Below are 72,089 nucleotides of genomic sequence, written 5' to 3'. Positions count from 1 at the left end.
TGTGAATTCATATAGTATAAGTGTACACAAAACTATGTATATACAAAAAAATATAAATATATATCATGAAAAATAAAAAATCTATATATATTAAGTGACATGTATAGATATGCATATTTAGACATATAAATAAATATGCAAGTGCAAAAACGAATAAAAATATAAATAGAAGAGAAATGACATTAGTGAAGAAAAAAGTATACGTACATGGTACAGAAACATATTCCAAACATGACTGTGTGTGTGACTAAAAGGTGAAAAGCGTGTAACCAATGTGGAAACAAAGAATAATAGAAATATATACAACAGATGCATAAAATATACGCATGTATAAGCTATATATAATAAAAATGCTCATAAAATACATTTAGTGCATTTAATCAAATAAATGTATATTTCTATGCAATCATATAACCAAAATGGATCAATATGCATATTATTGTTATATGAGTCATTATTCGCTATATTAGCCAGATGTCTTCATATAAATATTCCTACTTCCGAGGTCACCCAATAAAGTAGCGACACAACTATCTGTAGAGAAACTGAAAAATGGAGGGCAAATTAATAACAATACAAATTAAAATAAAATATATACAACGTACATTTATGTTATAAAGAGTGACCCACTGGAGGTCAATGGTCAGAGAAATGGAGCAAAATTCACATTTTCATTTAGTCCAAGTGGACGCAGAGTCCCCAGAGTCCAGATCCACTTTGATTCACACTGAGCCAGTTTTTTTTATATATCGCCTTTACGAATATTTGGTTCGATGCAATCAATGCCCCTAACTTTCAATTTCGTCGGGTCACATGCATGGTGTGTCTTAAAGTGTCTGGCTACAGCTTTTAAAGTTTCTAATGTTTCAATGGCCCCCGCTCCCATGATGTCTCTTACATGTTCTCTAACCCGGATCTTAAATTCTCTGGAGGTGAGACCAATATATATTTTGGGGCATGGCATGTAGCATAGTAAACTACTGCTTTTGTTGAACACGAAATTGAATGCGTAATGGTAAAGGTTTTCTTACCTGCTGAATCAGAAAAAGAGGTCGCCCTCTCAATGTTGGGGCACGCAACACAACTTCCACATGCTCTAAGAGCCCCATTTTGGGCCCCTAGTACCAAATGGGAACTTCAAGTCATTACGTTGATAGCAGCTCTTGACAAGATAGTCTTTGAGGTTTTGTGATCGTCTCGCAGAGATACTTGGGTACTTGGTGATATATTTTTCTATTGTGGGGTCTGTGAGTAAAATGGGCCAAAATAGTTTAATTATTCCCTTCATTTGAAACCAGCGTGATTGGTAGTTTGTTGTAAATCTTACCTGTACTTCAGACTGGCTTTTCGGTTTAGGGAATAAAAGATTCTCTCTCGGAGTACTTTTGGCACGATAGTACGCTTTTTTGATCAATCTTTTGCTATATCCGCGGGCCAGAAAACGATTAGTGAGGTCATAGGCTTGTTTTTCAAAGACCTCAGTAGAGGAACAAATCCTTCTGATCCTCAAGAATTGGCCTGTTGGTACTGCCCGTATAGTCTGTTTGGGGTGAGAAGAAGAAGCATGAAGAAAAGAGTTTACCGCAGTGGTTTTACGGAATACATCAGTTTGGAGGAAACCATTAGAGTCCCGTAATAGTTTAATGTCCAAAAATTCTGCTTGATGTTTATCAGAATCATAGGTTAACTTGATATTGAAGTCATTTTTGTTCAAGTCATGTATAAAAGTCGCAAGTGATGCCGGCGTATCTTTCCAGATGAGCAGGATGTCATCAATATACCGGGCCCAAAATATGACCTGGTCCATTGAGACACCCTGCCCACCCTGGAAAAGATCCCTCTCCCACAGCCCGAGGAACAAATTGGCATATGAGGGTGCACAGGCCGCCCCCATTGCCGTTCCCTGGAGCCGTTAAAAATGAAAAAGTTGTGAATAAGGGCGAATTCAAGTAAGGTAAGTATAAACTTAGAGAAATTAGTTTCCATGTTTCCTGTGTTGAGAAAGAATTCAGCTGCTTTGAGTACGTCAGCATGACGTATACTGGTGTATAGCGACTCAACGTCGCAAAGTGACTAACAACATATCATCCTCTATATTGATTCTGTCAACCCATTGCAGAAGATCTGCTGTGTCTCGTACGTATGATGGTAAGCACTCGACAAATCCCTTTAAATTATAGTCAATAAATTTACAGGTTTTTTCTGTCATATTACCCCTACCTGATATGATGGGCCTTCCTGGAGGAATCTTAGAGTCTTTATGGACTTTAGGTAGTAAGTAGAGGGTTTGGATTGTCGGTTCAACTGGTGTAAGTGCTTCGTAAAGCTCCTTTGTGATGGTGTTGTCAAATAGGGCTTTATTCAATATTTTTAGAGAAAATACAGAGAGACCTACAAAACTATTATAATCCCCAGACCTCCCTAAACAAAAACAGACCCCTAAATAAATACAGACCCTAGACCAAACCCCTAAATAATTACAGAACCCAGACCAGACCCCTAAATAAATACAGACCAAAGACTAGAGCACTAAATGAATAGACCCCAGACCAGACCCCTAAATAAATACAGACCCCAGATCAGACCCCTAAATAAATGCAGACCCCAGACCAGACCCCTAAATAAATACAGACCCCAGATCAGACCCCTAAATAAATGCAGACCCCAGACCAGACCCCTAAATAAATACAGACCCCAGACTAGACCCCTAAATAAATATAGACCCCAGAACAGACCCCTAAATCCATGCAAATCACAAACCAGACCCCTAAATAATTACAGACCCCAGATCAGACCCCTAAATAAATACAGACCCCAGACCGGAACCCTAAATAAATACAGACCCCAGACTAGACCCCTAAATAAATGCAGACCCCAGACCGGACCCCTAAATAAATACAGACCCCAGACTAGACCCCTTAATAAATACAGACCCCAGACACCCAAATTAATGCAGAACCCAGACCGGACCCCTAAATAAATACAGACCCCAGACTAGACCCCTAAATAAATGCAGACCCCAGACCAGACCCCTAAATAAATACAGACCACAGACCAGACCCCTAAATGAATGCAGACCACAGACCAGACCCCTAAATATTTACAGACCCCAGACCAGACACCTAAATCAATGCCGACCACAGACCAGACCCCTAAATAAATACAGATACAAGACTAGACCTCTAAATGAATACAGACCCCAGACCAGACCCCTAAATAAATACAGAACCCAGACCAGACCCCTAAATAAATACAGACACCAGACCAGACCCCTAAATCAATGCAGACCACAGACCGGACCCCTAAATAAATACAGACCCCAGATCAGACCCCTAAATAAATGCAGACCCCAGACCAGACCCCTAAATAAATACAGACCCCAGATCAGACCCCTAAATAAATGCAGACCCCAGACCAGACCCCTAAATAAATACAGACCCCAGACTAGACCCCTAAATAAATACAGACCCCAGAACAGACCCCTAAATCCATGCAAATCACAAACCAGACCCCTAAATAATTACAGACCCCAGATCAGACCCCTAAATAAATACAGACCCCAGACCGGAACCCTAAATAAATACAGACCCCAGACTAGACCCCTAAATAAATGCAGACCCCAGACCGGACCCCTAAATAAATACAGACCCCAGACTAGACCCCTTAATAAATACAGACCCCAGACACCCAAATTAATGCAGAACCCAGACCGGACCCCTAAATAAATACAAACCCCAGACTAGACCCCTAAATAAATGCAGACCCCAGACCAGACCCCTAAATAAATACAGACCACAGACCAGACCCCTAAATGAATGCAGACCACAGACCAGACCCCTAAATATTTACAGACCCCAGACCAGACACCTAAATCAATGCCGACCACAGACCAGACCCCTAAATAAATACAGATACAAGACTAGACCTCTAAATGAATACAGACCCCAGACCAGACCCCTAAATAAATACAGAACCCAGACCAGACCCCTAAATAAATACAGACACCAGACCAGACCCCTAAATCAATGCAGACCACAGACCGGACCCCTAAATAAATACAGACCCCAGACTAGACCCCTAAATAAATACAGACCCCAGACCAGACCCCTAAATAAATACAGACCCCAGACCAGACCCCTAAATCCATGCAAATCACAAACCAGACCCCTAAATAATTACAGACCCCAGATCAGACCCCTAAATAAATACAGACCCCAGACCGGACCCCTAAATAAATACAGACCAAAGACTAGACCCCTAAATAAATGCAGACCCCAGACCAGACCCCTAAATAAATACAGACCCCAGACTAGACCCCTAAATAATTACAGACCCCAGACCAGACCCCTAAATCCATGCAAATCACAAACCAGACCCCTAAATAATTACAGACCCCAAATCAGACCCCTAAATAAATACAGACCCCAGACCGGAACCCTAAATAAATACAGACCCCAGACTAGACCCCTAAATAAATGCAGACCCCAGACCGGACCCCTAAATAAATACAGACCCCAGACTAGACCCCTTAATAAATACAGACCCCAGACACCCAAATTAATGCAGAACACAGACCGGACCCCTAAATAAATACAGACCCCAGACTAGACCCCTAAATAAATGCAGACCCCAGACCAGACTTCTAAATAAATACAGACCACAGACCAGACCCCTAAATTAATGCAGACCACAGACCAGACCCCTAAATATTTACAGACCCCAGACCAGACACCTAAATCAATGCCGACCACAGACCAGACCCCTAAATAAATACAGATACAAGACTAGACCTCTAAATGAATACAGACCCCAGACCAGACCCCTAAATAAATACAGAACCCAGACCAGACCCCTAAATAAATACAGACACCAGACCAGACCCCTAAATCAATGCAGACCACAGACCGGACCCCTAAATAAATACAGACCCCAGACTAGACCCCTAAATAAATACAGACCCCAGACCAGACCCCTAAATAAATACAGACCCCAGACCAGACCCGTAAATCCATGCAAATCACAAACCAGACCCCTAAATAATTACAGACCCCAGATCAGACCCCTAAATAAATACAGACCCCAGACCGGACCCCTAAATAAATACAGACCCCAGACTGGACCCCTAAATAAATACAGACCCCAGACTAGACCCCTAAATAAATGCAGACCCCAGACCGGACCCCTAAATAAATACAGACCCCAGACTAGACCCCTTAATAAATACAGACCCCAGACCAGACACCAAAATTAATGCAGAACCCAGACCAGACCCCTAAATAAATGCAGACCCCAGACCAGACCCCTAAATAAATACAGACCAAAGACTAGACCCATAAATGAATACAGACCCCAGACCGGACCCCTAAATAAATGCAGACCCCAAACTAGACCCCTAAATAAATGCAGACCCCAGACCAGACCCCTAAATAAACACAGACCGCAGACCGGACCGCTAAATAAATACAGACCCCAGACCAGACCCCTAAATAAATACAGACCAAAGACTAGACCCCTAAATGCCTAAATGAATACAGACCCCAGACCAGACCCCTAAATCAATGCAGACCACACCCCTAAATAATTACAGAGCCCAGACCAGACCCCTAAATAAATACAGACCCTAGACCAGACCCCTAAATAAATGCAGACCCCTAAATAAATACAGACTCCAAACCAGACCCCTAAATAAATGCAGACCCCAGACTAGACCCCTAAATGAATGCAGACCACAGACCAGACCCCTAAATATTTACAGACCCCAGACCAGACACCTAAATCAATGCCGACCACAGACCGGACCCCTAAATAAATGAAGACCCCAGACCAGACCCATAAAAAAAATACAGACCCCAGACTAGACCCCTTAATAAATACAGACCCCAGACCAGACCCCTAAATAAATACAGACCCCAGACCGGACCCCTAAATAAATGCAGACCCCAAACTAGACCCCTAAATAAATGCAGACCCCAGACCAGACCCCTAAATAAACACAGACCCCAGATTAGTGCCCTTAATAAATACAAACCCCAGACCAGACCCCTAAGTTAATGCAGACCCCAGACCGGACCCCTAAATAAATACAGACCCCAGACCGGACCCCGAAATACAGACCCCAGACTAGACCCCTAAATAAATGCAGACCCCAGACCAGACCCCTAAATAAATACAGACCAAAGACTAGACCCATAAATGAATACAGACCCCAGACCGGACCCCTAAATAAATGCAGACCCCAAACTAGACCCCTAAATAAATGCAGACCCCAGACCAGACCCCTAAATAAACACAGACCGCAGACCGGACCGCTAAATAAATACTGACCCCTAAATAAATACAGACCAAAGACTAGACCCCTAAATGAATACAGACCCCAGACCAGACCCCTAAATCAATGCAGACCACACCCCTAAATAATTACAGAGCCCAGACCAGACCCCTAAATAAATACAGACCCCAAACTAGACCCCTAAATCAATGGAGACCCCAGACCAGACCCCTAAATATAAACCCAGATTCTATATTTGTTTGGAGTCTTACTGGTGTTTCCGTTTATAATGTGGGGGTACATGTAAGCGGGGCAGAGTATATAAGGGGCATAGTCAGGGGGTATAATAATGGGGTAATAATAAAATAATCCATAGATGTGTGTTACGCTGTGACACAATCCTTTCTGCACAGGCCGGTGTCGCACTGATATATGGCGTCCTTTCTTATCCCCCTTTTGGTCCACACTCCGCACCTTTGTAGTTTGGGGAATTTTGCTGTGAAGTGTTGTCCTGGTATAATACGGGCACCCTCGCTTCCAGCGGATATGTTTGGGCTCTCCCCTTCCTGGTTCCCTAATTTTAGGTCCTTGATAAATCGCCTCTTGAAACAGAAGAAATGTTCCCCTCGGGCACAACTGCATATTTTTTTATTTCCTGACTTATTGGAGCCTTAACTAATTTTATTTTTTCATAGACGTAGCGGTATGAGGGCTGGTTTGTTGTGGGACGAGCTGTAGCGATTATTGGTACCATTTTGGGGTACATGCGACTTTTTGATCATCTTTTATCCTATTTTTTGGGAGGCCAGGTAAACAAAAAAACGCAATTCTGGCACAGCTTATTTAGTTTTTTTCATACAGTGTTCACCATGCGTTATAAACTACATGTTACCTTTATTCTGCGGGTCAGTACGATTCCGGCGATACCTCATTTATAGAACTTTTTTATGTTTTACAACTTTTTGCACAATAAAATTACTTTTGTAAAAAGAATGTATTTTTTCTGTCGCCAAGTTGTGAGAACCATAACGTTTTAATATTTTTGTCGCCGGAGCTGTGTGAGGGCTTGTTTTTTTCGGGACGAGCTATAGTTTTTATAGGTACCATTTTTGGATACGTGCGACTTTTTGATCACTTTTTATTCCAATATTTGTAGGGCAAAGTGACCAAAAAACAGAAACTCAGGTATAGTTTTTTACGGGTTTTTTTACGCTGTTCACCGCGTGCAATAAATAATATAATATTTTGATACCTCAGGTCGTTACGGTCGCGGCGATGCCAAATACGTATGGTTTATTTATTTTTTTCAATAATAAAGGACTTGATAAGAGAAAAAGGGCAATTGTGTTTTATTTTATTACTTGAAACTTTTATTGTTTTCAAACTTTTATTTTTTTCACTTTCTTTTACACTTTTTTATACTTTCTTTTACACTTTTTTCACGTTCCACTAGGGGACTTGAAGTTCCAACTGTCTGATGTTTCTTCTAATACATTGAACTACCTATGTAGTGCAATGTATTAGACAGCAAGCCGATTAGGCTTCCCCTTCTGGCGGGGCCTAATCGGCTTCCGTAATGGCAGAGCAGGGGGATACCAAATTTATATAGTTTTATTTTTTACTAAATAATTTGTTTTTGTGACGCTGCATTCGAAGATGAACTGCATAGTTTTTCAATGCAACAGCACTTCATAGGGCAGGAAGGGGTTAAAACCCACTCTCTGAAGCCCCCCTTCAAGATACATTTCAACTAATCTGGTCCCCATGGCAGAAATCTGTCTTTCCATCTGGCACCTCCAGCAGACTCCTTTCAGTCTAGTTTGATTTCTTTTACCTCTGAGTTCCTCTTTTTCCCTTTTTTTAATTTCTTCTTTCCCTCTCCCCTTCTTCTCCTTCTCCCCCCACTTTTTTTGAACTATTTCTAACAGGAGCTGTGCACGATTAGAAAAATATGGCTGCTTTCTTCCAAATACAGCACCACACCTATCCACAGGTTGTATCTGGTATTGCAGGTTAGCTCCATTGAAGTGAATGGTAATGAGCTGTAGTACCACACACAACCTATGGACAGGTGTGGTGCTGGTTTTTGGAGAAAGCAGACAAGTTCTCTCATCCTGGACAACCCTTTGTCATGGATAGTTCTTGTGCGGAGATGCTCCCTGCATTATCCCTTTTCCTTTATGGCCGCTGATATGTTCTATTCAGCTTTATGGCCTCTGTGGTAAGTACACTGCCAGTCATTAAAGGGTTAACACTTCAGACCACTGTGGGTGACGTCACAATGTATGAGTTGTGCAGTGGTAATAAATTCCTGTAGTAATGATGATGAAGGTGCTGATGTCATAAATACAAATGTTTATGACATAAAGAAGATTCCATATTAGAAGGTTTTACTGCCACGTTCAGCGCCATATTGGATGGGACTGAGGACCTTGAGCTTGACTTCCCCACCAATACCGACCTGATGTAATTTGGAGGTTCTAGCAGGGAAACCCTTCACCCCAGACCACTTCTTCATCACAGTGATGCCATCCTCTTCATACGGGTTGTCTGTAATAGAGGGGGGTTTCCAGCAGGAGATCCCCCTCTATTAGCCAGAGCGGAGACAGGTGCTACAAGGAGGCATCTGGAGGACCCGTCTCATCCGTGGATCACCCATTCATTTTAATGGGTGCCCAGGAAGAGAGACATCCGCCTAGCCAACCAGATCAGCCGATTTATGTGTTTTATGTCGTTCGTTCATTGTATTGTCTTTCCTTGAAAATCTGAGAAAACGTACAAATTCTGTTACAAATGATATTTTGGCACCTTCTAAGCCCAGAGGAAGGGCAATCCTCCAGCCATGGTTTCCCTAGAGGTTTCCCCCACAGGGGGTTTTTCCTTTCCTGCGTGCTGGAGGGTGACTCTTCGTGAGTGGGAGGTTTGCCATTTTGGGTTTGGTCATATAATATAATAAAAGTTTTGACCATTTAACACCCAATTATAATGTTTTGTGTCTTTATTTTGCATTCTTTGGTTTGGTGATTGGGATTCTGGGTCTATCACATATCACAAAATCATAAGGCCGGACATCTACTTCCCACACTGACATAGAATGGAGACAACAAGCGTTGCTGCACAATTAAGTGTACACATCCTTACATTAAGATATTGTATTACGGTCTGTAGCCTTTGGGGGGAATATATTAACCTTTCTACAACAGTTTACTAGCGTAGAAAATTCACAAAATGCTCAAATGTCTTTATGTATTTATATGAGAACATATATGGTAGGGCAGATAACTAAGAGTTCATTTGACAATGTGGTTGAAAAAGTGATCGTCGTGACTAGAGATTACCCCCAGTCTATAAATTAAATGTAGGGTTCACAGAAAAGCCGCAAAAGTAAATCCCTCATTCAGACCACCAGGGCTAAGGGATCCCAGACGGTGGATCCAACGTGCCTCCTCCTGTAGTAGCTTGCGGTCCAAGTTTCCTGCTTGCTCTGTTGAGCCAGTGATTGCTAGTGCCGTCCGTCTGTCAACAGAGGAGGAGGCTTGGCCCTCTACTCCTCTCATGATAGGTCATAGACTGATTGGAGACACGTGTGCAGAGACTTGCAGTGAATATATAATTAGGCTGACTCCGCCGCTCGCTGTCATTGGCCCCGATACCCCTGAAGACGCTACATCGTAGCGAAACATGTCGGGGGGGCTTCTACCATCATTTTAATAATTGTCCTATTGCAACTTTAGAATTTAACTATCAATTTACTGGATGGAGTGCTCTGTGGTTGTGGCACTTAACCCTTTCTAATACAGAGTTTCTACGTCTGGCACTATGCTGACAGTTGTCAGAAATGGACTTTAACTTTTAAACTCTATGTAGTCTGTTCTTTTCAAATCTAATAAAGACTTTTTTATTTGATTTTTCATAATAGTTGGAAAACAGGGCATCTTTTTGCCGGTAGGCAACCGCTTTTGAATTTAACTGTTTGACGCCCACCAACTATTGAGGTCCTGCTCCTTGTATTCATCACATCATAGTTACTCTCAGTGGGCGAGAACTTCCTGGAGAAGTAGGCACAGGTACGGAGAAGGGTGAGGGACCTGGTACCCTGGGACAAGACAGCACCCATTCCCACCTCGGAGGCATCAACCTCCACGATGAATGGCTCCATTTGGTTAGGCTGAATCAGCACTGGGGCAGAGATAAAGCACTTCTTAAGGATCTCAAAAGCCTGGACCACCTCCGGAAACCAGTGGAGGAGATCAGCACCTTTGCGAGTAAGATCCGTAAGAGGCTTAGCAATGACCGAGAAGTTACCAATAAATCTCCTAATAATAGCAAACCCCTGGAAGCATTGTAACGCCTTTAGGGAGGCAGGTGGACCCGTTCAGCCACAGCCTGGATCTAGGCAGGGTCCATGCGGAATTCATGAGGAGTGAGGATTTGACCCAAAAATGGTATCTCCTGCACCCCAAATACACATTTTTCGGATTTAGCAAAGAGTTTGTTTTCCCGAAGGGCCTGGAGCACCTTCCTGACATGCTCAATGTGGGAGGACCAGTCCTTGGAAAACACAAGTATGTCATCAAGGTACACTACAAGAAATACCCCCAGGTAGTCTCTTAAAATCTAATTTATGAAATTCTGGAGGGCCGCAGGAGCATTACACAACCCAAAGGGCATCACGAGGTATTCGAAATGACCTTCCAGTCTTCCACTCATCCCCTGCTCTGATTCGGATAAGGTTATAAGCCCCCGAAGATCAAACTTCGAGAACCATTGGGCCCCCTGAACCTGATTGAAGAGATCAGGAATCAAAGGAAGGGGATACTGGTTCCTTACAGTGACCTTATTCAAGTTTCAGTAATCGATGCACGGCCTAAGACCACCATCCTTCTTCCCTACGTAGAAGAAGCCAGCACCTACCGGAGAAGTAGAGGGGTGAATCTAACCCTTGGCCAGGCTTTCCTGGATATATTCTCTCATGGCTTCACGTTCGGGACAAGAGAGACTAAATATCCTACCCTTAGGAAGCTTAGCTCCTGGTACCAAATAGATTGCACAATCGTATTCTCTATAAGGAGGTAACACTTCGGAGGCCTTTTTAGAAAAAACATCAGCGAAGTCCTGAATAAACTCAGGTAGAGTGTTCACCTCCTCAGGGAGCGAAATAAAATTAACAGAAAAACTGGACGTCATGCATTCATTACCCCATTTGGTAAGATCCCCAGTATTCCAGTTAAACGTGGGATTATGCAACTGCAACCAGGGAAGGCCTAAAACCAAATCGGACGATAATCCCTGCATCACCAACACAGAACACTGCTCCAAATGAATGAGCCCACAATGAGTTCAAAAACAGGGGTATGCTGCGTAAAAAACCCATTAGCAAGTGGAGTGGAGTCTATACCCACTTCCGGGACAGGTTTAGGCAAATCAATCAATGGCATAGCTAGAGACATAGCAAATTCCACAGACATAATAATAGCAGAAGACCCTGAATCCACGAAGGCACTGCCGGTAGCAGACCTACCACCATAAGAGACCTGAAAGGGAAGCAAGATCTTATTAGGTTTCATATTTACGGGAAATACCTGTGCGCCCAAGCGACCTCCCTGATGGTCACTTAGGCGCGGAAGTTTTCCGGCTGCTTATTCTTACGCCTAGGATAGTTGTTCACTTGATGCTTGTCATCCCCACAGTAGAAGCAGAGACCATTCTTCCTTCTGAGCTCTCTACGTTGTTGGGGAGACACGAAGGCCCCAAGTTGCATTGGTTCATCCGAGTTTTCCGTGGAAGAACGAAGCAATGGAACCTCGGGAGCCATCATGGGGGAGCCATAGGGGAAGGCACAAAAACGTTCAAGTCATCGTTCCCTGAGACGTCGGTCAAGACGTACCGCTAAAGCCATAACCTGATCTAGAGAGTCAGAAGAGGGATAGCTAACTAACAGGTCTTTCAGGGCGTTCGACAGACCCAATCTAAACAGGCACCTCAAGGCAGTGTCATTCCACCGAGAACCTACACACCACTTCCTAAAGTCAGAACAGTACTCCTCAACGGGTCTCTTACCCTGACGTAAGGTCACCAGCTGACTCTCGGCAAAGGCAGTCTTGTCAGTCTCGTCATAGATGAGCCCGAGAGCAGAAAAAAAAAGGTCAACAGAGGAAAGTTTAGGGGCGTCAGGAGCCAAGGAGAAGGCCCATTCTTGGGGGCTGTCCTGGAGCCGGGACATAATTATACCCACTCGCTGGCTCTCAGAACCTGAGGAGTGGGGCCTTAGACGGAAATAGAGCCTACAACTCTCCCGAAAGGAGAAAAAAAGTCTTCCGGTCCCCTGAAAACCGGTCAGACAACTTGAGGTGGGGTTCAAGAGGTGAGGTGGAGGGCACTACCTGGTTAGCATCACGCTGGTTGCACCTCTGAGCCAGGGCTTGGACCTGTAGGGAGAGAAACTGAATTTGCTGAGCCAGGGTCTCAATTGGGTCCATAGTTGTGTAGGAACCAAGGTAGAAAAGGTATATGGGCCTGTGATTATGTAATGTCGGGGTTGGAAGACAGACAGGTGTGCCCTAATCTACCCTCCACTCAGTCCCTGCCTACTTGCAGGGCCCGTCCTAGGCGACGGCGTACAACTGGGCGACGGTCCCTACGCTCAATATGTGCATGACAGACAAACAGACAGGGGTACACAGAAGCTAAGGGAAACAGGGCAGTTGACCACGGCAACACCGTGAGCAACAAGAGTAGTGAACGAGCCGAGTCAAACCAGGAGTGTACGAGGTACCAAACGCAGAGCAGGAGCATAGTCAGTAAAGCCAGGGTCAATATGAAGCAGAGGTCAATAGTAATAGCAGGAACAGCAGAGCCAGGAAGCAAGAGAATCACAGGCAAAGAACAAGCAGCAAATGAAGGTATAAATAGACCGAGGGCGGGAGCTAGAACCGTCTGGCTAGGCTGTGATAGGTTCTCCCACTCCTCAGCCTACAAGCCTGAGTGGTAGCAGATCAAGTCACTCTATCAGACCTAGGAACAGATACAGGACAACCTAACCAAAAACCTCGCACCAAAGAAATGGCATGTAATGGGGTCCCCTATAGCAATAAAACCTAAAAACGAACCAGATGGGACATATCCCTAAAGAAAATATTGTACTCAATATAAAAAGCACAAAAAATATCTTTATTAAATATAATGACAAAATAGCACAGTAATAGAAAAAGAGAAATAATACAGCATATACGGAGATATATACAGCAGGGTCAGATAGAAAAGACCAAGACAAACAGAATCAACCATGTACTAATGATCGCTCACACGCTCAAATAATATTCAATAATGACACAAGCCCAGGGGTGTATGATGTAAATCCCACATGTAGCCAAAACAGTGTGAAGGTGGCCTGTATAATATCAAAGCCTATACAAATAGGAAAGGGCAGAATAGCTTATGGCAATGTCCATATAATGATAATACGTCAGAGCCAACACAAAAAAGGTGCAGCTAAATAGATATACATAAAATAATGCGTAAAAGGACAGAGCAGTATAGCTAAATAGATATACAATACCGCTGGGTAGAAATCAGCACAAGAAAAGAGTGTGGCTGTTGACGTATATCAATAGATAGTGTAGCTAAAATAGCCATAGAGAAATGCAGCTGCCATAGTTAAACAGTGTAGCCCAAAGATCAGTGCAAGTTTAGCAAAAATACAGACACATACCCTGAGACATGTTGAGAGAGCGTGGAGGATCAGAAGAACTGGGTGAACAAGCGCCTCGACGCGCGTTTCGCCCGATAGACCGGCTTCGTCAGGAGGCTAATTTAAAATGGTACTCCAGGGTTATAAATAAAGAGCATAAAATTAGGCTCACCTGTGATGAGCGCAAATCGGCGCTCGGAACACACGCCCAGTGACGCCCACATCACGGGACGCGCCGCGCGTCAGATGGAGAAGACGCCGCATGGTGAAAATCACCATAGCGACGTAAGACGCTAAGCGGCACTCCCGGATGTAGGCCACACTGCGCATGCGCAACCGAGCGTCTGTGCGGACACCACAGGGGAGACAACAGAAGACAGAACTAACACAATGGCAGTTTAGGAGTGGGACGTAACTACGAGAATGGGATACATACAGCGGAATCTAGTGATAGAGGTTAGATGCAGATAGAGCAGGATATATAAAAAATAAAAATAATGAAATAAGATAAGAAAAACAAGAAAAACAGAGGAAGTGTACTATTAACAGGACTGTGCACAAAAAGAAAAAATAATAATAATAGAAAGATGAAAAAATAAATAAGCTATAATCCAATAGATATAGGAACCAAGTGAAGAAAAGAAAGGGCATGTTGATATGAATAATGAATATAATATATAATATGAAAAGTGATATACATTAATGTGGATAGGCAATTCCTAAACATCCTATAAGAGTGAATATATATATTATAAAAAATAAATAAATAAATAAATAATAAAATAGTGACAAGTGAGTGCATATATATATATATAAATACATATTCATGAAACAAAAAGTGGAATACATCAAAATATGTGTTTAAAATAAATCTACTCCATCCCATATAACCCATTATATACAGCAAATAGAAAGCCGACAATGTGAAACCCAAAATATAGTACAATGAAATCCACAGTGTCGGCAATAAATACACACATATAGATACATTAGTGGATGTACAAAATGCTGCAACATCAAATATACAATAAATAAAAATAGAGTACTATACATTGTATATTAGAAAAATACATAGTTATTATATCGTAAGTTGAAAAACGCAGCAATTGCTCCAGAAATTTAGAAACATATACACATTGACAGAAAAAATACAACAAATGTACAATACATCAGAATTACAATATGTGTATAACTTCTCCACTTCTGGTTTGCGGTAAAGGCCAGACACGATCATCGTAGATATGTAGAGGAATAAACCCACTCACTGGACAAGATAAACTGCAATATACAAAAGTAGATATAAAACACAAGAAAAAAACCCTAGAGAAAATAAAATTCACGCATGGTTAGAATTTACAAAAAAGGCCTGAAACTAGTGGCTTCGTTTAAGCCAGATGGAGCTACAGTATTAACCCCTTCCCGACATTTGACGTACATGTACGTCATGGAAAGTACTGACTTCCCGCATCTTGCCGTACATGTACGTCAAACGTTTGGCACCGGCTCAGAAGCTGAGCCGGTCCCATCATCACCGGATCTCAGCTGTATCTTACAGCTGACATCCGACTGTAACGGCGGGGACCGAAATTAGCTTCGATCCCCGCCATTAACCCCTTAAGTGCAGCGCTCAAACGCGATCGCTGCACTTAAGGTGTTTGCAGCTCATCGGAACCCCAGTAATGAAATTGCCGGGGTTCCGGTGGCTGCAATGGCAACCGGAGGCCTAATACTGGCCTCCCGGTCTGCCTAGCACCGAAGCCGGTCAAGATCCGCCCGGCGGCGGAGCCTGATCGGCTTCCGTAGCTGCCGGCAAGATGGCGCCGGGTCAGGAGCTGATCCGGCGTCATCAGCGGTGGAAGTCAGCTGTACTGTACAGCTGACATCCACCTGTAACGGCAGGAACCGGAGCTAGCTCCGATCCCTGCCATTAACCCCTTCGATGCAGCAATCGAAAGCGATTGCTGCATCGTAGCGGTTACAAGCAGATCGCCAGCCCTGACAGGCAATCGGGACTGGCGACTGCTGTTATGGCAACAGGAGACACAATGGTCTCCTGCTCTGCCATTACGGAAGCCGATTTAGGCCCCGCCGGGAGGCGAAGCCTAAACGGCTTGCTGTCAGTGAATGACTGACAGATCTAATACATTGCACTACATAGGTAGTGCAATGTATTAGAAAAAAAAAAATCTGACCGTTGGACCTTCAAGTCCCCTAGTGGGACTTGAGAAAAAGTGTAAAAAAAGTATAAAAAAGTGTAAAAAAAAGTGCAAAAAATAAAAGTTTGAAAACAATAAAAGTTTCAAGTAATCAAATAACACACAATCCCCCTTTTACTCTTATCAAGTCCTTTATTATTGAAAAATAATAATAAACCATATGTATTTGGTATCGCCACGACCGTAACGACCGGAGGTATCAAAATATTATATTATTTATTGCACGCGGTGAACAGCGTAAAAAAAACCCGTAAAAAACGTTACCAGAGTTTCTGTTTTTTAGTCACTTTGCCCTACAAATATTACAATAAAAAGTGATCAAAAAGTCGCACGTATCCAAAAATGGTACCTATAAAAACTATAGCTCGTCCCGCAACAAACCAGCCCTCATACCGCTACGTCTATGAAAAATAAAATTAGTTATGGCTCCAATAAGTCAGGAAATAAAAAAATATGCAGTTGTGCCCGAGGAGAACATTTCTTCTGTTTCAAGAGGCGATTTATCAAGGACCTAAAATTAGGGAACCAGGAAGGGAGGGCCCAATCATATCCGATGGAAGCGACGGTGCCCGTATTATACCAGGATAATACTTTCCCAGCAAAATTCCCCAAACTACAAAGGCGCGGAGTGTGGACCAAAAGGGGGATAAGAAATGACACCATTTATCAGTGCGACACCGGCCTGTGCAGAAAGGATTGCTTCACAGCGTAACACACATCTATGGATAATTTTATTTTTTTATACCACCTGACTATGCCCCTTATATACTCCGCCCCGCTTATATGTACCCCCACATTATAGATGGAAACACCAGCAATACTCAAACAAATATAGTACCAAGCAAAATCCGCTCTCCAAAAGCCAAATGGTGCTCCCTCGGCCCTGAACCCTACAGCGTGCCCAAACAGCAGTTTCCTTCAACATATATGGCACCGTCATACCCGTGAGAACCCTTTTAACAATTTTTGTGGTGTGTGTCTCCAGCGTCATAAGCTGGGCATGACATATTTGCCACTGAATGGCATATCTAGGGAAAAATATAAATTTTTAATTTGCACCATCCGCAGCGCATTCATTTATGGAAAAGACCTGTGGGGTGAAAATGCTCACTACACCCCTTAATAAATGCCTTGAGGGGTGCAGTTCCATAATGGGGTCACTTATCAGGGGTTTCTTTTTATTATTTCACATCTGAGCCTCTGCAGTTGTGAACCAATACTTTGTAAATCGCCAAATTAGGCCTCCACTCCGCATGGTACTCTTCACTTCTGAGCCCTGTCATATGTCCAGACAAAAGATTAGGGCCACATGTAGGGTGTTTCTAAAACCGGGAAACACCGCATAATAATTAGAGAGCTGTCTTGTTATGGTGGCACAAGCCGGGCACCACATATTGGCATATCTATGGAAAAAAATCCCATTTTCACTCTGCAACATTGAGCGCACACTAATTTCTACAAAACACCTGCAGGGTTAAAATGCTTACTACACCCCTTGGTAAATGCATTGAGGGGTGTAGTTTACAAAATGGGGTCACTTCTGGGGGGTTTCCACTGTTTTGGGCCCACAGGTGCCCAGAAACCAATCCAGCAACATCTGCACTCCAAATGGCGGTCCTTCCCTTCTGAGCCCTGCCGTTTGCCCAAACAGCAGTTTATGACCACATATGGGGTATTGCCGTACTCGGGAGAAATAGCTTTACAAATGTTGGGTTCTTTTTTTCCTTTATTTGTTGAGAAAATGAAAAAATTTGCGCTAAAGCTACGTCTTATTGAAGAAAAAGGACTGTTTTTATTTTCACTGCCTAATTCTAATAAATTCTATGAAACATCTGTGGGGTCAAAATGCTCACTACACCCCTAGATGCATTCTTCAAGAGGTGTAGTTTCCTAAATGGAGTCCCTTTTTGGGCGTTTTCATTGTTTTGTCCCCTCAGGGGCTTTGCAAATGTGACCTGGCCTCCGCAAATCATTCCTGCTAAATGTGATCTCAAAAAGTCAAATAGTGCTCTTTCCCTTCTAAGCCCTGCCGTGTGTCCAAACAGCCGTTTATTACCACATGTGGGGTATTGTTTTACTCGGGAGAAATTGCTTTACAAATTTTGTGGTGCTTTTTCTCCTTTAGTCCTTCTGGAAATGAGAAAAAATTAGCTAAACCTACATTTTCTTTGAAAAAATGTAGATTATTATTTTCAGGGCCTACTTCCAATAATTTCTGCAAAAAAACTGTGGTGTCAAATCGCTCACTATACCCCTAGATAATTTCCTCAATGGGTGTTGTTTCCAAAATGGGGTCACTTGTGGGGGGTTTCCACTGTTTTGTCCCCTCAGGGGCTTTGTAAATGTAACATGGCCTCCGCAAACCATTCCTGCTAAATTTGAGTTCCAAAAGCCAAATGGCGCTCTTTCCCTTCTCAGCCTCGCCGTGTATCCAAACAGCCGTTTATTACCACATGTGGGGTACTGTTTTACTCGGGAGAAATTTCTTTACAAATTTTATGGTGATTTTTCTCCTTTAGTCCTTGTGGAAATGAAAAAAAATTAGCTAAACCTACATTTTATTTGAAAAAATGTAGATTTTCATTTTCACAGCCTACTTGCAAAAATTTCTGCAAAAAACCTGTGGGGTCAAAATGCTCACTATACCCCTAGATAATTTCCTCAAGGGGTATAGTTTCCAAAATGGGGTCACTTGTTTGGGGTTTTCACTGTTTTGTCCCCTCAGGGGCTTTGTAAATGTGACATGGCCTCCGCAAACCATTCCTGCTAAATGTGAACTCCAAAAGCCAAATGGCGCTCTTTCCCTTCTCAGCCACGCCGTGTCTCCAAACAACCGTTTATTACCACATGTGAGGTATTGTTTTACTCGGGAGAAATTGCTTTACAAATTTTGCGGTGCTTTTTCTCCTTTAGTCCTTGTGGAAATGAGAAAAAAAATCGCTAAACCTACATTTTCTTTGAAGAAATGTTGATTTTAATTTTCACGGCCTACTTCCAATAATTTCTGTAAAAAACCTGTGCGGTGAAAATGCTCACTACACCCCTAGATAATTTCCTTGAGGTGTCTAGTTTCCCAGATGGGGTCACTTTTGGGGGATTTTGACTGTTTTGGCACCGCAAGAGCCCTTCAAACCTGACATGGTGCCTAAAATATATTCTAACAAAAATAAGGCCCCAAAATCCACTAGGTGCTCCTTTGCTTCTGAGGCCGGTGTTTCAGTCCAGTAGCACGCTACGGCCACATGTGGGATATTTCCTAAAACTGCAAAAACTGGGCAACAAATATTGAGTTGCATTTCTCTGGTAAAACCTTCTGTGTTATAAAAAAAATTGTATTAAAAATGTATTTCTGCAGAAAAATATGAAATTTGTAAATTTCACCTCTACTTTGCTTTAATTCCTGTGAAATGTTTAAAGGGTTAAGACATTTTCTAAATGCTGTTTTGAATACTTTGAGGGGTGAAGTTTTTAAAATGGGGTGACTTTTTTGGGGTTTCTAATATATAAGGCCCTCAAAACCACTTCACAACTGAACTGGCCCCTGTAAAAATAGCCTTTTGAAATTTTCTTGAAAATGTGAGAAATTGCTGCTAAAGTTCTAAGCCTTGTGAGGTCATAGAAAAATAAAAGGATGTTCAAAAAACGATGCCAATCTAAAGTAGACATATGGGGGATGTTAATTAGCAACAATTTTGTGTATTATAACTGCCTGTCTTACAAGCAGATACATTTAAATTGAGAAAAATGCTAATTTTTGCAATTTTTCGCTAAATTTTGGTGTTTTTCACAATTAAATACTGAACATATCGAGCAAATTTTGCCAGTAACATAAAGTCCAATGTGTCACGAGAAAACAATCTCAGAATCGCTTGGATAGGTGAAAGCATTCCGGAGTTATTACCACATAAAGTGACACATGTCAGATTTGAAAAATGAGGCTCTGTCAGGAAGGTCAAAAGTGGCTAAAGAGGGAAGGGGTTAAGTAACGTGATCCACTTCATCTCTTTTCTCAATAACGCCACACGTACATCGCCACCTCTACAACCCAAAGAGATCTTATCAATTCCACGTACCTCAAACCCCCTTGGATTACAGGAGTGGAACTCGCGAAAATGCCGTGCAACAGGCTGGAGTTTGTCAATATCCACGACATTGAGTGCCGATTTGATCTTACTCACGTGTTCCAGCACCCGCACCTTCAATTGCCTGGTAGTCATACCAACATAAATGAGCCCACACGGACAGGTAGCAAAGTACACCACAGCTACGGTATTGCACGTGATGTGGTAGACAATTTTATAATCTTTCCTTCCGCTTGAGCTATAAAAGTTAGAGGTACGTAGAATGTATTTACAGGCAGAACAATGACCGCAGTTATACGAGCCCCAGGGAGGGCCTCTACTCCCAAACGGGTTGGGGGCAGCACTAGGAATATAGTGACTCACAGTCAGAAGGTCCTTAAGATTTCTAGACCGCCTCCAAGTAATGGAGGGGTAACTGGGTAAGACCCCTGCCAAGTCGCGATCAGTGAGGAGGACCCGCCAGTGCTTTTGCAAAATATCACGAATCTCAGTCCAATGAGGGTTGAAAGTGGTGATAAATCTGACATTCTGATCTATTTTGTGTCTCTTGGGTCTACTCACCAGAAGTCCATCGCGAGTTGAATTTTTAGCTCTTAGGTAGCCTTTCTTAATGACCCTCTGACTGTACCCACGACTCTTGAATCTTGCTGTAAGGTCCAAAGCTTGACGCTCAAAGTTGCTGTCACTGGAGCAGATACGCTTTGCCCTCAAAAACTGGCCCACGGGTATAGATGTTGTAACCTTCGGGTAGTGGGCAGACGTGGCATGGAGGAGGGCATTTGTGGAAGTTTTTTTCCTGAAAATATCGGTAGAAATAAAACCGCTATTATCTCTGCAAATCTTGATATCCAGAAAGTCAACGCATGTCAAGCTAAACTTCCATGTCAATTTGATGTTGATATCATTCCTGTTAAGGGAATCAAGGAAAGATTCCAAGCTAGACGTGGAGCCTTGCCAGATGAATAGAATATCATCTATATACCGTGACCACAGGAGCACTGAATCATGACCCGGAATCTGCTGCACAGTCTCCCACTCCCACAGCCCCAGGAACAGATTAGTATATGAGGGTGCACAAGTGGCCCCCATTGCTGTGCCCTGGAGCTGTAGGAAGAGACGGTCCTTGAATACAAAAAAATTATGTGTTAGTGCAAAGTCGAGAAGGCATAGAATAAACTCAACAAGATCCGGGTCATGATTAGTCATCTGTAAAAAATGTCTAGATGCTCGGATCCCGTGGTCATGGCATATAGATGTATACAGGGACTCCACGTCACATGTGACAAGAAGCATGTCATCCTCAAGATACAGCCCATCAAGACGTTGTAACATATCCGTGGTATCCCTGATGTATGACGGCAGGGTTTCCACACATTTCTGTAGATAAAAATCCACGAATATGCAGATGTTCTCACATAGGCCACCAATCCCTGACACTATTGGGCGCCCGGGAGGGCAGATGACATTTTTGTGCACTTTACGCAGTAAATAAAAAGTGGGCTTGATGGGAAAGTCCACGGAAAGACCATCTCTTAATTTGGAGTTGATAATATTGGAATCCACACCTTGTTGCAATAAACTATCTAGTTCTGCTTTAAAGGCTAGCGTAGGATCTGATGGTAACCTACGATAACAATGGCTCATGTCTAGTTGACGAAAGGCCTCACATTCATACATCTGTGCCGGCCATAATACAACATTGCCCCCCTTATCAGCTGGTTTAATAATAACGTCCCTAAGTTTTCTAAGTTCCAGAATAGCTTGCCTCTCCTTATAGTTAAGATTACATGATGTACTAGACTCGGAAATACTTTCCAAATCCTTCTTGACTAATTTGAAAAAAATATCCACTGAGGGGCATAAGGTGAAAGGGGGGAAATGTTGAGAGTGGCGGCACAGATGCATGGGAAGTCTGGGATCAGTGTGAGCCTCCTGTTCCTCTAGAAGTGATAGAAGGGCATCAAATGCCTGTTTCTCTGCCGGAGAACCCATGGCAGCACTATAATCCCTTCTACCAAAATGTTTTTTAAAAAGTAGTTTTCTAGAGAAAAGAGCCAAATCCTTGATGGTGGTAAAAAGATCAAATTTACCCGTGGGGGAAAAAAGACAGACCCTTTTGCAGAACATTTATTTGGGAGGACGACAGAATATGGGAAGAGAGGTTAATTACCTTTAGAGCCTCCTGTTTCTCTTGTCCCTGTTGAATACCCCTCTGGTCTTTCTTTTGACTGCCGGTGTTCTGGGGTCGAACAGGGGGTCTCCATCTCCTGTGGCCTGAGGTTTGTCTAAAAAACCGCCACATTCTTCTTCAGATACAAGAGAGGCAGAGGAGACAGAACGGGACAGGGACCAAGCTCTATCCCTTTTGGTATGCCAACGATAGATTTTATTTGACTGGAAATCACTCAAATCGCGCTGAAATTTTCTGGTTTTGAGATCTTGTATCTCTCTCTCCCACTTTTTCAGCTCCTCCTCCAATGCCTTATCAAAAGTGCCAAGCTCTTCTGTACTAAGAGATTGATGTATCTTTTCCTTAAAGGAACAGTGTCATCACAAATTATTTTTTTATATGTTAAAGATGTTAGTGCTTTATTAAAAACGTTTATATTCATTTGTGTGTTTGTGTTTTACTTTTTCTTATTTTTACACTTTTTCTTCCCTATGGGGGCTGCCATTTTTTGTTCCATTTCTGTGTGTGTCGATTAACGACACATACAGACATGGAATACGGCAGCCACAGTCCCATAGGGACTGCGAACGGCTCCCGTCCCATTGACTGCAGTGTACGGCGTCTGTGTGGGAACTGCGCATGCGCCGCTCCCACACAGTCCTATTCGAAATTGGCGCCGTCCGGCGCCATTTTCCTGTGGACCGGAAGTCGCGGCCGGACAGTAATATTACTACTTCCGGTCGCGGCTTCCGGATTTGTGCACTTGCACCAGCGGCAGCAAACGGAGCGGACGGGCCGGAGGGAGCCGCGGCGGCAGGAGCAGGTAAGAGATTTCAATGTATGTTCGTGTTTGTGTGTGTTTACTACTGTATGTAAACCTACTACACTGTGGGTTAGCTCAAAAAATGGCGACACACAGTGTAGGAGGTTACATCGTTCAAACCCCTCGTTTATCCCGGCACTAGCCAGGATAAAGGAGGGGGGGATGCTGAGAGCTCACTAGAGCGAGGGCTTTTAACCCAATGTTGCAATGCTGCAATTTTGGGAACAGCTCCATCTAGTGACCAAAAATGGGTAGTATTATAAATTAGAAATAATTTATAATATTTCCTGGACTCGTGCAAAAAAATAAAAAAAATTTGAACAATGTTTAATCACCCACACACTAAATGTTTAATTTTTTTAAAAAAAACATGTTTTTCTGGCAACACATTCCCTTTAAGGGAATCAATATCCTTTTCCAGAGAGTCGAGGGTTCTACGATCTGCCCCAATGAGCAGCTCAATAAGCGTGCGCGAACATTTAGTAAGGGAATCTTCCCATTTCGCAACAAAAGAAGGATCCTCCGTATCCAAAGTGGGGAACACCTGCAGGTGTAGGCCGCGAGGTATAATATCTTTCTGCAGATAATTTTCCAAGGCTGCCTTGTTCCACCAAACTTTGGTGCGTTTTTTGAGAAGATCACGTATTTTAAGTTTCAAGCCCTTAATGTTACTACTTTCTGTAGTCACTGCTGAATTCTCTCCGAATATGGTACCAAGTTGTGTAATCCAATCCTTATCTCTTTTCCTGAAATCCATAAATCCTGAGGTATATTCTGTAAACACAGACAAGAATAGTCAAGACAACCTAACCAAAAACCTCGCACCAAAGAAATGGCATGTAATGGGGTCCCCTATAGCAATAAAACCTAAAAACGAACCAGATGGGACATATCCCTAAAGAAAATATTGTACTCAATATAAAAAGCACAAAAAATATCTTTATTAAATATAATGACAAAATAGCACAGTAATAGAAAAAGAGAAATAATACAGCATATACGGAGACATATACAGCAGGGTCAGATAGAAAAGACCAAGACAAACAGAATCAACCATGTACTAATGATCGCTCACACGCTCAAATAATATTCAATAATGACACAAGCCCAGGGGTGTATGATGTAAATCCCACATGTAGCCAAAACAGTGTGAAGGTGGCCTGTATAATATCAAAGCCTATACAAATAGGAAAGGGCAGAATAGCTTATGGCAATGTCCATATAATGATAATACGTCAGAGCCAACACAAAAAAGGTGCAGCTAAATAGATATACATAAAATAATGCGTAAAAGGACAGCGCAGTATAGCTAAATAGATATACAATACCGCTGGGTAGAAATCAGCACAAGAAAAGAGTGTGGCTGTTGACGTATATCAATAGATAGTGTAGCTAAAATAGCCATAGAGAAATGCAGCTGCCATAGTTAAACAGTGTAGCCCAAAGATCAGTGCAAGTTTAGCAAAAATACAGACACATACCCTGAGACATGTTGAGAGAGCGTGGAGGATCAGAAGAACTGGGTGAACAAGCGCCTCGACGCGCGTTTCGCCCGATAGACCGGCTTCGTCAGGAGGCTAATTTAAAATGGTACTCCAGGGTTATAAATAAAGAGCATAAAATTAGGCTCACCTGTGATGAGCACAAATCGGCGCTCGGAACACACGCCCAGTGACGCCCACATCACGGGACGCGCCGCGCGTCAGATGGAGAAGACGCCGCATGGTGAAAATCACCATAGCGACGTAAGACGCTAAACGGAACTCCCGGATGTAGGCCACACTGCGCATGCGCAACAGAGCGTCTGTGCGGACACCACAGGGGAGACAACAGAAAACAGAAGACAGAACTAACACAATGGCAGTTTAGTACATGGTTGATTCTGTTTGTCTTGGTCTTTTCTATCTGACCCTGCTGTATATATCTCCGTATATGCTGTATTATTTCTCTTTTTCTATTACTAGGAACAGATACAGACTGATTAACCACGGGCGTCGACACAGAAGCTGTGTCTGGCAGATCCTTTACAACAAGACTCTGGTTACTATGTGTACCATTGAACACCAGACTCTAGACACTATATATACAGCTGATCATCAGACTCTGGAAACTATATGTATCACTGACCACCAGACTCTGGATGCTATATGTATAACTGATCACCAGACTCTGGATGCTATATGTATAACTGACCACCAGACTCTGGATGCTATATGTATCACTGACCACCAGACTCTGGACACTGTATATACAACTGACCATCAGACTCTGATATATATATATATATATATTCAAACAGAGAAAGCAGCAGCACTCAATCTCAGTAAGAGAAAGCTTACATATGTGAACGGGTGCCAGCAAGCAGTCCAGATCCTAGGACTGTATCAATATTCAGGAGAAATAAATCTTGCAGCACTCCAACAGGGTGAATGAAAAAAAACGGTGATTTATTCAAGCCAACATACAGAGGTGCGACGTTTCAGTCCAACATTAGGACTTTTTTCGAGCATAATGGTGTGTACAACAGTCATGGTTTCTATAGTGTGCATCAAATACAAGCAATCAAGCTCATTACAATAGTATCACAAATACAAACAGCATTTAGTTACGTGTAAAACAAAAGTTACCGTATCAAAAAATAAAACATTGATACAGAAAGTGACAAGTGACATATTTAATAACATCTAAAAACGTCTATATATTAGAACGACTTAATATAGACCTAATTACAATGTAATCAAATATTCCACAAGATGTGTATCAAGTTACGGCTGTCAGACCACTGACCAATCAAAAGACTGATATTTAATTTATGCAAAGTGCTGGTATGTGTTTGACTCAAGTCCTCCCTATCAGGCATTTATTGTTAGCAGGTGCGCATGCGTCAGGCTGACAGCGCCAGCAAGTCACGTCTATAGGAAGTTGCCTGGTTACAGGTAATCAACAAACTCCTGACGCCATTGTGCACACATTCCACTAGCGAGAACCGGAAAGAAGTCCCGGAACACGTTGCCAAGTGACAGGTAACAATCAATATTATTGTAAATAGCTTATCAAGCAAAATGTTTCACAAATACATATAGACACAAAATACATCAAACCACGGAATGACAGAATTGATAAATATTCAGGACATATATATGTCCGAAGATGTCCAGGATCAGCATCAAGAGAAGGTAAAACACCTGTATATACAAATGTATATGTATGAGAGGGAAGCAGCAAGAAAAACCAAGTGCAGCAAATAAACCCATTCCTAAAAATGTCATAGAAATTCTATATAGTCGATGGCAGTTATAAGGTATATTAAACTGCGGATAAAGGATTCACACGAAAGGGGAGGGATCAGGGTCCCAGTTATGTGCTCCATGAAAAGCTACACCAAGGTTAGTAGAGCGACAGTATCCCACTCCCGTGTGCCAAGTCCAACCACAATAACCAGCAATCATGTATCCAACCCATGAGAACTCCACAGTAGCTTATTACATCAGTCAGTTTATACACTAATATTTACATTATTGCTGCGCCCCTTTCACATACATTGAAAGAAATATTTTCCAAAACATTAATACATGAAAACTATTCACAGGACATCAAAATTTGAATATCCAATTTCCATCTTCCATTTATTCTTGGTCAATTTAGTATCTTGTGGTCTGAAGTGGTCTACATTCACCTTATGATCTAAAATAGAAAAATAAAGTGTCAAAGATCAAGGTATATATATATACATCTCATATAAAAAAATACAAAACCCAAAAAATAATAATAGACAAAAGCAGAACATTGCTAGAGGATGAATGCAGATGTCAGAGATGAGTCTCAGAGAGTAGCCCTAGCGACATTCAATTCAACATTCAGACCTTTCCGTCTCAATGTTTCCAAAAGGAAAATCCCCTTTGATTGACATTTATGTAGTAATACATTCCTATCACCCCCACTCTGGGGAAGTGGAATATGTTCCAAAATCAGACATTTTAAATCTCTTTCGGTATGTCCTAGTTCAAAAAAATGTTTCGCGCATGGCAAATCTCCTTTATGTTTCCTAATGGAATACCGATGGTTATTCAACCTAGTTTTGAAGTCGCAGGTGGTTTCACCAACATATAATAACTGGCAGGGGCACCATAACACGTCAATGATCCAATCAGAATCGCACGTAAAGTGCTGTCTAATGTTGTACTTTCTGTGTGTTTGAGGGAGCTCAAATACATTGCCCCTACACATGAGTGGACAATTGATCCATTTATAGCAGGGCACCCGTTCACATGTGTAAGCTTTCTCTTACTGAGATTGAGTGCTGCTGCTTTCTCTGTTTGAATATATTTGGATCTACTCAGCTGGCACCTTATTCCACTTTTTCTATTGCTGATACCATGGAACAAAATCGGTACTTTGCAGGATATGCCTTCAGCCAACTCTACTGTTTTTACGGAGGAGGACATTGCTAGAATTTTGAATGGAGCAGAAGGGGATGTCTCTTTCTTGAGTGTACCATCATTACCAGATGTAAAAAGAAATTTGGAGTTTGAATCAAAAAAGTTGATCAATGTGGAATTGCATCTCCTTACACTTGGTCAATATTACAAAAACAAGATGATTCCACGTGGTATGCGTCCCCATTTGAAGCCTACAATGCATACTCAACATGATGAATTCCGTATCAAATATGAGCAATTATCAACTAGGTACGCTTTGGATATCATTTTATTGAATATGGATTTTTTACAGAGAGATCTCATTTGGGTAAAGGCTAAAGTAAAGGAATTGGAGAATGTATTACAGTCGCTAGTGTCTGCTGAGGATTTTAGTCTACATATTGAGAAATTACATACTACATTGAGTAAAGCTAGATTGGAGACAGAAACCACCAAGAAAAGAAAATGGTATAGAGACCAACTTGATTATAAGACTGGACACGTTTATTCATGGGACAACTCTAATGATCGTATGGTGGGACTACCAAGGAGGGAACATAAAAATCGGGATATATACAGGAACATCAATGGTGAAGATCGACCTCTTGATCAGACCCAGAGTAACAGCTCAAGCCATACAGATTTTTTAGGAGTCGACAATATGGAAATCAGAAACGAAAACCCACCAGGAGAGCGGGACATAAGAGGCGCCGACGATCTACGGTCTAGTACATATGGTAATACTTTGAAACATCCTAATATTACTACACTTGATTATCTGCATTGGATGAGCTGGTCCATAGCCTCGACCTCACCATTAAACCCGCTGACAAAGGGGGTGCGGTTGTGGTTATGGACTCCAAATCCTAAATTGCTGAAGCTCATAGACAATTGAATGACACTAAGGTCTATAGACTATTAAGTTATGACCCTAGATTTGATATAGAGAGGAGAATTAAAAACTTATTTAGGGGTCTGGGGTCAGTATTTATTTAGGGTTCTGGTCTGGGGTCTGTATTTATTTAGGGGTCTGGTCTGGGGTCTGTATTTATTTAGGGGTCTGGTCTGTGGTCTCCATTGATTTAGGGTTCTGGTCTGGCGTCTGCATTTATTTAGGTGTCTGGTCTGGGGTCTGTATTTATTTAGGGTACTGGTCTGTGGTCTTAATTGATTTAGTGGTCTGGTCTGGTGTCTGCATTTATTTAGGGTTCTAGTCTGGGGTCTATTTATTTAGGGGTCCAGTCTGGGGTCTGTATTTATTTAGGGGTCTGGTCTGGGGTCTGTATTTATTTAGGGGTCTGGTCTGTGGTCTGTATTTATTTAGGGAAGTGGTCTGGGGTCTGTATTTATTTAGGGGTCTGGTCTGGGGTCTGTATTTATTTAGGGGTCTGTTCTGGGGTCTGTAGTTATTTAGGGGTCTGGTCTGGGGTCTGTATTTAGTTAGGGGTCTATTTATTTAGGGGTCCACTCTGTGGTCTGTATTTATTTACGGGTCTAGTCTTGGGTCTGTATTTATTTAGGGGTCTGGTCTAAGGTCTGCATTTATTTAGGGGTCTGGTCTGGGGTCTGTATTTATTTAGGGGTCCGGTCTGGGGTCTGCATTAATTTAGGGGTTGGGTCTGGGATCTGTATTTATTAAGGGGTCTGGTCTGGGGTCTGTATTCATTTAGTGCTCTATTCCTGGGTCTGTATTTATTTAGGGGTCTGGTCTAGGGTTTGCATTTATTTAGGGGTCTGGTCTGGCGTCTGCATTTATTTAAGGGTCTAGTCTTGGGTCTGTATTTAGGTGTCCGGTCTGGGGTCTGTATTTATTTAGGGGTCCGGTCTGGTGTCTGCATTAACTTAGGGTCTGGTCTGGCGTCTGTATTTATTTATACAGACCCCAGACCAGACCCCTAAATAAATACAGACCCCAAACCAGACACCTAAATAAATGCAGACCCCAGACCAGACCCCTAAATCAATGGAGACCACAGACCAGTCCCCTAAATAAATACAGACCCCAGACCGGACCCCTAAATAAATACAGACCCCAGACCGGACACCTAAATACAGACCCAAGACTAGACCCCTAAATAAATACAGACCCCAGACCAGACCGCTAAATAAATGCAGACCCCCAGACCAGACCCCTAAATGAATACAGACTCCCAGACCAGACCCCTAAAAAATACAGACCCCAGACTAGACGCCTAAATAAATTCAGACCCCTGACCGGACCCCTAAATAAATACAGACCCCAGACTGGACCCCTAAATAAATACAGACCCCAGACTAGACCCCTAAATAAATGCAGACCCCTGACCGGACACCTAAAAAAATACAGACCCCAGACTAGACCCCTTAATAAATACAGACCCCAGACCAGACCCCCAAATTAATGCAGACCATGTACCGGACGCCTAAATAAATACAGACCCAAGACCAGACCCCTAAATAAATGCAGACCCCCAGACCAGACCCCTAAATAAATACAGACCCCAGACCAGACCCCTAAATAACTACAGACCCCAGACCAGACCCCTAAATAAATACAGACCCCAGACCAGACACCTAAATAAATGCAGACCCCAGACCAGACCCCTAAATCAATGGAGACCACAGACCAGTCCCCTAAATAAATACAGACCCCAGACCGGACCCCTAAATAAATACAGACCCCAGACCGGACACCTAAATACAGACCCAAGACTAGACCCTTAAATAAATGCAGACCCCAGACTAGACCCCTAAATAAATACAGACCCCAGACCAGACCGCTAAATAAATGCAGACCCCCAGACCAGACCCCTAAATGAATACAGACTCCCAGACCAGACCGCTAAAAAATACAGACCCCAGACTAGACCCCTAAATAAATTTTGTTTGTGCAGGCGCACTTCTGTTCCAGAGGAGCTCCAAAGGAAAGGCAGTAGTATGTGGCTACTACTCAAGACTGTTTTCCTCTGCTGAGCGCAATTATTCCATTGGAGATCGGGAGCTACTGGCTATCAAATTGGCCCTGGAGGAGTGGAGACATCTTCTGGAGGGCGCTGCTCACCCCATCCTGATCTTCACTGACCACAAGAATCTCACTTACCTTCAGTCTGCACAAAGACTGAATCCTCGTCAAGCCAGGTGGTCACCCATTTCCAATTTCTGCTCCACTAACGTCCCGCTGACAAGAACGTGAGGGCCGATGCCCTGTCCAGATCATTTGAAACGGAAGACACGGTGGAGTCCCTTCAGACGATCATAGACCCATCCTGCATTGTCACCGCCAATCCTCTGCAGCTTAGAAATATCCCTCCAGGGAGAACTTTTGTTCGGTTGGCAGACAGAAAAAGAATTCTCCGCTGGGGACACAGTTCTAAACTAGCTGGGCACGCCGGTGTCCGTAAGACCCAAGACCTGATCGCTCGTCCCTTCTGGTGGCCCACGCTACCTAAGGATGTTCTGGACTTTGTCTCTGCTTGCACGGTGTGTGCCTCTAACAAAGTGGCTCACAGCAAGCCTGCCGGCCTGCTTCAACCCCTGCCTGTACCCAGTGCCCCCTGGCAGCACATCGCTATGGACTTTGTCACGGACCTTCCTCTCTCAGCAGGATGCAACACCATCTGGGTGGTGGTGGACCGGTTCTCTAAGATGGCACATTTTATCCCGCTGACCGGCCTACCCTCTGCTCCTCGACTGGCAATTTCCTTCATTCAGCACATCTTCCGCTTGCATGGCATGCCTCTTCACATTGTGTCCGACCGGGGGGTTCAGTTTACCTCCAAGTTCTGGAGAGCCCTCTGTAAACTCCTGGATGTGAGTTTGGACTTTTCCTCTGCCTATCACCCCCAGTCCAATGGGCAAGTTGAGAGGATCAACCAGATCATGGAAAATTATCTCCGCAACTTCATCTCTTCACAGCACGATAACTGGGTACAACTTCTTCCATGGGCTGAGTTTTCATATAATAACCACACAAGTGAGTCCACCACTTCCACTCCGTTTCACATCGTGTACAGTCAACATCCCAGAGTTCCTCTTCCAGTGTCGACTTCATCTCAGGTACCCGCTGCTGACTCTGCATATGGGGACTTCCTGCAAATCTGGCAACAGACCCGGTCCTCTATTTTGCTGGCGGTAGACCGCATGAAGCGTAAGGCAGATACCAAAAGAAGAGAGCCGCCTCAGTATCTTCCAGGGACTAAAGTCTGGCTGTCCTCTCGAAACATTCACTTGAGGGTGCCTTCATACAAGTTTGCTCCCAGGTTCCTTGGTCCCTTCGAGATCCTGCAACAAATTAACCCTGTTTCCTATAAGCTGCAGCTGCCCCCTACCCTCAGAATCCCTAACTCCTTCCATGTGTCCCTCCTGAAACCTGTGGTCCTGAACCGCTACAGCAAGACCTCTAGTTCCACAGTTGCTTCCAGCGGCCCTTCTGATGTATTCGAGGTAAAGGAGATCCTGGACCGCAAGAGGGTAGGAGGAAGGACTTTCTATCTGGTGGACTGGAGAGGGTTTGGTCCTGAGGAGAGGTCCTGGGAGCCAGAAGAGAACCTCAGCGCCCCTACTCTTATTAAAAAGTTCCTCTCTCACTCTGGCACCAAGAAGAGGGGGCGTAAGAGGGGTGGATACTGTAGCGCCCATGGCCGCGGGCCGTCGAGTTCACTCACCTCCCGATGCCCGCAGCTATGGATCTGTGAGCGCTGGCCTCCGTCTCCCTCCTAGGAGAGGCCAGCGCTCGCTTCCGCTCCGTCCGGCTGGGTCCCGTAAGGGCCAGCGCGCGCACATGAAAACAATGATCATTAACCCACATGACTTCCTGCTCTATAAGAATGCCCCAGCCCTTCTGATCCTTGCCTGAGCGTTGTTAGTCTTTCCCAGTCTGTCTTGCAAATGGTCCCTTAGTGTCTCCCGTTCCCGCTGTTACCCATGCCCTATTACCGTTCCTGTATTCCGCATTGTTCCTGTGCCTACCCGTGTTCAAGTGTCATCTGCCACGTCAAGTGCCATCTGCCACGTCAAGTGCCATCTGCCACATCAAGTGCCATCTGCCACGTCAAGTGTCTTCTGCCACGTCAAGTGCCATCTGCTCATCGGATACTGCCCGCCACGTCTGGCGCCACTTTCCGCACCTGCCTCCATCCGTGCTGAAGCCACAGCCACCGCCCGGACTATTTCAGGTAGCTAAGCATTACTGTCTGCCATCTTACTTTCACATAGACTGTGACCTGGTCAGCTGCCTCCCCGCTACGGTGGAGCGGCCTAGTGCGTCCACAAACCCAGTGTCCGTGACAGCTGGCCTCCATATTCTTAATTCAATCGATCATCTGATAGATGTGCTGGAAAAACAAATCCAATCCATGGAGACCCCTACTCACAACTTACAGGACTTAACCCCTTAATGACGAAGCCTAGGTTGGGCCTTAAGGCTCAGAGCCCATTTGTCTAATCTGACATTTTCTAAGGGGAGACATTTCCTCAAGCTGTTGCAGGAAAATTTTATAGGCCAGTTTGTGGAAGACCCTACTAGAGGTGAAGCTCTGTTGGATCTGGTCATTTCTAATAATGCAGAGCTTGTTGGGAACGTCAATGTTCGTGAAAACCTCGGTAACAGTGATCACAATATAGTTACATTTTACCTATACTGTAAAAAACAAACACAGGCTGGGAGGGCAAAAACATTTAATTTTAAGAAAGCCAATTTCCCCAGGATGAAGGCGGCAATTCAGGATATAGACTGGGAAGAACTAATGTCAAATAATGGGACAAATGATAAATGGGAGATTTTCAAATCTACTTTGGGTTATTATAGTGCAAAATTTATTCCTATAGGTAACAAGTATAAACGACTAAAATTAAATCCCACATGGCTTACACCTTCTGTGAAAGGGGCAATACACGACAAAAAAAGGGCATTTAAAAAATACAAATCTGAGGGTACGTCTGAAGCCTTTGTAAAATATAAAGAGCTTAATAAAATCTGTAAAAATGTAATAAAATTAGCAAAAATACAAAATGAAAGGCAGGTGGCCAAGGATAGTAAAACAAATCCCAAAAAATTCTTCAAGTATATAAATGCTAAAAAGCCAAGGTCTGAACATGTAGGACCCCTAGATAGTGGTAATGGGGAGTTGGTCATAGAAGATCAAGAGAAGGCAGAGTTACTGAATGGGTTCTTTTGCTCTGTATATACAACAGAAGAAAGAGCAGCTGATGTAGCCGGTGCCAGTGCTGTTAATATATCAGTTGATATATTGAATTGGATGAATGTAGATATTGTCCAAGCTAAATTAAATAAAATAAATGTGCACAAGGCCCCGGACCAGATGGGATACACGCTAGAATTCTTAAAGAGCTTAGTTCAGTTATTTCTGTCCCCCTTTTCATAATATTCAGAGAATCTCTAGTGACTGGAATAGTGCCAAGGGACTGGCGCAGGGCAAATGTGGTGCCTATTTTCAAAAAGGGCTCTAGGTCTTCCCCGGGTAATTATAGACCAGTAAGCTTAACATCCATCGTGGGGAAAATGTTTGAGGGGCTATTGAGGGACTATATACAGGATTATGTGACAATAAATAGTATTATAAGTGACAGCCAGCACGGTTTTACTAAGGACAGAAGTTGTCAAACTAACCTAATCTGTTTTTATGAAGAGGTGAGCAGAAGTCTAGACAGAGGGGCCGCTGTGGATATAGTGTTTATATGAAGAGGTGAGCAGAAGCCTAGACAGAGGGGCCGCTGTGGATATAGTGATTATATGAAGAGGTGAGCAGAAGTCTAGACAGAGGGGCCGCTGTGGATTTAGTGTTTTTGGACTTTGCAAAGGCATTTGACACTGTCCCCCATAGACGCCTAATGGGTAAATTAAGGACTATAGGTTTAGAAAATATAGTTTGTAATTGGATTGAGAATTGGCTCAAGGACCGTATCCAGAGAGTTGTGGTCAATGATTCCTACTCTGAATGGTCCCCGGTAATAAGTGGTGTACCCCAGGGTTCAGTGCTGGGACCACTATTATTCAACTTATTTATTAATGATATAGAGGATGGGATTAATAGCACTATTTCTATTTTTGCAGATGACACCAAGCTATATAATATAGTTCAGTCTATGGAAGATGTTCATGAATTGCGGCAGATTTAAACAAACTAAGTGTTTGGGCGTCCACTTGGCAGATGAAGTTTAATGTAGATAAATGTAAAGTTATGCATCTGGGTACGAACAACCTGCATGCATCATATGTCCTAGGGGGAGCTACACTGGGGGAGTCACTTGTTGAGAAGGATCTGGGTGTACTTGTAAATCATAAACTCAATAACAGCATGCAGTGTCAATCAGCTGCTTCAAAGGCCAGCAGGATATTGTCGTGTATTAAAAGTGACATGGACTCGCGGGACAGGGATGTAATATTACCACTTTACAAAGCATTAGTGAGGCCTCATCTAGAATATGCAGTTCAGTTCTGGGCTCCAGTTCATAGAAAGGATGCCCTGGAGTTGGAAAAAATACAAAGAAGAGCAACAAAGCTAATTAGGGGCATGGAGAATTTAAGTTATGAGGAAAGATTAAAAGAATTAAACCTATTTAGCCTTGAAAAAAGACGACTAAGGGGGGACATGATTAATTTATATAAATATATTAATGGCACATACAAAAAATATGGTGAAATTCTGTTCCATGTAAAACCCCCTCAAAAAACAAGGGGACACTCCCTCCGTCTGGAGAATCTATGGAATAGCCTACCGCAGGAGCTGGTCACTGCAGGGACAGTAGATGGCTTTAAAAAAGGGTTAGATAATTTCCTAGAACAAAAAAGTATTAGCTCCTATGTGTAGAAATTTTTCCTTCCCTTTTCCCGTCCCTTGGTTGAACTTGATGGACATGTGTCTTTTTTCAGCCGTACTAACTATGTAACTATGTAACTATGACATGTGCCACTTTATGTGGTAATAATAACTTTGGAATGCCTTTATTTATCCAAGTGATTCTGAGACTGTTTTCTGGTGACACATTGAACTTTATGTTAGTGGTAAAATTTGGTTGATACATTCAGTGAAAAACAGAAAAAATTACAGAAAATGTGGTGTAAGGCAGATGGTTATAACACACAAAATAGTTATTAGTTAACAATTTGTTTTTTTAAATAAAGGACTTAATATTGAAAAAAGTTTTTTTATACAAGTGTTTTTTTTTTGTCTCACTAGGTGACTTGAAGTCAGGAATCCCTGATCGCTATTCTAATACACTGCACTACATGCGTAGTGCAGTGTAAAAGTGTTGTCAGTTACTCACTGACAGCAAACCTAAGGCAGGACAAACTAGGCTTCCGTAGATGACAAACCCGGAGGCCATTGTTAGGCCTCCTGTTGCCATAACATGATGGAATAGAACGTCAAGGAGCAGGAAGGGGTTAAAGGATCTGCTAACGTCTTGGTGCCAGATACCACAGGACACTTTTAAAGATCTTCTGAAATCCATGTCCCAACGGGTCAGAGCTATTATGGCAGCACGAGGAGGACTACACAAGGCAGGTGGTTTTAATGTTATGTCTGGATGGTGTATATGTTAGTAATTAATTTCTATTCATTTGTACATTGATGGAAATTAGGGTATGTTCACGCGCAAACTCAAAAATATCTGAAAATACAGAGCTGTTTTCAAGGTTTTCAGCGTTTTTTACGGCCGTTTTTGGAGCTGTTTTCAATATTGTCTAGGAAAAACGGCTCCAAAAGCGGCCCATAAGTGACTTGCACTTCTTTTGTGAACATACCCTAAAAAAAGAGTATTTTTTCTGTGATTTTTATTTTTACAATATATATCAATCACCCTAAATATTGTAATCTTGGGGCCTACATTGCTCCTATGTAAACATGGGAACGCCACCATTCTCACCAGTTTTAAGGCGTAATGTAAGTCTTAGGCCAAAATGTAGTAGTAGTCGAAACGCCAATCCAACCGAGATGGAATATGAAATATCCAAAATAGAAGGGAGTCCCAGGCATAAAATAAGATAAGATAACTTTATTAATCCCCGAAGGGAAATTCCAGTATCACATAAATGGATTCTGGGAAACGGCATCAGGGATCTTTTATTATTAGGTCTCTGTGCAGATTGAGATTCTGGCGTCCAAGGTGAAGATGATGAAGAAGACTAGGTGGTACTGTAGACAAAACAAAAAATAATCAGACCAGACGATAATCACTCAGCAATATACTGGTGCCGAAGCTCCAGCCATGATTTCACAAAAATACTATAGATGTCAGTGATCATACCTGTACTGCTGGTGTTTCTTCTGCACCACAGCTGTTGGTACTTATCTCCTCCTCTTTCTTTGAAAGGCATGGACGCGGCACAAGGGACAGCGTGGATTTGTCGGGATCCAATGTGCAATACAAGGCAGATGGAATATGTGAGAACATGGCAGAACGGTGACTTGCTCTCCAATCTCATAGTCCTCTAGGCATATAGTGCAGGACTGGATGTCTTCGTTTTCAGTAAAGGTTCGAGATGGGAGTCTATCAATCTGCCTGCCTCTCCTGCCTCGCCGACGTTGTCTTCTCTGCACAGGTCTGCTGTCTGTGGTCTCTGTTGTCGACTGTTGGTTGGGAAGCAGCTGACTGGTGCTTGGTGTTGGCTCCACCAGCCTGTTAGATGTTTGCTGAGGAGATATGCTTCCTTCTCTGGACGGCTGCAGGTTTGGTAGCGGCTCACTGGTGCTGGGGTCTTGTGTTGGTTCCTCCAGCCTTTCGGATCTCTCCTGAGTAGTTGATGGAGTAGACGCAGGCTGGGATTCTCCAGAAATTCTGAGCTCGGTCGCACTATTAATACGACGGCCACTTGTCGTTTCAGACTGTTCTATTGGCTCAGATCGTAATGGGGACCGGCTTCTGTCCGCTCCGTCTTGCTGCAACCTACGGCGCGGTGGAACTTGACCACGTCTTCGTCTCCTGTCGGGGACATTGTCATGGTCTTCATCCTGTTCCACACTCTGACGCCTTCTATGTCCAGATCTTAATCTTCCATCAGCAATGCCTAGATGTGAAACAATGTGTATAACATATATTAATTATGTACAGAAAAAATGGGAAAAAAGATCAATACCAGACATTTCCTATGGACTCGCGTGGCCTTCTTTCTAGAGGAAAGCTCCCATGTCTTTCTAATCTTGGACAACCGTTTTAATACTATGAATATATACACAGTCGAGTCACATTATTATAACTACTACTAATATCCAGAGTAACCGGCGTGTGCAGCACGGACAGCAGTAGACGGGCTGGGAGTGACTCAATAAGGTGCTGGTAAGTGGTCTCATATGTGGAGCCTCGCTGACTCCATACATCCCACATTTACTGGAGGGTGCGTGGGGGAGGATCCATAAAGCGAACAACACGATTGACGTGGTCCCACAGATGCTCAATTGGGTTCAAGTCTGGAGAAATAGGGGGCCAGGGAAGTACTTGGAAGTCTTGGTCGTGCTCTTCCAACCACTGTCGGGCATTTATAGTCGTGTGACATGTCGCATTGTCTTGCTTTAAGATTCCATTTGCTCCAGGGAAGACAATCAGCATGTATGGTGGATGTGATCTGTAACGATGGATTCATATCTAAATCGGTTCAGAGCCTTCCATATGGATGAGTGGCCCAGAGAATGCCATGGAAAAATACCCCAGGCGCTGACGTCGCCGCCAGCTTTTTCCAGCAATGGTTGTAAAGTCCATCCTTTCGATGAAGCAGAAAACTTGATTTATCGGAGAAGACAACCCTTTGCCAATCATCGGTGCTCTGAGACCAATACTGCCGTGCAAATTGAAGCCATTTTCTCTGATGCACCTTTGTTACATAGGAGCAGTGACCATCCGTCGGGTTCGGAGCCCCATACGCAGTCGGGTTCGCTGAACTGTTGTATTAGACATACGTCTGGTAGCCAACGTTCACCTCTCAAATACATGGCACGTGGTGCTCTGCAGTTTCCATGTCCGTTATTCCCAATGATGCCATTTGTCCACTCACGATACACTGTCACCACAGCAGCACGCGAACAGTTCACAAACTGCGCTGTTTGAGAAATACCGCCGCCCTTGGTCCGAAAGCCAATAATCATCCCTTTTTGCAACTGAAAAACGGTGCATTTTTTGCGGACGCAAAACGGACACGTTTGTGTGAAACTAGCCTAAATGTATCTGATATAACAAGTTCCACTTACCTTGATTTATCCGGGAACTTTCGTCTATTGCAAGCTGCAAGAGTTCTCGGTAACTCATTGTTCCTTGTTGCAGGCGGCTTGATGTTTAAATTCAGGAACAATGGAAAAACGGGATTCCTCAAATAAGAGGGAATCTACCACGATGTTCAGAAGTTGCACTGGTGTTTAAGTGCCCTGAACAGATGATGTAGTAGTCGCTTTGTAGCACAAATTTGCTCTTTGAAAAACCAAGTGAAGTTTCAGCATCAGCATCAACTCGAGATATGGCACTGATGTGACCGCGCTTGGGGTCCTTAGAACTTCACGCCATTGTGATGTCACTGCTATAGATGCCACACCCTCCATTGTTCTGATGACATCACTGCCTGCAGTGATGTCATAATGCTTACGGTATGTCATAAACGGTCCCCTGCTCTGCATTATACCAATCACTGCAGCAAAGCCTCCAAATAAAAAAATAAATATATATTACATTTTTTTATATTTACATATTGCAGCTGAAAATCTCTAATATTTGTTTAGTAAATGTTTCTCTATAATTGTTTAGTAAATGTTGTAGCACACAATTCATCTAAGTAAAAGTCTTAGTAAGTCTTAGAGACTTAGTCTTAGTAAGTCTTAGTCTCAGTGTAATTTGTACTTCCAGATAGTGCAGCTTAATGTCGCTGATTGTGACCCCAGTGATCAGATTTAATCTGTGATGGAACTTGAGAAGTGTTGAATTCCCCTGCAGCGCCACCACAGGAGAAACTAAGCATTACACAGTGAAATCAATAAGAGACTTGTCCTTTCTTAACTTAGAATTCCCCAATAGGGTATTTACAATGGGTTTCTTATACCAGACAACCTCTTTAGGTTATAAAGGATTCTTATTTACTCCAGAATCATCTAGTTTTAGAAAAATAAAGTTACATTTCCACCTCTCCATTGTGGTAATCTGTTACTAAGACTTTTACTTAGATGAATTGTGTGCTACAACATTTACTAAACAATTATAGAGAAACATTTACTAAACAAATATTAGAGATTTTCAGCTGCAATATGTAAATATAAAAAAATTTAATATATATTTATGTTTTTTATTTGGAGGCTTTGCTGCAGTGATTGGTATAATGCAGAGCAGGGGACCGTTTATGACATACCGTAAGCATTATGACATCACTGCAGGCAGTGATGTCATCAGAACAATGGAGGGTGTGGCATCTATAGCAGTGACATCACAATGGCGTGAAGTTCTAAGGACCCCAAGCGCGGTCACATCAGTGCCATATCTCGAGTTGATGCTGATGCTGAAACTTCACTTGGTTTTTCAAAGAGCGAATTTGTGCTACAAAGCGACTACTACATCATCTGTTCAGGGCACTTAAACACCAGTGCAACTTCTGAACATCGTGGTAGATTCCCTCTTATTTGAGGAATCCCGTTTTTCCATTGTTCCTGAATTTAAACATCAAGCCGCCTGCTACAAGGAACAATGAGTTACCGAGAACTCTTGCAGCTTGCAATAGACGAAAGTTCCCGGATAAATCAAGGTAAGTGGAACTTGTTATATCAGATACATTTAGACTAGTTTCACACAAACGTGTCCGTTTTGCGTCCGCAAAAAATGCACCGTTTTTCAGTTGCAAAAAGGGATGATTATTGGCTTTCGGACCAAGGGCGGCGGTATTTCTCAAACAGCGCAGTTTGTGAACTGTTCGCGTGCTGCTGTGGTGACAGTGTATCGTGAGTGGACAAATGGCATCATTGGGAATAACGGACATGGAAACTGCAGAGCACCACGTGCCATGTATTTGAGAGGTGAACGTTGGCTACCAGACGTGTGTCTAATACAACAGTTCAGCGAACCCGACTGCGTATGGGGCTCCGAACCCGACGGATGGTCACTGCTCCTATGTAACAAAGGTGCATCAGAAAAAATGGCTTCAATTTGCACGGCAGTATTGGTCTCAGAGCACCGATGATTGGCAAAGGGTTGTCTTCTCCGATAAATCACGTTTTCTGCTTCATCGAAAGGATGGACTTTACAACCATTGCTGGAAAAAGCTGGCGGCGACGTCAGCGCCTGGGGTATTTTTCCATGGCATTCTCTGGGCCACTCATCCATATGGAAGGCTCTGAACCGATTTAGATATGAATCCATCGTTACAGATCACATCCACCATACATGCTGATTGTCTTCCCTGGAGCAAATGGAATCTTAAAGCAAGACAATGCGACATGTCACACGACTATAAATGCCCGACAGTGGTTGGAAGAGCACGACCAAGACTTCCAAGTACTTCCCTGGCCCCCTATTTCTCCAGACTTGAACCCAATTGAGCATCTGTGGGACCACGTCAATCGTGTTGTTCGCTTTATGGATCCTCCCCCACGCACCCTCCAGTAAATGTGGGATGTATGGAGTCAGCGAGGCTCCACATATGAGACCACTGACCAGCACCTTATTGAGTCACTCCCAGCCCGTCTACTGCTGTCCGTGCTGCACACGCCGGTTACTCTGGATATTAGTAGTAGCTATAATAATGTGACTCGACTGTGTATATATTCATAGTATCAAAACGGTTGTCCAAGATAAGAAAAACATGGGAGCTTTCCTCTAGAAAGAAGGCCACGCGAGTCCATAGGAAATGTCTGGTATTGATCTTTTTTCCCATTTTTTCTGTACATAATTAATATATGTTATACACATTGTTTCACATCTAGGCATTGCTGATGGAAGATTAAGATCTGGACATAGAAGGCGTCAGAGTGTGGAGCAGGATGAAGACCATGACAATGTCCCTGACAGGAGACGAAGACGTGGTCAAGTTCCACCGCGCCGTAGGTTGCAGCAAGACGGAGCGGACAGAAGCCGGTCCCCATTACGATCTGAGCCAATAGAACAGTCTGAAACGACAAGTGGCCGTCGTATTAATAGTGCGACCGAGCTCAGAATTTCTGGAGAATCCCAGCCTGCGTCTACTCCATCAACTACTCAGGAGAGATCCGAAAGGCTGGAGGAACCAACACAAGACCCCAGCACCAGTGAGCCGCTACCAAACCTGCAGCCGTCCAGAGAAGGAAGCAGATCTCCTCAGCAAACATCTAACAGGCTGGTGGAGCCAACACCAAGCACCAGTCAGCTGCTTCCCAACCAACAGTCGACAACAGAGACCACAGACAGCAGACCTGTGCAGAGAAGACAACGTCGGCGAGGCAGGAGAGGCAGGCAGATTGATAGACTCCCATCTCGAACTTTTACTGAAAACGAAGACATCCAGTCCTGCACTATATGCCTAGAGGACTATGAGATTGGAGAGCAAGTCACCGTTCTGCCATGTTCTCACATATTCCATCTGCCTTGTATTGCACATTGGATCCCGACAAATCCACGCTGTCCCTTGTGCCGCGTCCATGCCTTTCAAAGAAAGAGCAGGAGATAAGTACCAACAGCTGTGGTACAGAAGAAACACCAGCAGTACAGATATGATCACTGACATCTATAGTATTTTTGTGAAATCATGGCTGGAGCTTCGGCACCAGTATATTGCTGAGTGATTATCGTCTGGTCTGATTATTTTTTGTTTTGTCTACAGTACCACCTAGTCTTCTTCATCATCTTCACCTTGGACGCCAGAATCTCAATCTGCACAGAGACCTAATAATAAAAGATCCCTGATGCCGTTTCCCAGAATCCATTTATGTGATACTGGAATTTCCCTTCGGGGATTAATAAAGTTATCTTATCTTATTTTATGCCTGGGACTCCCTTCTATCTTGGATATTTCATATTCCATCTCGGTTGGATTGGCGTTTCGACTACTACTACATTTTGGCCTAAGACTTACATTACGCCTTAAAACTGGTGAGAATGGTGGTGTTCCCATGTTTACATAGGAGCAATGTAGGCCCCAAGATTACAATATTTAGGGTGATTGATATATATTGTAAAAATAAAAAGCACAGAAAAATTACTCTTTTTTTAGGGTATGTTCACAAAAGAAGTGCAAGTCACTTCTTGGGCCGCTTTTGGAGCCGTTTTTCCTAGACAATATTGAAAACAGCTCCAAAAACGGCCGTAAAAAAACGCTGAATACCTTGAAAACAGCTCTGTATTTTCAGATATTTTTGAGTTTGCGTGTGAACATACCCTAATTTCCATCAATGTACAAATTAATAGAAATTAATTACTAACATATACACCATCCAGACATAACATTAAAACCACCTGCCTTGTGTAGTCCTCCTCGTGCTGCCATAATAGCTCTGACCCGTTGGGACATGGATTTCAGAAGATCTTTAAAAGTGTTCTGTGGTATCTGGCACCAAGACGTTAGCAGATCCTTTAACCCCTTCCTGCTCCTTGACGTTCTATTCCATCATGTTATGGCAACAGGAGGCCTAACAATGGCCTCCGGGTTTATCATCTACGGAAGTCTAGTTTGTCCTGCCTTAGGTTTGCTGTCAGTGTATTAGAATAGCGATCAGGGATTCCTGACTTCAAGTCACCTAGTGAGACAAAAAAAAAACAGTTGTAAAAAAAACAACTTTTTTCAATATTAAGTCCTTTATTTAAAAAAACAAATTGTTAATTAATAACTATTTAGTGTGGTATAACCATCTGCCTTACACCACATTTTCTGTAATTTTTTGTTTTTCACTGAATGTATCAACCAAATTTTACCACTAACATAAAGTTCAATGTGTCACCAGAAAACAGTCTCAGAATCACTTGGATAAATAAAGGCATTCCAAAGTTATTACCACATAAAGTGACACATGTCATAGTTACATAGTTACATAGTTAGTACGGCTGAAAAAGACACATGTCCATCAAGTTCAACCAAGGGACGGGAAAAGGGAAGGAAAAAATTTCTACACGTAGGAGCTAATACTTTTTTGTTCTAGGAAATTATCTAACCCTTTTTTAAAGCCATCTACTGTCCCTGCAGTGACCAGCTCCTGCGGTAGGCTATTCCATAGATTCACAGCTCTCACAGTAAAGAAGGCTTGTCGCCTCTGCAGGTTGAACCTTTTTTTCTCCAGACGGAGGGAGTGCCTCCTTGTTTTTTGAGGGGGTTTTACATGGAACAGAATTTCACCATATTTTTTGTATGTGCCATTAATATATTTATATAAATTAATCATGTCCCCCCTTAGTCGTCTTTTTTCAAGGCTAAATAGGTTTAATTCTTTTAATCTTTCCTCATAACTTAAATTCTCCATGCCCCTAATTAGCTTCGTTGCTCTTCTTTGTATTTTTTCCAACTCCAGGGCATCCTTTCTATGAACTGGAGCCCAGAACTGAACTGCATATTCTAGATGAGGCCTCACTAATGCTTTGTAAAGTGGCAATATTACATCCCTGTCCCGTGAGTCCATGCCTCTTTTAATACACGACAATATCCTGCTGGCCTTTGAAGCAGCTGATTGACACTGCATGCTGTTATTTAGTTTATGATTTACAAGTACACCCAGATCCTTCTCATCAAGTGACTCCCCCAGTGTAGCTCCCCCTAGGACATATGATGCTTGCAGGTTGTTCGTACCCAGATGCATAACTTTACATTTATCTACATTAAACTTCATCTGCCAAGTGGATGCCCAAACACTTAGTTTGTTTAAATCTGCCTGCAATTCATGAACATCTTCCATATACTGAACTATATTACATAGCTTGGTGTCATCTGCAAACATAGAAATAGTGCTATTAATCCCCTGCTCTATATCATTAATAAATAAGTTGAATAATAGTGGTCACAGCACTGAACCCTGGGGTACACCACTTATAACCGGGGACCATTCAGAGAAGGAATCATTGACCACAACTCTCTGGATAAGGTCCTTGAGCCAATTCTCAATCCAATTACAAACTATATTTTCTAAACCTATAGTCCTTAATTTACCCATTAGGCGTCTATGGGGGACAGTGTCAAATGCCTTTGCAAAGTCCAAAAACACTAAATCCACAGCGGCCCCTGTGTCTAGGCTTCTGCTCACCTCTTCATATAAACACTATATCCACAGCGGCCCCTCTGTCTAGGCTTCTGCTCACCTCTTCATATAAACACTATATCCACAGTGGCCCCTGTGTCTAGACTTCTGCTCACCTCTTCATAAAAACAGATTAGGTTAGTTTGACAACTTCTGTCCTTAGTAAAACCGTGCTGGCTGTCACTTATAATGCTATTTTTTGTCACATAATCCTGTATATAGTCCCTCAATAGCCCCTCAAACATTTTCCCCACGATGGATGTTAAGCTTACTGGTCTATAATTACCCGGGGAAGACCTAGAGCCCTTTTTGAAAATAGGCACCACATTTGCGCTGCACCAGTCCCTTGGCACTATACCAGTCACTAGAGATTCTCTGAATATTATGAAAAGGGGGACAGAAATAACTGAACTAAGCACTTTAAGAATTCTAGGGTGTATCCCATCTGGTCCCGGGGCCTTGTGCACATTTATTTTATTTAATTTAGCTTGGACCATCTCTACATTCATCCAATTCCGTATATCAACTGATATATTAACAGCACTGGCAGCGGCTACATCAGCTGCTCTTTCTTCAGTTGTATATACAGAGCTAAAGAACCCATTTAGTAACTCTGCCTTCTCTTGATCCCCTGTGATCAACTCCCCATTACCATTATCTAGGGGTCCTACATGTTCAGACCTTGGCTTTTTAGCATTTATATACTTGAAGAATTTTTTGGGATTTGTTTTACTATCCTTGGCCACCTGCCTTTCATTTTGTATTTTTGCTAATTTTATTACATTTTTACAGATTTTATTAAGCTCTTTATATTTTACAAAGGCTTCAGACGTACCCTCAGATTTGTATTTTTTAAATGCCCTTTTTTTGTCATGTATTGCCCCTTTCACAGAAGGTGTAAGCCATGTGGGGTTTAATTTGAGTCGTTTATACTTGTTACCTATAGGAATACATTTTGCACTATAATAACCCAAAGTAGATTTGAAAATCTCCCATTTATCATTTGTCCCATTATTTGACATTAGTTCTTCCCAGTCTATATCCTGAATTGCCGCCTTCATCCTGGGGAAATTGGCTTTCTTAAAATTAAATGTTTTTGCCCTCCCAGCCTGTGTTTGTTTTTTACAGTATAGGTAAATGTAACTATATTGTGATCACTGTTACCGAGGTTTTCACGAACATTGACGTTCCCAACAAGATCTGCATTATTAGAAATGACCAGATCCAACAGAGCTTCACCTCTAGTTGGGTCTTCCACAAACTGGCCCATAAAATTTTCCTGCAACAGGTTGAGGAAATGTCTCCCCTTAGATAATGTCAGATTAGACAAATGGGCTCTGAGCCTTAAGGCCCAACCTAGGCTTCGTCATTAAGGGGTTAAGTCCTGTAAGTTGTGAGTAGGGGTCTCCATGGATTGGATTTGTTTTTCCAGCACATCTCACAGATGATTGATTGAATTAAGAATATGGAGGCCAGGTCAACACCTTGAACTCTTTGCCATGTTCCTCACATCAGTCCTGAACGATTTTTGCAGTGTGGCGGGGGCATTATCCTGCTGTAAGACAGCACTGACATTAAAGAATACCTTTACCATGAAGAGGTGGATTTGTCTGTAGCAATGTTTAGGTAGGTGGTCTGTGACAAAAAACAGTATGGGAATATCAAAATAACCACCATAAATTCCCCATAGAAAATTGTGCCATAATCTGTCAAATCAGATGAAATTCTAGTGTTGGGTCCCAGTGACTCCAACTGAGGGGCTTGCATTTAAAAAAAATAAAAAAATCATTATTAGTTTTTAGCATTGGATAAAGCAAAGGAGAAACAACAGGAACCTCTCAGAGGAACCTCTCAGAGAGCGGCGCTGTGCTCCGTATACTGCACGAGCAGTAGTACAGCGAGTACATAGAGTACAGCGGGGCCGATCATATGACGAAGAGTCGTGTCGTCACCAAAGAAGACTGTACAACTAGACTTCCGGTTCCTCATCAGCGCTATAAAAATCTATGAAAATCTCAGAAACAGCACCAAGGGGGACGGGAATGTATATTAGCGAGTTTACTCACATGTAGCATCTATGGCCAGGGGCCGTCGGTTCCACTCACCTCCTGACGCCCACAGCCATGGATCTGTGAGCGCTGGTCCCCATCTCACTTCCGCTCCGGTCCGCCAGTGTGACGAATGGAAGACAGCATTTAACACCCGTGACGGGCACTACAAATACGTAGTGATGCCCTTCGGACTGTGTAACGCTCCCGCAGTGTTTCAGGAACTCGTTAATGATATCTTCCGAGATCTCCTCTATATCTGTGTTGTTGTTTATCTCGATGATATTTTGATTTTCTCCCCAAGCTGATATTTATACGCCAAGCTGGAGAAGTGCGTCTTTGAGAGGAGTTCTCTGCACTTCCTGGGCTACATCATATCGGATCAAGGTCTCAAGATGGATCCTGAGAAAGTGAGAGCTGTCCTGGAGTGGCCACGTCCTCAAGGTCTGAGGTCCATACAGCGTTTCCTGGGATTTGCCAATTTCTACCGGCAGTTTATCCCAAACGTCTCATCGCTGACATCTCCTATTTCCACCCTTACCAAGAACGATGTGAACGCCATGGTGTGGACCCCAGAGGCAGAGTCCACATTTTTTAGTCTCAAAAAAGCCTTTACTTCTGCCTCAATCCTCTATCATCCTGACGTATATATACAGTTTTCTTTGGAGGTGGACGCCTCTTATGTTGGTGCAGGCGCACTTCTGTTCCAGAGGAGCCCCAAAGGAAAGGCAGTAGTATGTGGCTACTACTCGAGACTTTTTTCTTCTGCAGAGCGCATTTACTCTGTTGGGGATCAGGAGCTACTGGCCATCAAATTGGCTCTGGAGAAGTAGAGCCATCTGCTGGAGGGCGCAGCTCACCCCATCCTAATCTACACCGACCACATGAACCTCACCTACCTTCAGTCCGCTCAACGACTAAATCCCTGTCACGCAGAGTGGCCGCTGACAGGAATGTGAGGGCCGATGCCCTGTCCAGGTCATTTGAAACGGATAACACGGTGGAGTCTCTTCAAACTATTATAGACCTGTCCTGCATTATCACTGCCAATCCTTTGCAGGTTAGAGACATCCCTCCGGGGAGGACTTTTGTTCGATTAGCAGGCAGGAGAAGAATTCTCCGATGGGGACACAGTTCTAAACTGGCTGGGCACCCTGGTGTTTGTAAAACCCGAGACCTGATTGCTCGTCACTTTTGGTGGCCCACGCTGCCCAAGGATGTTGTGGACTTTGTCTCTTCTTGCACGGTGTGTGCTTCTAACAAGGTTACTAATTCCAAGCCTGCCGGCCTCCATCAACCTGTGCCTATACCCAATGCCACCTTGCAGCACATTGTGATGGACTTTGTCACTGACCTTCCTCCCTCAGCAGGATGCAACACTGTCTGGGTGGTGGTGGACCGGTTCTCGAAGATGGCACAATTTATCCCGCTGACCGGCCTACCTTCTGTTCCCCGAATGGCGAATCTCTTCATCCAGCACATCTACCGCTTGCATGGCTTGCCCTTCACATTGTGTCTGATCGGGGGTTTCAGTTTACCTCGAGGTTCTGGAGGGCTCTCTGTAAACTCCTGGATGTGATATTGGACTTTTCCACAGCCTATCACCCCCGGTCCAATGGGCAAGTCGAGAGGATCAACCAGATCATGGAGAATTATCTCCGTCACTTCATTTCCTTACAGCATGATAACTGGGTACAGCTTCTTCCTTGAGCCGAGTTCTCGTACAACAACCACACAAGCGAGTCCACCACTTCCACTCCGTTTTACATTGTATACGGTCAACATCCTAGAGTCCCTCTTCCAGTGTCTACTACTTCTCAGGTACCCGCTGCTGACTCTGCATTTGGGGACTTCCTGTAAATTTGGCAACAGATCCGGGCATGAAGCGAAAAGCGGATACAAGAAGAGAGCCGCCGCAGTATTTTCCAAGTACCAAAGTCTGGCTGTCCTCATGGAACATTCGTTTGAGGGTGCCTTCATACAAGTTTGCTCCCAGGTTTCTCTGTCCTTTTGAGATTCGGCAACAGATTAACCCTGTCTCCTATAAACTGCTGCTGCCTCCTACCCTCAGAATCCCCAACTCCTTTCATGTGTCCCTCCTGAAACCAGTGGTCCTGAACTGCTACAGCAAGACTTCCTGTTCCACAACTGCTCCCAGCGGTTCTTCTGATGTGTTCGAGGTGAGGGAGATCCTGGACTGCAAGAGGGTAGGAGGAAGGACTTTCTATTTGGTGGACTGGAGAGGCTTTAGTCCTGAGGAGAGGTCCTGGGAGCCGGAGGAGAACCTTGATGCCTCTGCTCTTAAGAAGCTCCTCTCGCTCTAGTCCCAAGAAGAGGGGGCGTAAGAGGGGGGATACTGTAGCGTCCAGGGCCATCGGGTCCACTCACCTGACGCCCGCAGCCATGGATCTGTGAGCGCTGGTTCTCATCTCCTTCCCAGGAGACGCCAGCGCTCACTTCTGCTACGATCTGCTCTGTCCCGTAGGGTGCGCGCGCACGCTCGTGCCCTCTCTTAAAGGGCCAGCGCACGCACATGTAGGAAATCACCATCATCAACACACATGATTTCCTGGACTATAAGAAGGGCCCAACCCATCTGATCCTTGCCTGAGCATTGTTAGTATACCCCAAGTCTGTCTTTCACTTCAGAGACTGTGCACGCGTGCACACAGCTCTATGCCCTGGCTGTTGCTAACAGCCATGGGCACTGGGCAGAATGTCAGGGGTCAATCTTTTGGCCCCTGAACATGTGATCGCTGTGACAACCAATCACAGCGATCACATGCATTTCTGCATAGAAAACAGTGTGCACTCGATCGCGTGCACACAGCCCTGTGCCCACGCTGTTACCAACAGCTCTGGGCACTGGGCAGAGTATCAGGGACCAATCTGATGGTCCCTGAACATGTGGTCACTGTGAAAACCTATCACAGCGACCACATTTGTTTTATTTTGACTTTTCTGGCAGTAAATCTCCTGCCTCTTTTCTTCTCCTCAAACATTGTTTCAGTTTGAGGAGAAGAAGAGACTCGGGAGAATTGCTGCCAGAAGAATACAGTTACAGTTACAAAAAAATACAGTTAGACTCATAAAACATTCTCTGTATAGATAGATTTCTATCTATCTATACAATCTATCTATCCATCTATCTTTTTTTCTATCTACCTTTCTTTCTTTTATTCTATTAGAATAGGCAGGTAGGGAGTATATAATTATATATATATCCACATATATATATAATTAATATAGCAATAGCGGTTTATTTTTTGTTAGCGGTAGTGTAGATATATATAGCAGTTAGTTTGTGTGTTTTATAGAAAAAAAAATAATAATTTGTTTAGTTAGTGTTAGTTACGTTATGGCGAGGAAGTTGTTTAGCGACAAGGAGGCATACGCCATGCTGTGGTCTGAGTCGGAGACCGCATCAGAGATGGCGTCCGAGATGGAACCTGTTTTAGGTAGTGACGATGACAGCGTCACTTCAGGTTCATCTTCAGGGAACGTTGTCCCTGATGCAGTTGAAACTCCAGAACATGAAAGCGCAGGGCCAAGTAGCGCTGTAGCACAGGACAGCCTGGTCCCTTCAGTCCAGGCTCTTGTATGGGCACCTGCCCCATCTTTTGGGCCTAGAATCCACGGATTTACTGCCACTCCTGGCATAACCGTGGACAATACAAATTTTGTCCAAATGGATTACTTCCATTTATTTATAACGGACGACATCCTAAATCAGATTGTCCACGAAACAAATTTATATGCCACGCAATATATAAGGCAGAAACCTTCATCCACCCATGCCAGAGATTGGACGCCCACCAATTAGCAGGAATTAAAAAAATTTTTGGGGCTCACCCTAAATATGGGTATTGTCAAAAAGCCCTCCATTAGGTCTTACTGGTCAACAAGACCCGCCCAAGCCACCCCAGTATATTCTGCAGTAATGCCCAGGTCTCGTTATGAGACAATAATGAGGTTCCTCCACTTCAATGACAACGCACAGGCCCCCCCAAGTACCGATGCAAACCGGGATCGGTTGTTCAAAATAAGACCGCTAGTAAATTCCCTGAATAATTTATTTCTGCAACTCTACACCCCTGAGCAGAATGTAAGTGTGGACGAATCCCTCCTCAACTTTCATGGCAGACTTAGCTTTCGCCAATATCTACCTTCCAAAAGGGCAAGATATGGCGTTAAGCTCTACAAACTGTGTGAAAGCGGGTCAGGATATACCACCGCCTTCAGGATTTATGAAGGGCGGGACCGCTCAATAAATGTTCCTGGATGCCCCCCTGATCTTTCCACCAGCAGTAAGATCGTGTGGGAGATAATGCAGCCTCTGCTTCACCAGGGGTACCACCTGTACTGTGATCATTTTTATTCCAGTGTGCCCGTTTAGGCATTTGCATGCTGCAAGGACTGGGGCATGTGGTACCATGCGCAAAAACAGAATTGGTTTTCCACAGCAATTAGTGGGGAAGCGCATGGTAAAGGGGGTCTCCTGTGCTTATGCATCTGAAGAATTGCTGGCGGTCAATTTCAGGGATCGCAAAGATGTGTATGTGCTAAGCACGATTCATACCGCAGGAACAGTGGCAGTGAGGGAAAGAGGGGCAACATCGGACAAGCACAAACCAGTGATCGGGTCCGAATATAACAAGTACATGGGGGGGTGGATTTAAGCGACCAGGTTTTACAGCCCTATTTAGTAAAACGCCAAACTAAAACCTGGTACAAAAAAGTGGCCATTTATCTGTTACAGGTGGCAAATCCACAACTCATTTGTGCTCTACAAAAAAAACAGAGGCAGAGACACATACCTGGATTTCCAGGAGAAAATTATTGAGGGCCTCATTTTTGATGTTCAGGACACCCGAGAATGCCCCCAGTCTGAGGATGTCACGCGACTGACTGAAAGACACTTCATCAGTCGGATTCCCCCAACACCAACCAGAAGCAACCCCCAGAAAAAGTGCCGCGTCTGCAGAAAAGACCGGCACCGCAAAGATTCCCGATATTTCTGTCCCTCATGTCCCTTACAACCAGGCCTGGGCATTGAGCCATGTTTTAAAAAATACCACACTGTTCTGCATTATTAGATTTTAGTTAATTCGTTGAAAATATATTTGCCCTACATTACGTTTTTATTTTTCCCCTGATTTTACTCCAAGGGTGGGGGAGGGAATGGGTGGGGGGTGGATGTCATGTTTGCATGTTCTCTAAAGTTCATCTGCTGGAGAGCTCCATTTGCATAAACCTGCAATTTCTTATTTTAGAAAACCCAAAAAAATAAATTCCCATTCTACCCCTAGATGAATATTTTGGGATTTCGGCTTCAAGAGCAGATATTTTGGACGTGTTATAGAAACTCTGTTGAGTTTTGTAAAACCAGCTTTGAAAAAAAGTGATTTGTGAAATAATCTTCTTCTATCGTCCACCCTCCTACTTCTCTATGTGATAATAAGACACACATATTTGGTATCCCCATGCACAGGAGAAGTGGCAGAAAGTGAAAGGAGATTATTTTTGTCCGTGGTCTATGCCGTGTGTGAAAAATGCTGGTATAAACTGACGTATTTGCTAAAAAATTGCTAATTTTATTTTGATCCATCTTATTCAAGAAACTTTCAGAAGAAAACTGGACAGTCTAAAAATATGATAAACCCCTTGAAGGAAACCTTGTGGGGTCTACTTGTGTGAATGAAGTCATTTATGGGGTGATTCTAATGTTTCAGCAGCATTAGGCCCCCCAGAAAACAGTATGCGGCTATAAAGTCAAGTGCAGAATTCCTGGACCAAAAAGCCTCCTTTTATGCCAAGCCCTGGCACATGCCCGCACAGTGAATAAGGCACACATATTTGGTATCCCCATGCACAGGAGAAGTGGCAGAATGTGAAAGGAGATTAATTTTGTCTGTGGTTCATTTTGTGTGGGAAAAAGCTATCATAAACTGACGCAATTGCTAAATTCTTGCATTTTTTTCCAATTTTGCCCACTTTAGAGAAAGAAATAAAAATGATATATACTGACAAATGCCACTAAAACAAAGCCCTATCTGTCCTTTAAGAAGAGTGTAAAATTCAACGATGAACTTTATTCACCTGCAGAGTTATAGTCATCTAAAGAAGCGCAAAGCAAAATTGTCAAATTTGCTCTGGTCATTTAGCTGTAAAACAGCCTAGTCCTTAACCGGTTAAAGGTCTGTGTCCATACATACTGACAGTTTCCAATCATCGCTGACGAAATGCCTTCGTCCGGGGGTGGCGTCTCTCCAGTGGGACCCTCCATTTACATGCACAGCATCCAATCAGGCATGATAGGGGCGTTACTCATCCAGGCAATGTGTTAGCTCGTACTGGCGTCATGCGCCAGGTCTAAAGATGGCCGACGGCACACTCCTGGCCACGCGTCATCCAGGCGGGCGGGGGATCGACGACGGCTGACGTCGCGAAGCCCCGCCCACTGGGATATAGACGCACGAGCAACGAGATAGCCCAGTCACTCCCCCTGGCGTAAGCGCACAGCTGTACATGCCTGGATATATAGGTGGGTATGGATACAGATTAGCCTGACTGGACGATGTCGCAACAAAAGACATAGTATTGATTTATACATTGGATGAAGTACCAAACTGACAGTATGGCGATGGCGTTATGAACTATAATTCTATCATCGGTCATGGTTATATGTCAAGCACATCATTGAGAAATAAATGCATAAAAATAAATAGAGTGAAAATATATATATATTATGTATGATGGTGATATGAAATAAAGTGACCCGAAATTGGTAAAACATTATATGTTGTATGTTTTTATGTGTGATAAAAAAATGAGTAGAACCTATGTATAAAATTGGTTATGTGAATTCATATAGTATAAGTGTACACAAAACTATGTATATACAAAAAAATATAACTATATATCATGAAAAATAAAAAATCTATATATATTAAGTGACATGTATAGATATGCATATTTAGACATATAAATAAATATGCAAGTGCAAAAACGAATAAAAATATAAATAGAAGAGAAATGACATTAGTGAAGAAAAAAGTATACGTACATGGTACAGAAAGATATTCCAAACATGACTGTGTGTGTGAATAAAAGGTGAAAAGCGTGTAACCAATGTGGAAACAAAGAATAATAGAAATATATACAACAGATGCATAAAATATACGCATGTATAAGCTATATATAATAAAAATGCTCATAAAATACATTTAGTGCATTTAATCAAATAAATGTATATTTCTATGCAATCATATAACCAAAATGGATCAATATGCATATTATTGTTATATGAGTCATTATTCGCTATATTAGCCACATGTCTTCATATAAATATTCCTACTTCCGAGGTCACCCAATAAAGTAGCGACACAACTATCTGTAGAGAAACTGAAAAATGGAGGGCAAATTAATAACAATACAAATTAAAATAAAATATATACAACGTACATTTATGTTATAAAGAGTGACCCACTGGAGGTCAATGGTCAGAGAAATGGAGCAAAATTCACATTTTCATTTAGTCCAAGTGGACGCAGAGTCCCCAGAGTCCAGATCCACTTTGATTCACACTGAGCCAGTTTTTTTTTATATATCGCCTTTACGAATATTTGGTTCGATGCAATCAATGCCCCTAACTTTCAATTTCGTCGGGTCACATGCATGGTGTGTCTTAAAGTGTGTCTACAGCTTTTAAAGTTTCTAATGTTTCAATGGCCCCCGCTCCCATGATGTCTCTTACATGTTCTCTAACCCGGATCTTAAATTCTCTGGATGTGAGACCAATATATATTTTGGGGTATGGGCATGTAGCATAGTAAACTACTGCTTTTGTTGAACACGAAATTGAATGCGTAATGGTAAAGGTTTTCTTACCTGCTGAATAAGAAAAAGAGGTCGCCCTCTCAATGTTGGGGCACGCAACACAACTTCCACATGCTCTACAGCCCCATTTTGGGTACCAAATGGGAACTTCAAGTCATTACGTTGATAGTAGCTCTTGACAAGATAGTCTTTGAGGTTTTGTGATCGTCTCGCAGAGATACTTGGGTACTTGGTGATATCTTTTTCTATTGTGGGGTCTGTGAGTAAAATGGGCCAAAATTGTTTAATTATTCCCTTCATTTGAAACCAGCGTGATTGGTAGTTTGTTGTAAATCTTACCTGTACTTCAGACTGGCTTTTCGGTTTAGGGAATAAAAGATTCTCTCTCGGAGTACTTTTGGCACGATAGTACGCTTTTTTGATCGATCTTTTGCTATATCCGCGGGCCAGAAAACGATTAGTGAGGTCATAGGCTTGTTTTTCAAAGACCTCTATAGAGAAACAAATCCTTCTGATCCTGAAGAATTGGCCTGTTGGTACTGCCCATATAGTCTGTTTGGGGTGAGAAGAAGAAGCATGAAGAAAAGAGTTTACCGCAGTGGTTTTACGGAATACATCAGTTTGGAGGAAACCATTAGAGTCCCGTAATAGTTTAATGTCCAAAAATTCTGCTTGATGTTTATTAGAATGATAGGTTAACTTGATATTGAAGTCATTTTTGTTCAAGTCATGTATAAAAGTGGCAAGTGATGCCGGCGTATCTTTCCAGATGAGCAGGATGTCATCAATGTATCGGGACAAAAAAATATGACCTGGTCCATTGAGACACCCTGCCCACCCTGGAAAAGATCCCTCTCCCACAGCCCGAGGAACAAATTGGCATATGAGGGTGCACAGGCCGCCCCCATTGCCGTTCCCTGGAGCTGTAGGTAGAAAGACCAGTTAAAAATGAAAAAGTTGTGAATAAGGGCGAATTCAAGTAAGGTAAGTATAAACTTAGAGAAATTAGTTTCCATGTTTCCTGTGTTGAGAAAGAATTCAGCTGCTTTGAGTCCGTCAGCATGACGTATACTGGTGTATAGCGACTCAACGTCGCAAGTGACTGACAACATATCATCCTCTATATTGATTCCGTCAACCCTTTGCAGAAGATCTGCTGTGTCTCGTACGTATGATGGTAAGCACTCGACAAATCCCTTTAAATTATAGTCAATAAAGTTACAGTTTTTTTCTGTCATATTACCCCTACCTGATATGATGGGCCTTCCTGGAGGAATCTTAGAGTCTTTATGGACTTTAGGTAGTAAGTAGAGGGTTTGGATTGTCGGTTCAACTGGTGTAAGTGCTTTGTAAAGCTCCTTTGTGATGGTGTTGTCAAATAGGGCTTTATTCAATATTTTTAGAGTAAATACAGATAGACCTACAAAATTATTATAATCCCCAGACCTCCCTAAACAAAAACAGACCCCTAAATAATTACAGACCCCAGATCAGACCCCTAAAGAAATGCAGACCCCAGACCAGACCCCTAAATAAATACAGACCCCAGACCAGACCGCTAAATAAATGCAGACCCCAGACCAGACCCCTAAATAAATGCAGACCCCAGACCAGACCCCTAAATAAATACAGACCAAAGACTAGACCCCTAAATGAATACAGACCCCAGACCAGACCCCTAAATAAATACAGACCCCAGACTACACCCCTATATAAATACTGACCCAAGAATATGCCCCTAAATCAATGCAGACCGCAGAACAGACCCCTAAACAAATACAGACCCCAGACTGGACCCCTAAATAAATGCAGACCCCTGACTAGACCTCTAAATAAATGCAGACCCCAGACTAGACCCCTAAATAAATACAGACCCCAGACCAGACTCCTAAATAAATACAGACCCCAGACTAGACCCCTAAATAAATGCAGACCCCAGACTAGACACCTAAATCAATGGAGACCCCAGACCAGACACCTAAATCAATGTAGACCACAGACCAGACCACTAAATAATTACAGACCCCAGACCATATCCCTAAATGAATTCAGACTACAGACCTAACCCCTAAATAAATACAGACCCCAGACTAGACCTCTAAATAAATGCAGACCCCTAAATAAATACAGACCCCAGACCCCTAACAAAATACAGACCCCAGACCAGACCCCTAAATAAATACAGACCCCAGACTAGACCCCTTAATAAATACAGACCCCTAAATATAAACCCAGATTCTATATTTGTTTGGAGTCTTACTGGTGTTTCCGTTTATAATGTGGGGGTACATGTAAGCGGGGCGGAGTATATAAGGGGCATAGTCAGGGGGTATAATAATGGGGTAAAAAAAATAATAAATAATCCATAGATGTGTGTTACGCTGTGACACAATCCTTTCTGCACAGGCCGGTGTCGCACTGATATATGGCGTCCTTCCTTATCCCCCGTTTGGTCCACACTCCGCACCTTTGCAGTTTGGGGAGTTTTGCTGTGAAGTGTTGTCCTGGTATAATACGGGCACCGTCGCTTCCAGCGGATATGTTTGGGCCCTCCCCTTCCTGGTTCCCTAATTTTAGAACCTTAATAATTCGCCACTTGAAACAGAAGAAATGTTCCCCTCGGGCACAACTGCATATTTTTTTATTTCCTGGCTTATTGGAGTCATAACTAATTTTATTTTTCATAGACGTAGTGGTATGAGGGCTGGTTTGTTGCGGGACGAGCTGTAGCGATTATTGGTACCATTTTGGGGTACATGCGACTTTTTGATCACCTTTTATCCTATTTTTTGGGAGGCCAGGTAAACAAAAAAACGCAATTCTGGCACAGATTTTTTAGTTTTTTTCATACAGTGTTCACCACGCGTTATAAACTACATGTTACCTTTATTCTGCGGGTCAGTACGATTCCGGCAATACCTAATTTATAGAACTTTTTTATGTTTTACAACTTTTTGCACAATAAAATTACTTTTGTAAAAAAAAGGTATTTTTTCTGTCGCCAAGTTGTGAGAACCATAACGTTTTAATATTTTTGTCGCCGGAGCTGTACGAGGGCTTGTTTTTTGCGGGACGAGCTATAGTTTTTATAGGTACTATTTTTGGATACGGGCGAATTTTTGATCACTTTTTTATTCCAATATTTGTAGGGCAAAGTGACCAAAAAACAGAAACTCTGGTATAGTTTTTTACGGGTTTTTTTTTACGCTGTTCACCGCGTGCAATAAATAATATAATATTTTGATACCTCAGGTCGTTAGGGTCGCGGCGATGCCAAATACGTATGGTTTATTATTTTTTTTCAATAATAAAGGACTTGATAAGAGAAAAAGGGCAATTGTGTTTTATTTTATTACTTGAAACTTTTATTGTTTTCAAACTTTTATTTTTTTCACTTTCTTTTACACTTTTTCATACTTTCTTTTACACTTTTTTTCAAGTCTCACTAGGGGACTTGAAGTTCCAACTGTCTGATGTTTTTTTTCTAATACATTGAACTACCTACGTAGTGCAATGTATTAGATCTGTCAGTTATTCACTGACAGCAAGCCAATTAGGCTTCCCCTTCTGGCGGGGCCTAATCGGCTTCCGTAATGGCAGAGCAGGAGGCCACTGTGTCTCCTGTTGCCATAGCAGCAGTCGCCAGTCCTGATTGCCTGTCAGAGCTGGTGATCTGCTAGTAACCACTACGATGCAGCAATCGCTTTCGATTGCTGCATCGAAGGGGTTAATGGCAGGGATCGGAGCTAGCTCCGGTTCCTGCCATTACAGGTGGATGTCCGCTGTAACATACAGCTGACTTCCACCACTGATGACGACGGATCAGCTCCTGAGCCGGCGCCATCTTGCCGGTGGCTACGGAAGCCAATCAGGCTCCGACGCCGGGCGGATCTTGACCGGCTTCCGTGCTAGGCAGACCGGAAGGCCAGTATTAGGCCTCCGGATGCCATTGCAGCCACCGGAACCCCGGCAATTTCATTGCTGGGGTTCCGATGAGCTGCAAACACCTTAAGTGCAGCACTCGCGTTTGAGCGCTGCACTTAAGGGGTTAATGGCGGGGATCAAAGCTAATTTCAGTCCCCGCCATTACAGCCGGATGTCAGCTGTAAGATACAGCTGAGATCCGGTGATGATGGCACAGACTCAGATTCAGAGACGGTGCCAAACATTTGGCGTATGGATACGGCAATTTGCGGGAAGTCATAGCTTTCCATGGCGTACCCATACGGCAAATGTCGGGAAGGGGTTAATGTAAGGATGTGTACACTTAATTGTGCAGCAACGCTTGTTGTCTCCATTCTATGTCAGTGTGGGAAGTAGATGTCCGGCCTTATGATTTTGTGATATGTGATAGACCCAGAATCCCAATCACCAAACCAAAGAATGCAAAATAAAGACACAAAACATTATAATTGGGTGTTAAATGATCAAAACTTTTATTATATTATATGACCAAACCCAAAATGGCAAACCTCCGACTCACGAAGAGTCACCCTCCAGCACGCAGGAAAGGAAAAACCCCCTGTGGGGGAAACCTCTAGGGAAACCATGGCTGGAGGATTGCCCTTCCTCTGGGCTTAGAAGGTGCCAAAATATCATTTGTAGCAGAATTTGTACGTTTTCTCAGATTTTCAAGGAAAGACAATACAATGAACGAACGACATAAAACACATAAATCGGCTGATCTGGTTGGCTAGGCGGATGTCTCTCTACCTGGGCACTCATTAAAATAAATGGGCGATCCACGGATGAGACGGGTCCTCCAGATGCCTCCTTGTAGCACCTGTCTCTGCTCTGGCTAATAGAGGGGGATCTCCTGCTGGAATCCCCCCTCTATTACAGACAACCCGTATGAAGAGGATGGCATCACTGTGATGAAGAAGTGGTCTGGGGTGAAGGGTTTCCCTGCTAGAACCTCCAAATTACATCAGGTCGGTATTGGTGGGGAAGTCAAGCTCAAGGTCCTCAGTCCCATCCAATATGGCGCTGAATGTGGCAGTAAAACCTTCTAATATGGAATCTTCTTTATGTCATAAACATTTGTATTTATGACATCAGCACCTTCATCATCATTACTACAGGAATTTATTACCACTGCACAACTCATACATTGTGACGTCACCCACAGTGGTCTGAAGTGTTAACCCTTTAATGACTGGCAGTGTACTTACCACAGAGGCCATAAAGCTGAATAGAACATATCAGCGGCCATAAAGGAAAAGGGATAATGCAGGGAGCATCTCCGCACAAGAACTATCCATGACAAAGGGTTGTCCAGGATAAGATAACTTGTCTGCTTTCTCCAAAAACCAGCACCACACCTGTCCATAGGTTGTGTGTGGTACTACAGCTCATTACCATTCACTTCAATGGAGCAAACCTGCAATACCAGATACAACCTGTGGATAGGTGTGGTGCTGTTTTTGGAAGAAAGCAGACATATTTTTCTAATCGTGCACAGCTCCTGTTAGAAATAGTTCAAAAAAAGTGGGGGGAGAAGGAGAAGAAGGGGAGAGGGAAAGAAGAAATTAAAAAAAGGGAAAAAGGGGAACTCTGAGGTAAAAGAAATCAAACTAGACTGAAAGGAGTCTGCTGGAGGTGCCAGATGGAAAGACAGATTCTGCCATGGGGACCAGATTAGTTGAAATGTATCTTGAAGGGGGGCTTCAGAGAGTGGGTTTTAACCCCTTCCCGCCCTATGAAGTGCTGTTGCATTAAAAAACTATGCAGTTCATCTTCGAATGCAGCGTCACAAAAACAAATTATTTTGTAAAAAATAAAACTATATAAATTTGGTATCGCCATAATCGTAGCGACCCGCAGAATCAAGTTATCATGCAATTCATGCCGCCCGATGAACACTGTAAAATCAAAACAGAAATGGCGGAATTACAGGTTTTTTTTCAATTCACCCCACAAAATGTAGGTTTTTAAAAAAAAAAAATTAATACATTATATGGTACATTAGTCCGCAGGGTAAATTCCACATAAACAGCGCCATTCATCGGTTAACTGTTTAAATGATACCAGTTCAAGTGACCTTTATCGAGAAACACCATAAGAAATGTTTTCACAATTAACCTTCTAATTGGGCCTAGCATGTGTGGTACTGTCTGCTAAGCCGTTGTATCTAAGCATATTATATGTGATACTGTCTGCTGAGCCGCTGTCTCCTATCAAGTAGCAGAGCTATCAGGTGTCATAGTGTAATGAAACGGGGTAGGGAGACAGACAGGTGAGCCCTAATCTACCCGAAACTCAGTCCCTGCCTACTTGCACGGCCCGTCCTAAGTGACGGCGTACAACTGGGCGATGGTCGATACGCTCAATAAGTGCAAGACAGACAACACAAGACAAGGGCACACAGAAGATAAAGGGGGAGGTAGGGGCAGTTGCCCACGGCAACACCGTGCGCAACAGGCAGTGGTGAACGAGCCGAGACAAACCAGGAGAGTACGAAGTAGCAAATCAGAGCAGGAGAATAGTCAGTCAAGCCAGGGTCAATAAGTAACAGCGGTCAATAAGGTAAGTAGCAAGAATCGCAGAGCCAGGAAACCAGACAATCACAGGCAAGGAACATGCTGCAAGTGAGGGTAAAAATAGACCAAGGGCAGGAGCTAGAACCGTCAGGCCAGGCTTTGATAGGTTCTCCCTCTCCTCAGCCTGCCAGCCTGAGTGGTAACAGATCGCGTCACTCGAGCAGACCTTGGAGCTGATGAAGGCTGATTAACCCCGGGCGTCGACACAGAACCTGTGTCTGGCAAACCCTTTACAGTACCCCCCTTTTTATGAGGGGCCACTGGACCCTTCCTAGGTGGGCCTGGCTTGTTGGGGAACCGAAATTGGAACTTGCTGAGCAATATACCGGCGTGAACATCCCGGGCGGGTACCCAAGTCCTCTCCTCAGCCCCGTATCCTCTCCAATGGACCAGGTACTGGAGGGAGCCTTGGACCATCCTGCTGTCCACAATCTTGGCTACCTCGAATTCTACCCCATCCGGAGTGAGAACAGGAACCGGAGGTTTCCTCGATGTAGCCAAGGACGGGGAGCAGCTTTTCAAGAGGGAGGCAAGGAAAACGTTGTGTATCTGAAAAGACGGGGGTAACTCCAGCCGGAAGGTGACAGGGTTGAGGACCTCAATAATTTTGTATGGCCCTATATACCAGGGAGCAAACTTCTTGGACGGAACTTTAAGGCGCAAATTTTTAGAAGACAGCCACACCAGATCCCCGACCACAAGCAGAGGGTTAGATGAACGTCTTTTATCTGCCTGAGTCTTTTTGATGATCTGGGACGCCTCAAGGTTCTTCTGAACCTAGGCCCAGACTGTGCACAGTTCCCGATGAACGACATCTACCTCGGTATTGTTGGAACCACCAGGTGAAACGGAGGAGAACCGTGGATTAAGCCCAAAATTACAGAAGAAGGGGGAAACCCCCGACGAGCTACTGACCCGGTTATTAAGGGAAAATTCGGCGAGGGGAATGAAGGAGACCCAATAATCTTGAAAGTTTGAGATAAAACAACTTTAGTATAGTTCCACAGACTGATTAGTCCTCTCAGTTTGGCCATTAGTTTCAGGATGGAAGGCCGAGGAAAAGGACAGATCAATCTCCAGCTTCTTACAGAAAGCTCTCCAAAACAATGAAACAAATTGTACCCCTCTGTCAGAAACAATATTGACCGGAACCCCATGACGCAGGATGTGTTTGACAAACAAGGTAGCTAACGTCTTGGCATTGGGTAGTTTCTTGAGGGGTGCAAAGTGGCACATCTTACTGAAGCGGTCTCCTACAACCCACACCACCGACGTGCCTTGGGACGGAGGCAGATCGGTGATAAAATCCATGGAGATATGGGTCCAAGTCTCTGGGGAATGGGCAAAGAACTTAGTAAACCCGCAGGTCGGGACCTGGGAGTCTTGGACCTAGTACAAATTTCACAAGCGGCGACGTAGGCCTTAACGTCTTTAAGCAACCCAGGCCACCAATAGGTTCTAGAAATGAGGTGCTTGGTACCCAGGATGCCTGGATGGCCAGATAGTGCGGAGTCGTGGTTCTCCCTGAGCAACCTTAGCCGGAATTGCAGGGGAACAAATAGCTTGTTCTCAGGAAGGTTCTCGGGAGCAGAAGCTTGATCAGCCGCAATTTCGGAGACTAAGTCTGAATCCACAGAGGATATGATTATACCTGGGGGCAAAATACAAGCGGAATCCTCCTCAAGAGAGGGGCTGGCCATGAAACTACGCGACAGAGCATCAGCTTTAACATTTTTTGTCTAACTCCAAGGACTTCCCAGCTACAGCGAACAGGCCTTGACCCCCTCAAGCCTGAGAGTCCCGCCACAACAAAATAGCCCTCCCAATGCCATCCTGCAAGCCCAAGCACCACAAATCCATTCCCACATCCATTCCCACATCATTCAGGTGAACACCATCTGCACTCCAATACGCTCCAACTCCAGCTTCCAAGTCCCAGTGCCGAACACATATGCCGCCATTCCGCGCAACAAATGCAGACACCGCCCTGTTAACTTTTATCCAGGCTTTGTTGATCCGCTCCACCGACCGTGCCAAACGCCAGGATTTTCTAGGCACAATATCCGACCACACCGTCATCAAGTTCGGGTACAACGACCACAGATGCAACAGATCGTGTTTTATGTCCCGAACCAACTCACGGAACGGGCGGGCCCCAAGATCGTTGCGCACAAGAAATCATCTAAATAATGAATGATCGAATCCACCCCCGCCACAGATTTGACCACCCATTCCAAAAATGAGCTAAACACCTCAAAGTACGCACAAGAAATGGAACAACCCAAGGGGAGACACTGATCCACATAAAAACCGCCCCCCCCCAAAAAACACCCCAGTAAACGCTGACTATCCGCATGCACCGGCAACAGCCGAAAAGCCGCCTCGACATCCGTCTTGAACATTAACGCCCCCTACCATGGAAACGCACCCACTGCACCGCCGCGTCGAATGACGTATACACGACCGAGCAAAGATCCCGATCTATCCCGTCATTAACCGACAAGCCCTTAGGATAAGACAAATAGTGAATCAAACGGTATTTGTTCGCCTCCTTCTTCGGGACAACCCCCAGCGGGGAGACGACCAAACCCGGGATGGGGAGAGAACTCAAGGGCCCCGCCATGCGCCCCAAATCCACCTCTTTTGCCAATTTCTCCCTAACCACGTCAGGATGCTGGTAAGCTGACTTCAGATTTTTTATGGAAAAGGGGACCCTGTGAGGAGGGGAGGGGATACAAAAACCCACATTAAAACCATCAAACCACAACTGCGCACTGGCCCTGTCCGGATAACTATTTAGAAACCTGACTATCCTTTCCAGCTTCACTGGCGTTACCCCCATGACTGGCGTTAAAACCCCCACCCCCACCTCATTTTCCCTTGTGCAAGCATTTGGATGCCCCGTGGGACGCCCCATTGCATTGAGCACAAAGGTGCTTGAACTTGCAACCTGCACCGAATTTACACTGCCCCTCATTGTATTGCCAGCACAGCTCGAGCTTTGCGTTGCCCCCTGAGCTGGATTGACCAGATTGGCCTGCTGCCCCCCCCCCCCGCTCCCGGGAAAGGATTGGCCCGTAACCAGAGGGCAATATCCTCGTGGTCCCACCTAATATTGGGCCGAACCGCCTTCCGTTGTCTAAACTGCTTGTCATAACGTAGCCAAGCTACCCCCCCATATACCCTATGTGCTTCCCCGATGGCATCCATATAGCAAAACAGGGGGGAGCAATATTCCGGAGCCTTTTCACCAATAACACTGGCCAAAATGGCGAACTCTTGCAACCAGTTAACAAATGTCTTAGGGATAAGGAGGTAACAACGCTTTTCCTCCTCCTCCTTCTTACTCTCATCTCGCTTCCCCTTCTCCAGATTAAATTTTTCCAGGGGCAACAATGAAAAAATTTCCACGTACTCGTCCTTCCAAATTTTTTCCCAAACTTCCTGCTTCAAGTGTGCCCCCAAAGGTCCTTCAAAACACACATAAACCTCCACCCTGGCTTTATCGTCCAACCGAACACCATCAACCGCCGCCGCCGAGTCGGTCTGAACAGACACCGCCACCGATTCCGTATTTGCTCCTACACTCGCAGCGACCGCCGCCGGGGCATTAAACCCTACCCTACCAGCCCCCACCCATGCCGCCACAGGAGACCGCGAAGGGGGCTCGGTGACCCCCGTCCCGTCGAGCCGGCCTAACAATTCCTTGACGCAACCAACCAACTCTCGCAGACTTTCCCCCCCACCCCCAACATTCCCAAACCCAGACCCCACATCACATAACCGCTCCTCAACCGCGGAACCCTCCCCCGAAACAGGAGACATAAGTATAGCAGGAAAAGGTAAAGATGGTGAAAACGACTCACCGAGCTGCACAGGTGCTGTGGACCCATCAGCTGGACCGTCCTGTCCACGAAGCTCCCCATCCTCAAGGTCTTCGGCAGATCTGGTCCCAGTTCCATGGCAGAACGCACAGGCGTGCTCAACGGCCGGAACCGAGGTGGGTGAGGGGCGGGCTCCCAAGCTCTCTCTCTGGTAGTCGACCGACACCAGAGGGCCGGCAGCTCGCTGCCCGGAAGTCACCCTCGAAACAGACGACCTAGGCCTGCGGCCCAATGCAGGTCCCTTGCTTCCACCGGATCGCCGTGGGGCTCCACACCCAGCCGGCACATCACCAGGGGCAGCCGTCCGAACCATGGAACCCGGCGTAGAACTGGCGAGTGGAGGGGTGATCGGAAGTAGAGGCTGCACCCACCCCACTTCCGCTGGACTCCACTGCGAAGTGGGATTCCTTCCGACCCTGGCACCGGCTGCAGTATCTGTGCTGCCAGACGCCCCAGCCGGAGGTTCCCTCACAGGGCTCCCTCTGTGGCGCCGAGTTCGACAAGCCACATCGAGGCTCAGCCTTTCTGGAGGACGCGAGCGCCGGACCCGGCGCGAGGGAGAGACAGCCGAAGGTACCGGAGCGTTGGCCACCGCTGCAGCTTGTTCCTCCAACCAGGCGGGGCCGAATGCAGCAGCCGCCGCCCGCATCTGCTCAATGAAGTGCTGCGCTGACATGAGGTAAGGTGGCCGCCGGATGGGAGATGCGTGGATGGATGTCTTACTCCGTGCGCTGCTCCCGACCAAAAGACCGGGAAGTCAGCGCACTTCCGGCTAACCCTCACCGGATCCCCTCCCTCTCCTAGACCATCCCCCTCCACTAACTCTCCCCTTTGGCTGTGACACGATCCTCCCTCCTATCCCCGTCATGTCTGGCCTACCCTCCATTGTGGCAGAGACCGTCCGGCCTGTGCTTTCTATGGTTTTGTGCTTGGGATTTTGGGTCTATCACATATCACAAAATCATAAGGCCGGACATCTACTTCCCACACTGACATAGAATGGAGACAACAAGCGTTGCTGCACACATCGATTACATTAAGATATTGTATTACGGTCTGTAGCCTTTGGGGGAATATATTAACCTTTCTACAACAGTTTACTAGCGTAGAAAATCCACAAAATGCGCAAATGTCAAAATTTTTGGGGGCAACAAATGGGCAGGGCTTAGCAGAAATGGCCAACAATTTTACTATAATTTACGCCAGTAACTGATGTAAATTATAGCAGAAATCTATATGTATAGTGCGGCCCAGATTTATCTCTGGGGGGCGTAACAAGGCAAAGGTCCGTGCCAGACCCATACCTCCCCACCAATCAGACTGTATGCCCCCCCAATCAGACAATAAAATACATTTTAAAAATGTACTTACCTCACCACTCCGTTTCTCCCTCCCGGATTCCCTCAGACTCTTACAGCAGGCCGCAGCATGTAGAAAGTACTGATGACAGGCCGCGTTGCAGCTAAAAGATGCGACACATTTATTAAGAGTAGTTCGCCTGTTAATAAATGTGTTGCATCTTACTCCAGCAAACTGTTTAATAGGACTGGTGTATGAAACGCCAGTATTAAAGGGAATGTGTCGCTAGAATTGTTTTTAGGGGACTGAGTGGCACTGAGTGGCGGGTAGATTAGGGCTCACCTGTCTGTCTCCCTACCCCGTCATTACATAATCACAGGCCCATATACCTTTTCTAAACTGGTCCCTGACACAACTATGGACCCTCTTGAGACCCTGGCTCAGCAAATGCAGGGCCTCTCCCTACAGGTCCAAGCCCTGGCTCAGAGGGGCAACCAGCGTGATGCTACCCTGGTAGTGCCCTACCTCACTTTTTTCTCCTTTCGGGAGAGTTGTAGGCTCTATTTCCGTCTAAGGCCCCACTCCTCAGGTTCTGAGAGCCAGCAAGTGGGTATAATTATGTCCCGGCTCCAGGACGGGCCCCAAGAATGGGCCTTCTCCTTGGCTCCTGACGCCCCTGAACTTTCCTCTGTTGATCTTTTTTTTTCTGCTCTCGGGCTCATCTATGACGAGACTGACAAGACTGCTTTTGCCGAGAGTCAGCTGGTGACCTTACGTCAGGGTAAGACACCCATTGAGGAGTACTGTTCTGACTTTAGAAAGTGGTGTGTAGCTTCTCGGTGGAATGACCCTGCCTTGAGGTGCCAGTTTAGATTGGGTCTGTCGAACGCCCTCAAAGACCTGTTAGTTAGCTATCCCTCTTCTGACTCCCTAGATCAGGTTATGGCTTTAGCGGTATGTCTTGACCGACGTCTCAGGGAACGACGACTTGAACGTTTTTGTGCTTTCTCCTCTGCCTCCCCCATGATGGCTCCCGAGGTTCCGTTGCTTCGTTCTTCCACGGAAAACTCGGATGAACCAATGCAACTCGGGGCCTCCGTGTCTCCCCAACAACGTAGAGAGCTCCGCAGGAAGAATGGTCTCTGCTTCTACTGTAGGGATGACAAGCATCAAGTGAACAACTGTCCTAGGCGTAAGAATAAGCAGCCGGAAGAACTTCCGCGCCTAAGTGACCATCGGGGAGGTCACTTGGGCGCACAGGTATTTCCCGTAAATATGAAACCTTAAAAGATCTTGCTTCCCTTTCAGGTCTCTTTTGAGGGTAGGTCTGCTACCGGCAGTGCCATCGTGGATTTAGCGTCTTCTGATATTATGTCTGTGGAATTTGCTATGTTTCTAGCTATGCCATTGATTGATTTGCCTAAACCTGTCCCGGTAGTGGGTATCGACTCCACTATAACCAGCCCGATACAACACAGCAGCAGCAGCCATGCATTACAAGGGTGGGAAGGTCCACTGTTTTTGGCCCTTCCCAGCCTCATAATACCAGCCTACGGCCGCCCCAGTACCCGACCATCACAACAGATGGTCGGGTACTGGATTGTACCAAGCTCTTCCCGGCACCCCTGTAATAACGGGTGTTTTTACGGTCGTGTGCATGAGGCCCCGTAATGACGGGTGGCTACATGTGTGCACCCGTCATTACGGCAGCGTTGCTAGGCGACGTCAGTAAATAGTCACTCTTCAGGGTGCTGAAAGAGTTAACTGATCGGCAGTAACTGTTTCAGCACCCTGGACAGTGACTACCGATCACAGTACCTGTTCATACTTACCGGGAACTCCCTGCTTCCTCCAGTCCGGTCTCCTGGCCGTTGCCTTGGTGACGCGTCCCTCTCGACATCCGGCCCGACATTCCTTGATGACGATGCAGCCCATGTGAGCGCTGCAGCCAATCACAGGCTGCAGAGGCCTCTGCAGCCAATCACAGGCTGAAGAGGCCTCTGCAGCCAATCATAGGCTGCCGCGTCAGAAAAGAAGGTCGGACTGGAGGAAGAAGAGGGACTCGTCACCAAGACAACGACCGGGTACGTATGAAATGCTTTTTATTTTATTTTTAATCAGCAGCCTCTTTTCTCTATCAGTGATTGATAGAGATAAGTGGCTGCCGATTTGTATAATATTTTTGACCGGGTTCGGTCAAAACGCATTCGCTGCGAACCGAACTTTTCCGGAAGTTCGGACCGAAACCGAGTTCGGTTGTCCCGGTTCGCTCATCTCTACAAATTTATATAGTTTTATTTTTTACAAAATAATTTGTTTTTGTGACGCTGCATTCGAAGATGAACTGCATAGTTTTTCAATGCAACAGCACTTCATAGGGCGGGAAGGGGTTAAAACCCACTCTCTGAAGCCCCCCTTCGAGATACATTTCAACTAATCTGGTCCCCATGGCAGAAATCTGTCTTTCCATCTGGCACCTCCGGCAGACTCCTTTCAGTCTAGTTTGGTTTCTTTTACCTCAGAGTTCCTCTTTTTCCCTTTTTTTAATTTCTTCTTTCCCTCTCCCCTTCTTCTCCTTCTCCCCCCACTTTTTTTGAACTATTTCTAACAGGAGCTGTGCAGGATTAGAAAAATATGTCTGCTTTCTTCCAAATACAGCACCACACCTATCCACAGGTTGTATCTGGTATTGCAGGTTAGCTCCATTGAAGTGAATGGTAATGAGCTGTAGTACCACACACAACCTATGGACAGGTGTGGTGCTGGTTTTTGGAGAAAGCAGACAAGTTCTCTCATCCTGGACAACCCTTTGTCATGGATAGTTCTTGTGCGGAGATGCTCCCTGCATTATCCCTTTTCCTTTATGGCCGCTGATATGTTCTATTCAGCTTTATGGCCTCTGTGGTAAGTACACTGCCAGTCAGTAAAGGGTTAACACTTCAGACCACTGTGGGTGACGTCACAATGTATGAGTTGTGCAGTGGTAATAAACTCCTGTAGTAATGATGATGAAGGTGCTGATGTCATAAATACAAATGTTTATGACATAAAGAAGATTCCATATTAGAAGGTTTTACTGCCACATTCAGCGCCATATTGGATGGGACTGAGGACCTTGAGCTTGACTTCCCCACCAATACCGACCTGATGTAATTTGGAGGTTCTAGCAGGGAAACCCTTCACCCCAGACCACTTCTTCATCACAGTGATGCCATCCTCTTCATACGGGTTGTCTGTAATAGAGGGGGGTTTCCAGCAGGAGATCCCCCTCTATTAGCCGGAGCGGAGACAGGTGCTACAAGGAGGCATCTGGAGGACCCGTCTCATCCGTGGATCGCCCATTCATTTTAATGGGTGCCCAGGAAGAGAGACATCCGCCTAGCCAACCAGATCAGCCGATTTATGTGTTTTATGTCGTTCGTTCATTGTATTGTCTTTCCTTGAAAATCTGAGAAAATGTACAAATTCTGTTACAAATGATATTTTGGCGCCTTCTAAGCCCAGAGGAAGGGCAATCCTCCAGCCATGGTTTCCCTAGAGGTTTCCTCCACAGGGGGTTTTTCCTTTCCTGCGTGCTGGAGGGTGACTCTTCGTGAGTCGGAGGTTTGCCATTTTGGGTTTGGTCATATAATATAATAAAAGTTTTGACCATTTAACACCCAATTAGAATGTTTTGTGTCTTTATTTTGCATTCTTTGGTTTGGTGATTGGGATTCTGGGTCTATCACATATCACAAAATCATAAGGCTGGACATCTACTTCCCACACTGACATAGAATGGAGACAACAAGCGTTGCTGCACAATTAAGTGTACACATCCTTACATTAACCCCTTCCCGACATTTGCCGTATGGGTACGCCATGGAAAGCTATGACTTCCCGCAAATTGCCGTATCCAAACGCCAAATGTTTGGCACCGGCTCAAAAGCTGAGTCGGTGCCATCATCACCGGATCTCAGCTGTATCTTACATCTGACATCCGGCTGTAATGGCAGGGACTGAAATTAGCTTTGATCCCCGCCAGATCTAATACATTGCACTACGTAGGTAGTGAAATGTATTAGAAAAAAATCATCAGACAGTTGGAACTTCAAGTCCCCTAGTGGAACTTGGAAAAAGTGTAAAAAAAAGTATAAAAAAGGTGTAAAAAAAAAGTAAAAAAAATAACAGTTTGATAACAATAATATTTTCTGCGTCCTATTAATTTCAATTGGAGCTCAGAGGTGGAAACCACTTGTAGAACATCAGCCCCCCACTCACAGTGAAATAACCATCAGGAGTATCCGCCCTGGAAACCACAGGGAATTCCACCTGAAAAACCGCACCAAATTTTAGTGCAGTTTTTCGGGCGGTATATCTCCTGCGGAAAGACCGCAGAAATCATTTTAAAAAAGCTTATACTTACCATAGTCATAGCGACGCGTATTCTGTTCTGAGCGCAGCCTGGCCTCCTGTGATGATGCTGTAGTACATGTGACCGCTGCAGCCTTTGATTGGCTGCAGCAGTCACATGGGATGGTATCATCATCCCCTGAGGCCAGACTGCGCTCAGTACAGAATATGCGTCGCTATGACTATGGCCGGGAGTAAGTATAAGCTTTTGTTTTTTCTCATTATACAATCAGGGCCGGGTCTAGGTTTATGTGAGCTATTTGGTGACACAGACTTAGTAGACCCCTTTGCGGGGGAACTCACGGGGGCAGTAAAATGGTAGAAAACGTCACTTTGTGCCTCCATATAGACGTTAGGACCTACTTATGCCCCCACATAGAAGTTAGGCCCCCAGTTTGTACCCCAAAAAAATTTGTGCCCTCTGTAGATAGTGGTAGTGCCACACAGCCCCCCTCCCTGGTTGTGCCACACAGCCCCCCTCCCTGGTTGTGCCACACAGCCCCCCTCCCTGGTAGTGCCACACAGCCCCCTCCTCCCTGGTAGTGCCACACAGCCCCCTCCCTGGTAGTGCCACACAGCCCCCCTCCCTGGTTGTGCCACACAACCCCCTCCTCCATGGTAGTGCCACACAACCCCCTCCCTGGTAGTGCCACACAGCGCCCTCCTCCCTGGTAGTGGCACACAACCCCCTCCTCCCTGGTAGTGCCACACAGCCACCCTCCCTGGTGGTACCACACAGCCTCCCGCCCCCCCCCGGTAGGTAGCGATTTTGGTTTCCCTCTAGGAGTGGAATTCCAGCCAGAGTATATACAGAGCTAAAGAACCCGTTTAGTAACACTGCCTTCTCTTGATCCCCTGTGACCAACTCCCCATTACCACTATTTAGGGGTCCTACATGTTCAGACCTTGGCTTTTTTTCATTTACATACTTGAAGATTTTTTGCAGATTTGATTTACTATCATTGGCCACCTGCCTTTCATTTTGTATTTTTGCTGATTTTATTACCTTTTTACAGATTTTATTAAGCTCTTTATCATTCTAGGCCAAATGGGCAACTATCTTTTAATAGACACTTACCATCTCTCCTTGCTCACTGTTACTGTATAGGGTGTGATTTCTGACCCTGATCTTCCAGGACGACACCATCTCCATTAACCATAACTGGGTGAACGGGTGTAACGTGTCCTTCATGTGGAGCCTCCTGCAGGCCAATCTGAGCGCTGTACAGAGGGAGATCAGTGAGTGGCGGGAGACCATGGACGGC

General features: G+C 44.2%; 2 protein-coding genes and 1 long non-coding RNA gene across 3 annotated transcripts; 1 reads left to right on the top strand and 2 right to left on the bottom strand.

Moving 5' to 3' along the window:
- Positions 1-36,711: 36,711 nt before the first annotated feature.
- Positions 36,712-39,155, bottom strand: LOC142698146 (uncharacterized). Its single transcript, XM_075847814.1, has 3 exons — positions 38,848-39,155; positions 36,914-37,673; positions 36,712-36,801 (listed from the first exon to the last, which is right to left on the bottom strand). Exons 1-2 carry the CDS (start codon positions 38,903-38,905, stop codon positions 36,955-36,957), a joined length of 777 nt encoding a protein of 258 aa, XP_075703929.1. The 5' UTR covers positions 38,906-39,155; the 3' UTR covers positions 36,712-36,801; positions 36,914-36,954.
- A 970-nt stretch (positions 39,156-40,125) lies between these two features.
- On the top strand, positions 40,126-42,514 carry LOC142698145 (uncharacterized). The gene is made up of 2 exons (XM_075847813.1): positions 40,126-40,379; positions 41,554-42,514. Exons 1-2 carry the CDS (start codon positions 40,322-40,324, stop codon positions 42,270-42,272), a joined length of 777 nt encoding a protein of 258 aa, XP_075703928.1. The 5' UTR covers positions 40,126-40,321; the 3' UTR covers positions 42,273-42,514.
- Positions 42,515-54,161: 11,647 nt separating this feature from the next.
- LOC142698151 (uncharacterized) lies at positions 54,162-55,425 on the bottom strand. The gene is made up of 3 exons (XR_012865707.1): positions 55,050-55,425; positions 54,762-54,967; positions 54,162-54,275 (listed from the first exon to the last, which is right to left on the bottom strand). It is a non-coding gene; the product is annotated as an uncharacterized LOC142698151 (long non-coding RNA).
- Between the last annotated feature and the right edge of the window lie 16,664 nt (positions 55,426-72,089).

This window comes from Rhinoderma darwinii (assembly GCF_050947455.1).
Source record: "Rhinoderma darwinii isolate aRhiDar2 chromosome 12 unlocalized genomic scaffold, aRhiDar2.hap1 SUPER_12_unloc_2, whole genome shotgun sequence".
Classification (NCBI taxonomy): domain Eukaryota; kingdom Metazoa; phylum Chordata; class Amphibia; order Anura; family Rhinodermatidae; genus Rhinoderma; species Rhinoderma darwinii.
The sequence above is the reverse complement of the archived record's forward strand: the minus strand, read 5'-3'. Positions and strand labels throughout refer to the sequence as shown.

Bases quoted from the DNA above. Each gene is read 5' to 3' on its own strand.
- LOC142698146 (XM_075847814.1), bottom strand. From the start codon at position 38,905: ATGAGTTACCGAGAACTCTTGCAGCTTGCAATAGACGAAAGTTCCCGG. The intron at 37,674-38,847 runs GTAAGTGGAACT...TTTCACATCTAG, and splicing joins AAGTTCCCGGATAAATCAAG to GCATTGCTGATGGAAGATTA.
- LOC142698145 (XM_075847813.1), top strand. From the start codon at position 40,322: ATGAGTTACCGAGAACTCTTGCAGCTTGCAATAGACGAAAGTTCCCGG. The intron at 40,380-41,553 runs GTAAGTGGAACT...TTTCACATCTAG, and splicing joins AAGTTCCCGGATAAATCAAG to GCATTGCTGATGGAAGATTA.